At 38.5% G+C, this 72,089-nt stretch overlaps 4 protein-coding genes across 12 annotated transcripts; 2 read left to right on the top strand and 2 right to left on the bottom strand.

Moving 5' to 3' along the window:
• The first annotated feature begins 38,251 nt into the window (after nt 1–38,251).
• On the top strand, nt 38,252–55,607 carry LOC132631680 (U-box domain-containing protein 35-like). 5 transcript variants are annotated; one of them, XM_060347352.1, is made up of 11 exons: nt 38,496–38,655; nt 38,898–39,130; nt 39,968–40,089; nt 40,160–40,281; nt 41,073–41,263; nt 42,609–42,776; nt 42,882–42,934; nt 43,121–43,222; nt 51,272–51,700; nt 53,764–54,513; nt 54,664–55,607. In XM_060347352.1, exons 2-11 carry the CDS (start codon nt 38,920–38,922, stop codon nt 54,862–54,864), a joined length of 2,349 nt encoding a protein of 782 aa, XP_060203335.1. In that variant the 5' UTR covers nt 38,496–38,655; nt 38,898–38,919; the 3' UTR covers nt 54,865–55,607. The 5 variants fall into 5 exon arrangements, with proteins under 5 accessions (XP_060203332.1, XP_060203335.1, XP_060203331.1 ...); XM_060347349.1 differs by lacking the exon at nt 38,496–38,655 and adding an exon at nt 38,252–38,479 and having other exon boundaries at nt 42,609–42,934; nt 54,664–55,603; XM_060347348.1 differs by having other exon boundaries at nt 42,609–42,934; nt 54,664–55,603.
• LOC132631681 (uncharacterized) lies at nt 43,216–51,151 on the bottom strand. Of its 5 annotated transcripts, XM_060347353.1 has the most exons (6): nt 50,308–51,113; nt 49,598–49,664; nt 48,576–48,664; nt 46,458–47,888; nt 44,730–44,796; nt 43,216–43,796 (listed from the first exon to the last, which is right to left on the bottom strand). In XM_060347353.1, exons 4-5 carry the CDS (start codon nt 47,884–47,886, stop codon nt 44,774–44,776), a joined length of 1,452 nt encoding a protein of 483 aa, XP_060203336.1. In that variant the 5' UTR covers nt 47,887–47,888; nt 48,576–48,664; nt 49,598–49,664; nt 50,308–51,113; the 3' UTR covers nt 43,216–43,796; nt 44,730–44,773. The 5 variants fall into 5 exon arrangements, 3 of the variants coding, with proteins under 3 accessions (XP_060203336.1, XP_060203338.1, XP_060203337.1); XM_060347355.1 differs by lacking the exon at nt 49,598–49,664 and having other exon boundaries at nt 50,308–51,151; XM_060347354.1 differs by lacking the exon at nt 44,730–44,796 and having other exon boundaries at nt 46,470–47,888.
• A 7,284-nt stretch (nt 55,608–62,891) lies between the features above and the next one.
• Nucleotides 62,892–63,404, top strand: LOC132631068 (uncharacterized mitochondrial protein AtMg00810-like). The gene is made up of 2 exons (XM_060346668.1): nt 62,892–63,194; nt 63,267–63,404. Exons 1-2 carry the CDS (start codon nt 62,892–62,894, stop codon nt 63,402–63,404), a joined length of 441 nt encoding a protein of 146 aa, XP_060202651.1.
• Nucleotides 63,405–67,260: 3,856 nt separating this feature from the next.
• On the bottom strand, nt 67,261–70,852 carry LOC132631679 (putative kinase-like protein TMKL1). The gene is made up of 2 exons (XM_060347347.1): nt 69,943–70,852; nt 67,261–68,918 (listed from the first exon to the last, which is right to left on the bottom strand). Exons 1-2 carry the CDS (start codon nt 70,427–70,429, stop codon nt 68,329–68,331), a joined length of 1,077 nt encoding a protein of 358 aa, XP_060203330.1. The 5' UTR covers nt 70,430–70,852; the 3' UTR covers nt 67,261–68,328.
• Nucleotides 70,853–72,089: the final 1,237 nt, after the last annotated feature.

Here is a 72,089-nt window from a genome sequence, read left to right as displayed (position 1 = left end):
CGGCGTGCCCCAATACGAGAAATGATCCCCTTAGAAGAAAATGCCCCTGTCTCATCTAGGAGGGCCCGCTTCCTATCCTCTTTCGCCTCCGCCGCCGCCCTAGTAATACGAGCACGGGCCTCTTCTCTAGAAGGAGCTTTTCTGACGGAAGCCCATGGAGCAAGCAAACCTAGCAAGAGTAAAAAAAATTAAAATAGGAGCAAGGGATCAGACAAAAACGCAAGCACAACGTGAAGGCACTTATCGTGGCTCTTTCCTTCCCACCTACTGATGGAAATGCCCCTCCAGGTCTGCCCAGTGTTCCTGGAGGCGTGCAACATATCCATCACCCAGTCGACAATGTCAGGCATTGAATCAGGAATGATTGGTACCGCCGGAAGAACATAAAAAAAGGAGTGGTGTTGTCATTCGACATTAATCTAAGAAAAGGAAATTCGAGAAAAAATGGAGGCATGGAAAGACAGAAATCCAAAAACTCACATGTGTTGTTCCACTGCTCCGGAAAAGGGCCAAAAGCGAGGTTGTGAAGGAGATCGGTGCGCATCATCACGAACCGATTGAGCTATCCCCAATCATGATCGTCCTCAGCGTTCGAGATAAGGCCTCGGGGGCCTCGAAAAGCAAGATCTATTATTCCTTCGCAAAGCACCCGGGGGGATTAAAAGTGGATCAAGTGGTCCAGAGTAAAAGGGAGGTGTGCTCGGTCCGCCAAAAACTATAAACATCGGACTACTCTCTAGGTTTGAGGGGCCAGTTTCCCCAAGCATATGCCATACGGGTGACAAAAGGGCCCTGATGACTTCGTGGATTGGGAGGCCAAACGTAATAGTAAAGAGGTAAGTGTATACCAAGGATCTCCCAGGGATGTGATGAGTGATATTGACACTAGCCGGGGGTGGGGACACATCCACCAGGTCCCCAGCGGCAGTCGAAGTGGACTCGGGGGATGATACGGTTGTCAACCAAAGAAGTGAAAGCCTTCACGGGTTCAAACTGACGGTTGACACAGAAATCCCTCTCGAAACGAAAATTCGAGGGAACAATGTCAGAAGCAAGGGAAACCAAGTCTTCCATTTAGGTGGTAACAACGGGGGATGTTCGATGATAAGTAGAAACCACTGAGGTAGCCCCTAGTTGCTTTCGTATGCTCGCCAGAGGAGGACGTTGAAATGGATGATGAAGACATTATGGTGGAAAATGAAGGCCCGAGGAGTAAGATAAAACGAGTTTGCACAACAGCAAGGGATAACAATATGGATGGGAGAAACTGAGGAAGGCTACTCACTTATATATATAGCCAATGTGTGAGACTATTCGACATAGCTATGGAAACAACGCGTCCAATCAATGAAAAGCCAATTGGCATCTTAAAAGGAGTGTCGTGGAATGAAAGCCTGGATGCATTAAATGCCGGCCTGACACTAGTCGCAGGAAAAGAGGCGACGCTCCGTCTCTCCTGGGCATTACGGGAAAAGAGGCGAAGCTTGTCTATCATTGAAATTTTAGGAAAGGAGCAGATTCTTTCACTTCCCGGGCTCATGAAAAATGAAGGGCCCGAAAAGTGGGGGACTATCTGTATTGGACAAAATCCGTGCTCAAGCTATTTTCAGTAGTCAGGAGCCCGGGGAGGCTAGCAGTGCTTCCGTAGCTGGCATCCAATCCCACTAACTCGGTGTCACGATCCAACCGGAGGGCCATAACGGGCACCCGGAGCTAACCTACTGAGCACCTCAAAACGTACGTCTCATTGTCATATCGGAGTAGGCCATGAAGCTAACTCATAAATATCATAACTGGAAGGGACACATGCCCAAAAGATACATATACAAATGTACATCATCAAACTGTGCCCAAATATAAACCGACAATGCTATCAAAGGATATAACAAAAATATAGACCGAGGTGTTCATATGACATCTAGTTGTACACATCTGTCTACCAGCCTCTACATAGAGCACATAATAAAATAAGGACGGGACAGTACCCCGCCATGCCCATATAAATACACAAAAAAATCATATCACGCTGAACTGTAACTCCGAAAAAATTGGAGTGCTCCAGTACTAGCGCTGAGATGGAAACCTAAGAATCTATACTGTCTATCTGTCTACCTGCGGGCATGAACACAATGTCCACAAATAAAAGGACGTCAGTACGGACAAAGTATTGAGTATTTAAGGCATAAGAGTAACATATGAAAGACATAAAAAACTATAAGGTAAGTAAATGCAACCTGTATGTCACGCCCCAACTTTGGTGAGGCGTGATTGACACCCGAAACCTTACTAGGGTTGCGCGAACCAAACTATATCTCACATTATCTATGTCTCGAAAGACAAAATAAGGCCAGGGAGGCCAACCTATGAACATATTATCATGTATAAGTAAACACCTGACCATCTGGGCCAATATACGTCTCAATAACCAGCAACCAAATATAAATATATATATATATATATATATATATATATATACAACGGGCCCACGAGGCTGGCATATCAACTGACAAGACATAACTAAACTGCATACAGGAAACTGTCTGCAAGGCCTCTAAGAACATGACCAAAGTATATAAGTCGGGACAGGGCCTCCGACATACCCATAACACAAAAATACATATACAATCCCTGACTCCGCAATGCTCGAGGAAGAAGTGGAGCTCACCAATCAAAACTGGTACCTGGAGGCAGCCTACTGTGGAGGGTCCTCGTCTCGTCTGTCTATACCTGCGGGCATAAACGCTTCGTCCACAAGCAAAAGGACTTCAGTACGAATAATGTACCAAGTATGAAAGGCGAAAATGAAACATAATAAACATATACTGTAAAGAATAAGGATAAGAATCAACTCGGCGTTTCTAACTTATCAATGAGAATCTAGCATGTATGTTTCTCTATAATCTCCTGTGGTTAACTACATCTATATACAATACTGTTAGCCCTGACCTACTTATCATCCTGGTGCTATCTGCCCAACTGATCAGCGGTAACTAGGGGTGGGCGTTCAGTTCTTCGGTTCATTTTTTTCAAACTTAGGTTTGGCTATTTCAGTTTCGATTTCACTTTTTTGAAGGTGGACACCGAACACCGAACCAAGCTAGTTCGGTTTTGTTCTTTCGGTTTCGATTTTTTGAAGTTCGGTTCAGTTTCGGCTTTTTCAATTCGTTTTTTTTGATATGATATTAGAAGCGATTCCATTTACACTAATTCATATTCTCAAAAGCTATAAAATATAAAACTGATAAATTGAAATCAAAATGAAACAAACACGATACACAAGAACAGATGACCATAACCATGATATAGGATTACTAGGTGTTATATACATACAATAACAATAATTAAGAAAACACATAAAGGACATACATTAATCCTAAAGACACATCCTAGTCACCTTCCTTTGTTAAGGATATTATAATTCAGTTTTTTTGGGGCTTGTTACAATTGAGTTTCTTAGGCTTAAACTTAATGGGCCTGGACTATTTTAATTTTTTGGGTAATGTATTAAATTTCGGTTTAAACCGAAACACCGAAGAACCAAACTCTAAAAATCAAACACCGAACCGAACACCGAAGTTTCTGAAAACGTAAACCGAAACCAAACCAAAAAGATGAAAAACAAAAAATTGAAAAACCGAATTAATTTGATTCGGTCCGATTTTTTGAGTTTCGGTATTTATGCCCAGCCCTAATAGTAACTGCCGACCAACCGTAGCTCGGTGGTAACTGCCCATCTGATTATCACTCGATAGTAGAGCGCATGTCATAACTTCCCTACTAATCAGTGGTAACTGCCCAACCGGTGGTAGCTCGGTGGTAATATCTGCCCGACCACCCGTAGCACGGTGGTAAATACATATCTGCCCGACCGGCCATAGACCGGTGGGAAATATAATCAACATCATAACCAGACCCTATGGGTAATTTATATGCACTTCTCATGATCATTACTTATTTGTAATACCTACATGGTCACATAAGACTTAGAAGCACATTTCTGGGCCATTAAGACTTCTTCCCGGTTAACTAAACCCTAGTATATTCTTGGATGCATCATAAGCCTATCTTTTAGCATTAAGTACCTCATTAGGGATCTTATAGCTAGCATACTATACATGTCTTACAAAACATTCCTTGAGAATACTTTTTTGAATTCATCGGAGTGACGTAAGGTCGTTAAACCTCCGATTACCATTATGGATCTATCATCATGAACATATCTCACCTTGAAGGAACAATAACCATAAGATGAAATCAACATCAATGAATAAGATCAATAACCAAAAGACAAGATCAATAATTATGAGAAAAAGATCAATAATATCATAAGAACATCAAGAACCATAAGCTTCTACTATTTCTAGGAATAGGGACATTATGGATGTCATTTGTGTGGGTTTGTATCAATATGATCATGCCATAAGAAAGAAAGGAACAGCCTTAACATACCTCGTCGCTTACTTAACCACTCAACGTTTATCCTCCCGAGCTTGCAAATCTACATTCAAGATGATTCACACTAAGGTTAAGTCGTTGAAGTAATTGTAAAATCAAACTAGACTATTAGGTGAGCTAACGAAATTTGGGCAGCATTTCCCTGTAGCACCTACTTCCATAAAACTCCAAAACAACTCCTAAACATCAATAACAACATCAATAATATCATACCCAATAAATTACATTCAAACTAGACTCAAATCCATCCAAAACTTCTTTTCAAGTTCAATCCATAGCCGTCAACTACAACACAACACTTATGACTATTTCCCCATAACTTCTTTCACTTATAAGACTTGTTTAACCTTCAAATCAACCCAACATAAGAAACAAGATGAAGGACGTACCTTATACTTGAAGAACATCAACTCACATAACTTGTTTCAAGACCAAGTTCACCACAACTCCATGTAGAAGTAAGAACAATCACTTTTTATGAACTAGTTGAGGATTTTGGTGTTTGATCTTCTCTTGAAATGATTTGGAATGTTTATGGATGATGGAGGGAGCTTAGAGCGTCATTAGGGATCTATTTTGATGAATAAATGAGGCCCCAGTCGTGGGAAATCAATTTATAGGAATTGTCCATTGACCTTAAATTTTCTGGAAAATTCGGGCAAAGTACGGGCCGTACTTCAAAGTGTCCAATACTTTCAACCCTTACTTGGAGGTAAAAAAAATTCAACTTTCTCGAAATTTTGGGTAAAGTACGTCCAAAATATATGGGATGTACATTTTTATACGGGCTATACTTTATCCCTTACATCTCAGAATTGCGATCTGTCAGTTGCATTGGAAGAAGACCCGCTGAACTTGAATTTACATAGGTTATGAATTCCAAAACTCTTCATATTCTAGGAGATATACCCCTCTCAAGTTGGACTGAAATTTCCTGTCTAAAATTCTGCCAAGTTTTTTCAAATAATTGACAAACTTAATTCCTTCAATTCGCTTGATCTCGGAACCTTTGACAGTTGCTTAACACTGGTTAAAAGTCTTCCTTAAACTTATAAGGGTCCCATAACCTCCCCGGGATTACGTTAGTTTATTTACGACGCAAACGACGCGAATTTTTTTGAGATGTAACACTATATGTCTCAATTGTCCCTGTGGATGAATCATACATATAATTACTGTGCATCTAAACTGCTTCTGAGGGATAATGATATGCATAAATACTGTGCATGCATGCATGCATGAGGTCATATATATATATATATATATATATATATATATGCAATGCAAGACATGCTAAGAGTACAAGTAACTCTAAAGATTATACTGAATCTGAAGGAAAACTTCCTGATGATACATTGTGGATCATGAATCAAATGAGTCATCCCTAAATCTAAGAACAGAACTATTATGGATTAACGTTACGTGTACGTTCGGTTCACAAGGATCACGCCAAAGAAGGAAAGGAATAGCCTTAACATACCTCGTCGTCTCCTCACTACTCAACGCGTATCCTCTCGAGTTTGCGAATCTACATTCAAGATGATTCATATTAAGGTTAAGTTGTTGAAACGCTTATAGGTCAAACTAAATTAATAAATGAGCTAGCAAAAATCGAGCAGCATTTCCTTTATACCTCCTACTTCCACCAATCTTCTAAACAACACCCAAATATCAATAACAATGTCAACAATTCCATAGTCAAGAGATTATATTCAAATTACACTCAAATCAATCCAAACTTCCTTTCAAATTCCATTCATAGGCAACAACTACAACACAATACTTTATGACCTTTCCTACCACGATTCTCTTCACCTTTATGACTTGCTAACCTCCAAATCAACTCAATATAAGTAATAAAGGGAAGAACATACCTTATACTTGAAGAACTTCAACTCACACAATCTTGCTTCAAAACCAAATCCACCACAACTTCAACTAAAAGCAAGAACAATCATCTTCCATGAACTAGCTTAGGGTTCTAAAGCTTGATCTTCACTTGAATTAGCTTAAGATGTTTATGGAGGATTTAGGATGGTTGAGAGAGCTTGAAGGATCTAGAAAAATATGATTTTTGGTGAAAAATGAGTCCCCAGGATGTGGCCCCTTTTATTTATAACAAAAAGAAAATTTCCACCGCCTCAACTTCGACGGTCAACTCGACGGACCGTCGGTCTGCTCAACGACCGTCGAGTGGTGGCGTCAAACTGCCTGATCAAAGTTGACTCTCTGATGGTGGTTTGACGGTGGGCATTGACGGGTCGTCGGCCTTCTACGGTCCGTCAAGATGGGCGTCAAGCTGCCCAGTTGTCACTCTCGTTTCCTTTGATTCGTTCAACCTCCAATCTTTCCGATACCTGATAGACATAACCTAAACTCTCATATACATACAATAAACATGTAGGATCTCTTATGACCTTGACAAAAACTTCACTTTCTAACTCTACATCGGCTAACTTACGGCGAAACTCAACGTATAAAGTATGGGGTGTAACACTCGGGTCACATCAGCAGGTCTCGATCAGAGCACCGAGTCAAGGAAGCACGGGAGAGCGCAGTAGGGTCACATCAATCGAACGTTGGGGTTGAAAATTCTCGTTTTGATTTCTGTATATATAGCTTATCATGTAAGCTCATGATACTTTCACTTCCACTACTGTAACCTATCTCTCATTTCTATTCCCGAGCAACAAAGATCCAGGCATATCATTTGATCTTAAGATATCTGCTTGTCTTGCATTATTTTCTAGTTTATTAAGCTCGGTTCTTTCGATATAGCTTTGATAATCTAAAACACTGACCCCGAAAAGTAGAGTTTTCGGGATTGGTATGACCTACTTGTCTTTAAACCCATAAATTAGAAATGTCTAACTGATTATACGTTTTCACCGGAAAACAACCGGTATAACACGGGTTTTTCCCAATCTGTATACAGGCAATATTTGTTTAAGAAAAGTCAATTCTTCCACGTCTCAAAGCCATTTCTTCTTCTATTATATTTTCCTATTTTTCTAACATTATTGTCGTAAGTTGAGATGTAAATGTGCTTACCATATATGAAAGACATACAAACTCCCAAAAGGCTAAATCAATATTAAGCTATTACGAGGCATGAGTTTAACTTGCCCCTACATTATTCCATCTCTATAGTCTTAACCTGATAACCTCCTTGATAAAATGGTCGATTGTTGAAAACTCTAATCATATTGACTATCATCACTTTAAAGTCACTAAAATTATTTCTACTACTTCTTGGTCAAATCAAAAAGATTGCCGATTAATGTTTCTAGTTTAGTCTCTACCATGACTTGCCATTTATTTTACCTTAAGTAGAAAGAGTAGATATGAAATATGGGACCAATTTCTAAAAAAAATTTACTTCCTCCGTTCCAATTTATGTGACAATTCGAAAAAGAATGACACTTTTCTATATTTAGTGACAATTTAATTTAAACTTCCAATTTTATCCTTAATGAGATGATTTATAGTCATACAAATATCATGACTTATTTTAGACTACAAGTTTTAAGTCCGCATTTCATTCTTAAACATGCTCAATCAAACACCGTCACACGGAGAGAGACAAAAATAAGGGATAATCTTAAGGAGTGAGAACCCTCTTAATTGATCAATGCAAGTAATCTGTTTCTAGATGCTTTTTAAAATCATACCAATCTATAAGAAGAGTTGATGGATGTGTAGGTCAACTTGTTTACCCCGAATTTAGGTAATCAATTGAATTTATAAGTGAGGTATAGGATATGTGGATAAACTTTAATCTATTTTGGGTGGATGTGGAATATGTGTGGATTCGTATGCTATAATATATATGTATTAGTATATGTGTTATCACCTTGAATAAACATGTTGATGTTGATGATTGAGCTAAGTTGTATTGAATGAATAGGCAAAGCTAAGAACACCACAGATTCAGATTAAAAGAGAGAGAGAGAGTGTATGAGCTTCAATATATATTTTCTATTACAATGTTCTTGATCTTAAGAAAGCTAACCCTTAAAAGTAGGGAAATGCCTCCTATTTATAGGTTTGCCTTATGGGCCTTGGTTACAACATAAAACCCCTTTAGAATAAAGAAAACCCTAAAAGGATAAGGTCTGACACCCGTACGATTGACAGTACAATGTGGCAGAACGGTCTTGACGCATGACAATTTTGAAGCTTCAAAGCTCTGATACCATTTTAAGGATCTTTTTACAGCTAAAATAGTAAGTAAAATAATTGCGGAATTAAAAGAAAATACTTACAAAAAATTGAAGACTTTTTATTCAAACATTGAAAACACACATGGAATTTTACAGAGAGGAAAAGGGAAAAGGCTATTTCGAAGTCGGGGGTGATTTTTGAATGCCTTACTAGTTACATCTTGAGAGTCTTATATAGACCTCGGAAATAATTAACATCTCCTGGATGATTAGAAGTGGACGACTATCTTTAAAGATGCCTTCTGCTTTTTCTTTTGAAAAGTTGGATGGCTGCTTTGTAAAGTTGTCGGCCACTTCTTTTTTGTAAAGTTTGGACGGCTACTTTCGGAAAGGTGTCTGCCATTTTTTTTTTACCTCTTTCTTTTCCGAAGGGGTAAATATCCTTTATTCTTGATAATCAAGATATGCTTGGGCCATTCCTTATGGGTCCATCATGTCGCCATTATCTTCTGCTGATGAAGATGCCGTATCCAGTAGTTCTTGGACATCTGCTGGGTCGGTATCATCAATATTGCTTAGAGCTTTTAGAAGCTTCTTTTTTAATTCTGCCTTGGATTCGACTGATCCTATCTTGCTGCTGGATGGCTTTGGATTCTTAATTTTTAAATTCTTAGATTCTGGTGTCCATCCTTTGATTTTAATGGTTTTGACTAGATACCTAATCCTGGTTATTTCAGTTGTGTCAAAAGACCAGCTGATGATATAAGAAATCCTTTTTCTTATATAATACTGGCATAACTTAATATGATCTGGTAAAGTGGAGATCTCTTGTTCTTTCTGAAACCTCTCGTAATGAATTTGGAAACTTTTGGGCATTGTTAGCTCATTTCCCCCAAACCTTATCCACCAGTTGTAGAACCACCTAGGAATTATTGATTTGGACATTTGTTCGCTATATTTTACGAACCATGTATGGGAAATCGGCCGAACATACAAAAAGGTATACCATGACCATTCATAATCATAGTAGTTATAGGTCTGGGGCCTATGTTTCTTTGATAATACGATATGAGTATGGAGATGATCAAATTTCCAATCAAAAGAGCTGATAATCTTGTTTATGGACCTTTGAGTATGAAATACCATCTTGGCCGTACTTGTTATTCAAAGTATGTTCAATTGTTATTGACCCTGTATCTGTCAGGATAAATTCACAATACCTCCTAGTCTTGATAGGGTCATTGGTTTGAATATAGTCAAAATTAGTATAGCAAGGTTTGAGTAAATCCTCAACCTTCCAGTTTTCATAATGTTTGTCCAATGCTAACACAGGGTGCATTGCTTTGTTAATGATCTTGAACTCTTCTGGAGTTGCCTGTTTTTCTTCCTTCTTCGAGGGAGTGTTGGGATTAACTGCCTGAGCAAAAGACTCTGGGGTCTTCATTTCGTAACAGTCACTGGTTTAGATTTTTCCTTTACCTGTTGTGGAACTGGTAGAAGGTTGTATCCTTTGAAATGGTGATGATGGTTCTATTTGGGGAATAGAACCAAGAGTGATTAATTTTTTGTTTTGGATTGGAAATGTGGGCCTCATGGGCCTGGTTAGGTTTGGGAATTCAGCTAAGGCTGAATACCTATTATCATTCGGCTTTTTATCAGGTTTTTTCTGAAAAGGGGAGGTTGGGGCTCCTAGCCTCATGGTTACCCTGTAAAAATTCCCTTGTAAGAAAATCTGGTAAAGAGTTTAAATCTCCTTTTATAAATTCGATTTCAAAATCAAAACTTGATAGTAAGGCTTGCCATCTGGCAAAAAATTGTTAAGAAACAAGATTTTTAACATCCTTTTGTAAAATCTCTTTTGCTGATTTGCAATCAAATCTTAATAAAAAATTCTTATTTATCAAATCATCTTGGAATTTTGTAATACATAGTACTATAGATAAAATCTCTTTTTTAACAATACTATAATTCTTTTGTGCAGGATTCCAGATCTCTGATGTAAAACGAACTAGTTGTTCTATAGACTCTAGGGAAGTTTTTTGTTTAAGAATTCCACCGTATCCTTCGTTAGAAGCATCGGTTTCTACTATCATGAAAGCATCTGGGTTTGGAATACCTAGACATGAAAGTTTTTTTACAACAGTCTTGATTTTCCTAACCGATTCTGTTTGTTTTAGACTCCATGGGACTGGGTTTTTCCTAAGACGTTTGTAAAGAGGTTCACAGATTTTCCTAATATTAGGGATAAAGTCTGCAACATAATTAAGACTTCCTAAAAGCCTTTGTAACTGGGTTTTGTCAGGAATTTCATCTGGAAACTTAGAAGAGAATTCTATGGCTCTACAAATGGGTTTATAAGTACCTTGGTATAAATCGTGGCCTAGAAATCTAATTGTTTTTTGAAACAATTTAATTTTTTTAGCACTTACTACTAAACCATTATGTCTAATAATCTTAAAGAAAGTATTTAGATGTTTAAAATGAGAGTCTATGTCTTCAGAAAATATTAATACATCGTCTATATAGACAATAGACATATTGCTATAGGGATTAAAAATATTGTTCATAATATTCTAAAATTCAGACGGGACATTTTTTAACCCAAAAGGCATAACATTCCATTCATATTGCCCAAAAGGGTCATTGAATGCAGTTTTGTATTTATCTTTCTCAGTAACTTGTATTTGTCAAAACCCTGATTTCATATCAAACTTACTATAGATGTTTGCTTTATAAGTTCTTTTTAATAAATCTCTTTTATTAGGTATCGGTTACCTAATCCATTGTAATACCTTATTTAAAGGTTTGTAATTTATAACTAATCTGGGAGATCCTCTTTCTTTTTCGACATTTTTATTTACATAAAATGCTAAACAACTCCAAGGGGACTTAGAGGGTCTTATTATCTTTTTTGTTTTTTTGTTTTTGTAAAAGATCATTGATTTCATTTTTGCAGGTTTCCACTAATTCGTGGTTCATTTGAATAGGCCTTGCCTTTGTAGGGATAGCCTATTCATTGAATCCATCAATGTATGGTAACTCAACAATGTGTCGCTTTCTTTCCCAAAAAGCACTTGGTAATTCTGAACAAACTTCATGTTCAAGTTTTTCTTGAAAACTTGCTATTTTGCTTTCTATCACTGGGGTTTTTAAAGTTTGTTCAATCCTTTTAATCTTAATTTCATCTTTTTAGTATGAAATTTGATTAGACAATAAACATATTTTGAAAATGGTGTTTGATTTAACAAAATCACTTTCTTCTTGAGAAATAGTGGATAAATAAGGACATTTTATTTCTTTCCCTAATATTGTGGTATAGATTGCATCTAAACCAGCATAATAAGGTTTTATCTGAGTTATAAAAGGAGTTCCCAAAATAACTTGTTCATTTATATCTCGGGTAACCACAAAATTATTGATAAAGCAAATTCCATCATTACAGATGTGGGCTTTAGATAATTTGTAATCTATTTTCAGTTTTTCTCCAGTGGCGGAGTATAACTTAGAAGTACTCTTTTTCAAATATTTAGTAGGTATTAATCCTTCCATGATGCAGTTTTTATCTGCTCCTGAATCTATTAAGGCCAGCTTACTAAGCGTTATGTTTCCTACCTTAAAAGTAATAGGAACATGCCAACTTTGCGATTTGACTATTGCTATAGTTTTGCCTGTATTTTTATTAATAGATGTTTCTACAATTTTATCATTTTCTTGATGATCTATGGAATCATCATTGTTGGAATGATTATCTTCACTATCTTCTGCAATAGTTTCTTTTCTTGTTTGAGATAAAACTTGATCAGTTAGATAATCCTTTTCAACTTCATTAAGCCTTGATTTAACGTTTTTAATCTCTTTTTTTACAGAGATTAATTCATACTGTAAATCTTGGATAGTAGGTTTCTCATCCTTGGAAGAAAACCTATTCATAACATTTTTCATATTAAAGGGTTCAACCGAAGGTTTCTCCTTGGATTGATTTATGATAATATTTTTTAACTCAATTAGATATTTCTTTCTGGCCTCTTCATCAGTGATATGAGTAACAAGGTCGAGAAGAAATTATTTTGATTCCTTAGTAATAACGTTGATTGAATTATAACTGCGGGTGCATATGACTCCTGTACAGTTACAATCTTCAGATCCTGAAGTGTTGGAACTGTAATCTGATTCAATTTCGATATCGCTAATTTCATTAGAAGAAGATGAAGTGTTGTCATTATCTTCTAAAATAGTGTAGAGTTAATTTTTTATTTTATCATCGACTTCGAGAAGATTTATCTTCTTCTTTTTCATGTTATTGACTCGACACTCATTAGATGTGTGGCCTGTTTTACCACATGTCCAACAAGTGTCTCCAGAACTCTTTTTTGGTGATCTTTTAAATCTTTTCTTTTTATAAGAATTTTCTACATTCTTCTTTTTTCTATAAAGAGGTTTTGAAGCTGTAGATCTCTTTGCTACTTTACTCAATTTTTTGGATGGAGCAGAGATTTTCTCAAAACCAAAGTCTTGACAAAAGCTTCCTAAATCCTTTCGAGATTGTTGTTGATCTTTTTCAAGAAATGTTTTAGTTTTAAATCTGTGCATAGATCTAATCCTGTTACATTAATATAACTAATTATATCTCCATAGGTAAGATTTTCATATGGGATTCTTCCATTGAACCTATCCTTAATTTTGGTTCTAACCTTTTCGGCAAATAATGAAGGTAGACCGCTAATAAATCTTTCTTTACAGAAATCATTACCGCAGTCTTCTCTTATCATAACTTTTTCTAAGAACATATCTTTATACCACCTAAAATCATCTAATTTGGGGCATTTAAGATTGTTTAATAATTCTAAACTTCTATCTTGGAAAAGTTTTGGTTCTCCAATGAAGTGTTTAGCAATACTGTAAATTAGTGTTGCTGAAGCATCTTCCATTGCTTCCTCAACTGCTACTTGGTTATTTCCTTCCATTTTTAATACAGAACCTATGGTTATGCCTCCTAAAATTTGGGCTCTATTATCTTCAGAGAGATAATTATCCCACCTATTTTTTAACATTCCTGTGAAGCCAGAAATAATTAAAGAAGCAGCATATCTATCTCCAGCATGCTTAATTTTGTAAGTTGTGATAGCCATACCCATTGCGTGTAAAACTTTATAGATTTGGCTTTCTGCTAATCCATCTATGTTCCATTCAGATATATCGTTTCCACTATGTGATGTATTAGTGCGAAATTGATCTTTTTCAAATTGAACATCTCGGAAGGAGGGTCTGTTGTAATAATTCTTTTTCGTAGAATATCTTGGGTTAATAGTTAACTTATGAATTTCTTTGTCATTAGTACTTAAAGTTTTAACTTCTTTAGTACTAGTTTTCTTTGAAGTCTTTGCTTCAGATATTTTTAATTTTTTATTAATCTTATCAAGAAAATCTTCTTCAAGATTAAACTTATCAGGTAATTGTGGGAATTTTTCTTTAGAAAATTCTGGGTTTTTAAATATTGGATGTTTCTCCAAATTAGTACTAGTTGTGGCTTTTGAAGGAGCTATTTGTTTATTAGTATATTTTATTAGTTGGTTTGATACTACATGTAATAACTGGTTTGTATAATTACTTTGCTAAATCAATTTGTTAATGTCCTTAGTTTTAGGATCACTATCAATATTGGTTCCTTCTCTTTTAAAAGGGGTTGCAGTAATTATTTCTTTACCTATTGGTATATAGATTTCTTCCAATAGTGGAACAGTTGATTCGACTATTCCTTTGCCTTTTGTATGCCATTTGTTGACCAACATAGACAAAGATTCCTTTTGGTTTGGAATTTGTCCTGTTAATTCAAACCATTTGAAGAATCTAATATTACTCTTACATCTTGTTATGTCACTAATCCAATTAGCTTTAAAATCTATTCTAGTTTCAAAGCTATAGGTATCTATGTACCATTCTAATTTCTTTTGTTCCTTGAACTTTTCATTTCTTTGTCTAAGGCTAAAAGATCAGGTTTAAAATCGTTGGTCCTAAGCATATCTAGTGAATCTCTTTTTTCTTCTTTTTGTAAATCCATATCACTAGCAGTTGGACTTCCAGAGTTTATCTCAGATTGTTGTGAATGATAATATACTTTAGGGATAGTTTTTGTTAAATCTACTCCTTTAAGTTTTCTATTAATTTCATCCACAAAAGGTTCATGGTTTTCACCTACTTCCACAAAAGTTTGACTTGACGAAGGTTGTGAATACGACATTCGACTTCCAGAAGATGATTCATTAACCGATGTAGATCTAAGGAACTTTAGGTCGATAGATCCATCCGGGTATTGAATAACCTGTTGAGTTATGGCATCAAAGTGTCATTCATCTTTGGATAAAATTTCATTCCATTTTATCATTCCAGGTACAAAAGTACTACTATGTTCTTGGTTTGATTCCATGAGCATAGTAACTCCTTTTGGACTCATTGTTTTAGCTTTTGGAGCTAAAGTTGTTTTCATTAGTCTGTAATATACTCTGTATATGACAGCTATTTCTTTTGTATTAACTTTGCTATTCATGTTTCTTGTTTTAATATTAAGAGTTAACGTATCCAATATATTCTGATCATTGATGTCAACCGAATAATTTGGATAACAGTTGAAGTAAACCGGGCCATGAGCTAGGTTACTTTGTAGAACTCCTAATAAAGAATCATCAAAGTTTAATAACCTATCATCTCTTAGTAGGAGACATAAAGGTGTGTCTAAACCTAATCTGTAAAGAGGTTTGACAGCAACTTGGACAAGTCCTATGTGAAGAAAATTATAATTTTTCTTATATTTGTTTATATCATGAATGGATAATAATTTAATAGTCTCTACTGAACTATTGATAGCAACTGTTGATTCACAAGTTTTGATATTGTAATTTTTAACAAAATCAAACCTGCCTGTGTTATAGATTTGCCTGAAAGGTTCTTTTGGAATATTCCAATTTTGTAAATCATTTTCAACTTTATCTATTCTTGTAGCTTCTGTTGATATGTTAACACTGTTTAAAACATTCATATTATCAAGACTCATGATTAAAACTGAGCAGTTATGTTATTAAGTTGGTATTGACACCACTCAGTACTATGTTCAACAAAAGACAGGGTTTCTTCACTGGCTTCTAATAAGCGTTCAGCTGCTTGTATAGAAATTAGTACTTCTGCAAAAGCAATATTTCTATTATGTCCTTTGTTATAAGCGTCAAGAACTCTAGGGTTCTTCAAGGAATTTTGAAGAACGCTAAGGTTCTTTAAGGAAAACTAAAATAATGAGTCCAAAAGGAGTTACTATGCTCATGGAATCAAACCAAGAGCATAGTAGTACTTTTGTACCTTGTCACTCATATCACTGATGAAGAGGCCAGAAAGAAATATCTAATTGAGTTAAAAAAATATTATCATAAATCAATCCAAGGAGAAACCTTCAGTTGAACCCTTTAATATGAAAAATGTTATGAATAGATTTTCTTCCAAGGATGAGAAACCTACTATCCAAGATTTACAGTATGAATTAATCTCTGTAAAAAAAAAGGAGATTAAAAACGTTAAATCACGGCTTAATAAAGTTGAAATGGATTATCTAACTGATCAAGTTTTATCTCAAATAAGAAAAGAAACTCTTGCAGAAGATAGTGAAGATAATCATTCCAACAATGATGATTCCATAGATCATCAAGAAAATGATGAAATTGTAGAAACATCTATTAATAAAAATACAAGTAAAACTATAGCAATAGTCAAATCACAAAGTTGGCATGTTCCTATTACTTTAAAGGTAGGAAACATAACGCTTAGTAAGTTGGCCTTAATAGATTCAGGAGCAGATAAAAACTGCATCATGGAAGGATTAATACCTACTAAATATTTGGAAAAGAGTACTTCTAAGTTATACTCCGCCACTGGAGAAAAACTGAAAATAGATTACAAATTATCTAAAGCCCACATCTGTAATGATGGAATTTGCTTTATCAATAATTTTGTGGTTACCCGAGATATAAATGAACAAGTTATTTTGGGAACTCCTTTTATAACTCAGATAAAACCTTATTATGCTGGTTTAGATGCAATCTATACCACAATATTAGGGAAAGAAATAAAATTTCCTTATTTATCCACTATTTCTCAAGAAGAAAGTGATTTTGTTAAATCAAACACCATTTTCAAAATATGTTTATTGTCTAATCAAATTTCATACTTAAAAGATGAAATTAATATTAAAAGGATTGAAAAAACTTTAAAAACCCCAGTGATAGAAAGAAAAATAGCAAGTTTTCAAGAAAAACTTGAACATGAAGTTTGATCAGAATTACCAAGTGCTTTTTGGGAAAGAAAGCGACACATTGTTTAGTTACCATACATTGATGGATTCAATGAACAGGCTATCCCTACAAAGGCAAGGCCTATTCAAATGAACCACGAATTATGGAAACCTGCAAAAATGACATCAATGATCTTTTACAAAAAAAAAGATAATAAGACCCTCTAAGTCCCCTTGGAGCTGTTCAGCATTTTATGTAAAAGAAAAATGTCGAAAAAGAAAGAGGATCTCCCAGATTAGTTATAAATTACAAACCTTTAAATAAGGTATTACAATGGATTAGGTAACCGATACCTAATAAAAGAGATTTATTAAAAAGAACTTATAAAACAAACATCTATAGTAAGTTTGATATGAAATCAGGGTTTTGGCAAATACAAGTTGCTGAGAAAGATAAATACAAAACTGCATTCAATGTCCCTTTTGGGCAATATGAATGAAATGTTATGCCTTTTGGGTTAAAAAATGCCCCGTCTGAATTTCAGAATATTATGAACAATATTTTTAATCCCTATAGCAATATGTCTATTGTCTATATAGACGATGTATTAATATTTTCTGAAGACATAGACTCTCATTTTAAACATCTAAATACTTTCTTTAAGATTGTTAGACATAATGGTTTAGTAGTAAGTGCTAAAAAAATTAAATTGTTTCAAAAAACAATTAGATTTCTAGGCCAAGACTTATACCAAGGTACTTATAAACCCATTTGTAGAGCCATAGAATTCTCTTCTAAGTTTCCAGATGAAATTCCTGACAAAACCCAGTTACAAAGGTTTTTACGAAGTCTTAATTATGTTGCAGACTTTATCCCTAATATTAGGAAAATCTGTGAACCTCTTTACAAACGTCTTAGAAAAAACCCAGTCCCATGGAATCTAAAACAAACATAAACGGTTAGGAAAATCAAGACTGTTGTAAAAAAACTTTCATGTCTAGGTATTCCAAACCCAGAAGCTTTCATGATAGTAGAAATCGATGCTTCTAACGAAGGATACGGTGGAATTCTTAAATAAAAAACTTCCCTAGAGTCTATAGAACAACTAGTTCGTTTTACATCAGGGATCTGGAATCCTGCACAAAAGAATTATAGTATTGTTAAAAAAGAGATTTTATCTATAGTACTATGTATTACAAAATTCCAAGATGATTTGATAAATAAGAATTTTTTATTAAGAGTTGATTGCAAATCAGCAAAAGAGATTTTACAAAAGGATGTTAAAAATCTTGTTTCTAAACAAATTTTTTCCAGATGGCAAGCCTTACTATCAAGTTTTGATTTTGAAATCGAATTTATAAAAGGAGACTTAAACTCTTTACCAGATTTTCTTACAAGGGAATTTTTACAAGGTAACTATGAGGCCAGGATCCCCAACCTCCCCTTTTCAGAAAAGCTAAAGCGACAACGGTCTATTCAGGCACTCCTAGACTCCTAGTAAAAAACATTTACTTCCTCCGTTCCAATTTATGTGACAATTCGAAAAAGAATGGCACTTTTCTATATTTAGTGACAATTTAATTTAAACTTCCAATTTTATCCTTAATGAGATGATTTATAGTCATACAAATATCATGACTTATTTTAGACTACAAGTTTTAAGTCCGCATTTCATTCTTAAACATGCTCAATCAAACACCATCACACGGAGGGAGACAAAAATAAGGGATAATCTTAAGGAGTGAGAACCCTCTTAATTGATCAATGCGAGTAATCTGTGTCTAGATGCTTTTTAAAATCATACCAATCTATAAGAAGAGTTGATGGATGTGTAGGTCAACTTGTTTACCCCGAATTTAGGTAATCAATTAAATTTATAAGTGAGGTATAGGATATGTGGATAAACTTTAATCTATTTTGGGTGGATGTGGAATATGTGTGGATTCGTATGCTACAATATAGATGTATTAGTATATGTGTTATCGCCTTGAATAAATATGTTGATGTTGATGATTGAGCTAAGTTGTATTGAATGAATAGGCAAAGCTAAGAACACCACAGATTTGGACTAAAAGAGAGAGAGAGAGAGAGAGAGAGAGAGAGAGAGAGAGAGAGAGAGAGAGAGAGAGAGAGAGCTTCAATATATATTTTCTATTACAATGTTCTTGATCTTGAGAAAGCTAACCCTTAAAAGTAAGGAAATACCTCCTATTTAAAGTTTTGCCTCATGGGCCTTGGATACAACATAAAGCCCCTTTAGAATAAAGAAAACCCTAAAAGGATAAGGTTGGGCCGTACGGTCTGACACCCGTACGATTGGCAGTACAATGTGGCAGAACGGTCTTGACGCGTGGCAATTTTGTAACTGATCACCGTACTAACGGCCACGATCAACTCGGCCATGGAGAAACCGGACTAACGGCCACAATCAACTCGGCCATGGAGAAACCGGACTAACGGCCACGATCAATTCGGCCATGGAGAAACAGGACCAAACGATTTCCTTCGCTTTCTTCTGATCAACCACTTCTAGTGCAATACCTCTGGTCCAAAAGAAAGTATTCATGCTCGTGCTTGTTTCTTTCTTCCCTCAATTCCCGGTCTCACCGGTCTAGCATAAAACCGATTTTTAACGTATATATATAGTCCCCATACTTTCCGAACCGTAGTTTTACCGGAGTAACGGGAAGTGGATGAGTCGCGAAACCGGTGGTTCCATAAGCTCGTTCTTATCTTTTAATTTTAGCGGGAATAGTTGTGGCACGTCCCTCTGCCATCAGCCACGTGTCTCATCCCGAACGGCCAACTTTGACAACCACCGTAACGTACATCGTTTCAAATCACGTCTCATTAATTGTGGGACACGTGGCATCCCCCGGTTGGCTGGGTTCTATAACTGTCTCGGTTCCTATGTCTATATAAGGCCTTTAACCTTTTCATTTCTCCTTTTTACTTCTTCACTTTCTTCTTCTCCACTTCTAATCAAATTCCATCTCATATTTCTTGCTAATTTCAACCGTTTTCTCCCCTTGATTCATTGCTTATATTGTGTGTAAGAATACCAACTTTGCCAACCGTTTCATTTGCTATTTTCCTATCGAAAGTGTTGCCTCGTGTCTTCTCTCACTTTTCCATTTTGAATTTTTTAAATTTCTCCTTCACTCTTTCTTATTATTTTTTAACTTGTTCCTTCTCCCTCTTCGGATTCGCCAACCTCCTTTTCCATAACTTCCAAATGTCTGCCAACACCGAAACCACCTCCCAGGATGTTCCCTCGGTTTCTTCTCAAGGAACCGAGCCAACTTCACAACCCAAGGGAAAAATCGTCGTTGAGCCCACTGCTTTGGACATTGTACCATCCAAACCCAACTATAACAAGGAGTTTGAAGTTGAGAAGCCTTCTCCAATTGCTGATAGAGGGTTTGATGTAAGACGGTACCCGTCGTACATTACCGAGGACAAACTTGATCATGTCCGGGCTGATTGCGGATGGGATAACCGTCCGGTAAAAGTGTTTGCCCCCGGACTTGATGAATCGATCACCGATTATCGGGAGCGATTCCTGTACGTTTACACCTATCCTTTTGCACTCAAGCTCGACCCCCCAATCGACCCCATCATTTTGGATATGTGCCAGACATATAATGTAACCTTGGCCCAGATTGATCCGATAGTCTGAAGGACTGTGGCCTGCCTCCGGCTGTTGGCCAACAACTTGAAGAAGCAGTTTACGATGGCTCACTTCATTCGATTATATTCCCCGAGTTTGTTCCGAGGGGGTGTAATAAAGCTCGCCAAGCGAAGCCAAAACCCAATCTTTTCGAAGATGGATGAAGATAGAGACCGAGGTTGGCTAGAGCGCTACGTCCGGGTGACAACCGCGGACATTATTCCGGCCAACTATATGCCCTTTCCGGAGAGGTGGAATGATAATCGTAAGTGTCTCAGCTCTTTTAATAGTTACCTTTGAATGCTTTGTCACACACTGTCCTTTCATATTATCACGATTTGTCCCCTTCTTTATACCAGCCGTGGCATGGATACCTCCGGCTGTCCGGAACATGAACGAATGGATTGGTGCTCTTCTTAGCCAACATACCCATGAAGCACGGACATGGGGACTCCTGTCGCGTGACCGATGGGTCGCTCAAAACCACGGTAATACTATGCTTGGGTCAGAATTTATCACATTTTCTACCTTTTCCTTTTTATAACATCTTCGGTATTCAAGTTTACCCAAGGGCTCGGTGGACCCAAGACCGGAGCCATCAGCTGAACCCGCTGCGCCGACACCCAAATTTGATTCAGCGAGTACATCCTGTATTATTGCTGCTGCCAACAAAAGGAGGAGAAACCCCTCGGACAAAGGGCAGAAACTGAAAAAGAGGGCCAGAAGCGTCGTTCGGACTCTAAGAGACGAAACAGAGCCCGATTTCCTCATTCGGAAGGTCGGTGTGGCCCCTTCCGTTGCTTCTATTCCGGAGGAGGATACCATCATTTCACCACTTCCTTCAGCCGGGGAAGGACCATCAGCTCCGACATTGCACACGGGTGGGGAAGAGGTTCTTTACCCGACTCCTCTAAGGTCGATTGAATATGTTGATATTTCAGGTAATGCTTCATCCGAGGAGACCCCCCCAGCGAAGGACCAGAAGGTCCGGGCATGCACCAGCTGCCGAAGCTGATCAGAGGGCTGAGCCGGTCCCCGAGATCGAGGATCCAATGGATGTTGGTCCACTGCCAGGCGTCGAGACTGCTGCAACTTCCGAGATCCCTGCCTCTATCGAGGCTGCTGAGGCTGCTCCGATTTCTCCAGCTTCAGCTTCTCCAACTCAAGGTTTGAGGTCGGATAACTTTAATGATATGTTCTCGGATACTCCTCCTGCTACCGGGGAAGCTGCCGGTTTCAGAAATCTCCCTATCCCTCGAGTCACGAGGGCAGCTAGCTGGTCCACCGAGACTGGTGCAAAAGATAGCCTGGTGCGCATCTTCCCGGCTCCAAGTGTGGAACCTAGGAGGACAAGATCGGCCGTCATTACCGTTCCCGAGGACTGCAGCTTTTTGTCTCGTCCGGTGGGAGTAACAAGCTATCTGAGGCCTCTCGTCTCGGACTCGGATAAGCGGAAGATGAACAGAGTCCCCTGGCAGAGTCTCATTAACGAGGGAATTTACGTGGGCAATCGAGTAAGCTTATCAGCCTATCCTTGCATAATTCAATGGGAATTTTAGCTTCTCGTTTACCCAAACTTTAACTTCTCATTTCTTTTACAGAGTGTAGTGCTCGTCAATGAAGCCTTCGTCCGTGTTCAGCAAGAAGTTGACGACCTTAAGGGCTAGCTGGATGCCCAAGGTCGAGAAATAGAGAAGTTCAAGCACCTTTTGTAAGTGAAGGAGGATGAATTGAACCGAGCTGTTGCCCTTTCCAACCTTCAACCCGAGCTCGAAGCAGCGAAGTCCGAAAACCTTCGGTTAAAGAATGAGTTGGCCGGGATGGTCGAGAAGAACTGGCTTCTGGAAGAGGACAAGGTCGGCCTTAGCCAAGACAACGCTCATTTTTCTTCGAGGATTAGTGAGCTCGAAATCACTATCTCTCAACTCCGGAGGGAGCTTGACTCGGTCAAGCCTGATGCCGTGAACATGGCCGAGAGGCATCGGTTGCTCGAATATGAGAGTGCTAAGTATAAGGAGAGGATGAGGGTGTTCGAGCAAAGAACTGAGGATAGCGCCCGGATATGCGACGAGCTGAAAATCGAACTCGAGGAGACGGCCGAGGCTAATGACCTTCTCAAAGCCGAGCTCGAGTCGGCCACTCAAATCCAAAGAATCCTTGATGAAGAGAGGGATGAATTAGTGGCCAAGCTAGCCCAGGCTGAGGCCGATTTGGCAGAAGCCCTTACAAGTGTGGAGGCTGCCGAGGCTCATACCACGATTGCGGTGGAGTATGAACGGTGGAAGTCCCGGAGGGCCACCCTTGAGCAAGCCGAGCATGGCTTTGCGGATCTCCCGGCCGTGATACCCGAAGCTAAAAGGATCGAGGAAGAATCTAAGAGAGCCCTCGATACTGACTCCGAAGATTCCAAACGGACAGTATCCAAACATTCTAGATCCAACCACATCGGACAGACCAGGGCCTGTATTTAGCCTTTATTTTGTCTTTTTCCTTTTTGGCTTGATTTTTGTTTTTCAACTTCGTACGAATTTCAGGTGTAAAAAACCTTACATATATGAAATGTCCATTTTTCTTATTCGACTTTCTTTATTCTTTTGCTTGAATGCTTGTTATGACTTTTGCCCGAATTATCGGTCCGTTTTAAGGACAAGCAGAGACTCAGAGTCACTTTTTTTTGGACTGTGCCTGAATATTGGTTTTTCTCTTCGTTCGGTACATTTTGTCCGAGAATTTGATCGAGTGGTTTGCCCATTGGACTTATTTATGCTTTGTGAATTCAAACGTCTCCGAATCACGTTAGGCATTTTTAGGGCCGATATTTTTTCGGCTATTCACTTATCATAGATTAGGTTCGGACACCTGAATCCCTGCCTTACCAATTTATGATGTAGCAGTCCCCATTCGAGGGTGTTAAAGATTTTGGCTCGGTTCAATGTGACCTTGTTGCCTTTGTCGAATTTCGATCGTAGTGCCCGGAGTAGGGTCTATGAATAAAGCGATGCCGAAATTCGGCGGTAATCACCAGGGTAGAATGTTTTAACAAGAAGACATATCCGAAATGCAATAATCCGAACTTTCGATAATGTTTGTATTGCAAATATTTGTACGTACATGATATGAGAATTTTGTCCGTTTTCTTCTGTTTTCCCGTAGCAAATACTAAGTGGACACGATTCATTCTGATCGTTTAGTCCTTACATCAAAACCTAATACAGAAGGTCCGGTTTTGGTTTTGCCGTAGCAAATACTAAGTGGACACGATTCATTCTGATCGTTTGGTCCTTATATCGAAACCTAATACAGAAGGTTCGGCTTTAGGCGAAGATGGGAAATACAAACATCTCAAGGATTGTTCCGGGGTAGCATCTATTAGTGTTCACTTGTTTTGGTGAGCGCCTCCGTTTTCGACTAACCGGGGTAAACCTTGATGTGGGTATAGTAGTCCCCTAGTGCTTATCCGAGCTACAAGATCGGGTAAGCACTATCAAGTCCCCACTCGTAGGGTGTGTCCTTGAGTTTCCGGGCATTTGTCCTCGTCTTTATCTAGTAACACGTTGTACTTGTTGCCTCATTAAAAACCTTGTCAGAAAACCCATTTTGGGACAAAACCGTACAAAGGAAAAGAGTGCAACACGTGTTTTCAGACCTAGCTCCTAACTTTATCCGGTACTCGACTTCCTACAAAAAAAAAAAAAAGGTTAATAAATAAACACAAGGTGTCCATACCTTAACAGTAGTATCTCTTCAGATGAACCATATTCCAGTTATTGCGCAACCGTTTCCCGTCCATGGATTCCAGCTGATACGACCCTTTGCCCGTTACTTCGATTATCTTGTACGGCCCTTCCCAGTTCGGACCCAGTTTTCCATCGTTGGGATTCTTGGTGTTCAAGGTAACTTTTCGAAGCACCAAGTCCCCAACTTGGAAATGTCAAAAATTGACCCTCCGGTTGTAGTACCTTTCCATTCTCTACTTCTGGGCTGCAATACGGACCAACGCATTTTCGCGAAATTCATCCGTGAGATCGAGTTTTACAGCCATGGCCTCCTCGTTTGACTCCTCGGTGGTGTACCTGAACCGGAGAATCGGTTCACCAACTTCTACGGGAATGAGGGTTTCGGCCCCGTAGACTAACGAGAAAGGTGGTTCTCCCGTGCTTGATTTCGATGTGGTTCTGTAAGCCCACAATACCTCTGGTAGTACTTCCCTCCAGTGATGCTTTGATGTTTCAAGTCTTTTCCTCAGACTTTGAATTATTGTTTTATTTGTGGATTCCGCCTGTCCGTTCGCACACGGGTGATACGGAGTTGATACGATTTTCTTGATCTTCAACCCTTCGAGGAAATCATTGACTTTGCTGCCAACGAACTGAGGACCATTATCACAATTTATCTCGGCCGGGATGCCAAAACGATAAATAATGTGATCCCATATGAAGTCAATAAATTCCTTTTCTCTAATTTTTTTCGAAGGCCTGCGCTTCAACCCACTTGGAGAAATAGTCAGTCATAAACAAAATAAAACGGGCCTTACCTGGTGCCCATGGCAATGGACCAATAATGTCAATTCCCCACTTCATGAAGGGCCAAGGTGACATCACCGAGTGCAGCAACTCCCCGGGCTGATGAATCATCGGGGCATGTCTTTGACACCCGCCACATTTCCGGACAAAATTCTTCGAATCTTCCTCCATCCGATTCCAGTAGTAACCGGCACTGATAATTTTTCGGACCAAGGCTTCAGCACCGGAGTGATTACCGCAGGTCCCCTCGTGTACTTCTCTCATCACATACTCGGTTTCTCCGGGACACAAACACTTGGCCAGGGGTCCGAAGAAAGACCATCGATACAATTGGCCATCTACTAAGCAGAAACGTGCGGCTTTTGTCCTTAGTGATCGTGATTCTTTTGGGTCACTCGGGAGCTTTCCATCTCGCAAGTAGTCGATGTACTTGTAACACCAATCCCAAGTTAAACCCATTGTGTTTATTTCATCATATCCGTTTTCTATCGCCAAATTCATCAAGTGCACCATAGTCCCGGGGTTGATTTCTTCCCCTTCGACTGAAGATCCCACATTGGCCAATGCATCGGTTTCGTTGTTCTGCTCCCTGGGTACATGCTGCATGGTCTATTCTTTAAACCGGTGTAGTATCACTTGGATTTTTTTCAGATACCTTTACATCCGTTCGTCCTTAACCTCGAAGACGCCATTCACCTTGTTAATGACCAAGAGAGAGTCGCATTTTGCTTCAATTATTTCGGCCCCCATACTCCGAGCTAATTCCAAACGTGCAATCATAGCCTCATACTCGGCTTCATTGTTAGTCAATTTAATAGTTCTAATGGATTGTCGAACGGCATCCCTGGCGGGGGTTCTAAGGACGATTCCTAGCCCGGAACCTTTGAGGTTCGAGGCCCCGCCCGTGTGTAGCGACCAACTACCCGAAGCTTTCCCCGAGGTTAGCAGAAGTTCTTTCTCAACCTCGGGGACTATAGCCGGGGTGAAGTCTGCCACAAAATCGGCCAAGATCTGGGACTTGATGGCCGTCCGAGGCTTGTATTCGATGTCATATCCGCTAATCTCTATGGCCCATTTAGTTAGTCTACCCGATAATTCCGGTTTATGCATGATGTTCTTTAGAGGGTAAGTCACTACACATATCGGATAACATTGAAAGTAAGGCTTGAGCTTTCTAGAAGCACTTACCAATGCCAATGCCAACTTTTCTAGGTGGGGATAACGGGTCTCCGCATCCCCTAAAGTTCTACTCACATAATATATAGGGAATTGCGTACCTGATTCTTCTCGGACCAAAACACCACTTACTGCTACCTTGGAAACGGCAAGGTAGAGAAAAAGCTGGGCGTCCACTTTCGGTGTGTGCAGTAGTGGCGGGCTAGAAAAGTACCTTTTCAATTCTTGCAAAGCTCTTTGACACTCTGGTGTCCAAACGAAGTCATTCTTCTTCCTTAGTAAGGAGAAAAAATGGTGACTCTTATCCGAAGACCTCGATATGAAACGACTCAACGCCGCTATCCTTCCGGTGAGCCTCTGCACTCATTTGACGTTATTCGCCACCTCAATATCCTCGATGGCTTTGATCTTATCCAGGTTGATTTCAATCCCCCGGTTTGACACCATGAAACCCAAAAATTTTCCAGACCGGACACCAAAGGCACATTTTTTCGGGTTAAGCTTCATGTTGTACTTGCGGAGTACATCGAAGGTTTCCTGCAAATGCTTTAAATGGTTATCTGTTTCCAGGGACTTGACCACCATGTCGTCAATATAAACTTCTATTGTTTTCCCTATTTGTTCTTCGAACATTCCATTAACTAAGCGTTGGTAAGTTGCACCGATATTTTTTAATCCTAAGGGCATGACATTGTAACAGTAAGTCCCATACCGAGTAATAAAGGATCTTTTCTCTTGATCCTCCGGGTGCATCCGGATTTGGTTATACCCGGAGTAAGCACCGAGAAAACTTAACATCTCATATCCGGCCGTCGCATCGATCATTCTATCGATGTGATGCATCAGAAATGAATCCTTCGGGCATGCTTTATTTAGATCCTTATAATCAACGCACATTCGAAATTTATTACCTTTTTTCGTCACCACTACTATGTTAGCTAGCCAGGCCGGGTATTTTACCTTCCGAATAGAGCCTATTTTCAAAAACTTTGTTACCTCATCCTTTATGAAGGCGTGTTTTGCCTCTGCCATGGGCCTTCTCTTCTGCTTCACCGGGGGGAACCTCCCGTCGAGGCTGAGCTTGTGAGTTGTTACTTCGGTGGCACACCTGTCATATCTACATGGGACCATGCGAATCAATCGGCATTAGCTTGAAGAATTTTAATTAACTAGTTCCTGAGCTCCGAGTTTAACCCCGTGCCTAGGTATAAGTTTCTATCCGGTAGATATTCGAACAAGATGATTTGCTCCAACTCCTCTACTGTTGACTTGGTTGCATCCGAGTCATCCGGCAAGACGAATGATCTCGGTACACCAAAATCGTCCTCTTCATACCCCGGGTCTAACCCCTTCTGCTCCGTTGTTGAACCCGTGTACTTTAGTTGCTATTCAGAGTCCTCGCCCCCGATTGACTCATCTTCTTTTTGGTCTCGTTTTTTGGGAAGGGGTGACGTTTCCTCGACCGCGAACATCTCCCTTGCAGCGGGCTGTTCACCTCGGACAGTTTTTATCTCCTCCGGGGTCGGGAATTTCAGCAGCTGATGTAATGTCGATGGCATGACCCTCATGCTATGTATCTAAGGTCTACCCAGCAATGCATTATACTTCATATCTCCTTCGATTACATAGAACACCGTTTGCTGAATAGTGCGATCAATATTGACCAGCAAAGAAATCTCCCCCTTCGTGGTTTCACTTGCCATATTGAACCCGCTGAGCACTCGGGCTACCGGTACGATCTGATTGAGTAGCCTTAGCTGTTCAACCACTCTCCACCGGATGATGTTGGCCGAGCTACCTGGGTCAATCAAAATACGTTTAACCTGCGATTTAAAAATAAGAATAGAGATTACCAATGCATCATTATGCGGTTGAATGATGCCTTCTGCATTCTCGTTGTTGAAAGAGATGGAACCCTCGGGTACGTTGTCACGCCCCGAACCTGGGCCTAGACGTAACACGGCACCCGGTGCCTGACTGCATGTGACCGAGCGAACCAACTGGATGGCTGAATCAACATGTGATACCAAAACATAACTAATTTATAAAATAAAACTAACACATGCTGATTAACTAAACGTCTGACTGAAATGTCATAATGCGGAAATACTTAGACAATCAGAACATATCTGACAGTAGCCAACATGGCTAAACCAAAACAACTGAACGACTGAGTATAACTGTCTACAAGGCTAACATAACAAATATCTGACTGTCTGAACTGTGTCTATGAAGCCTCTAATGAATACAAAAAGGTAATTATCTAGAAAGCTGTGGGAACTGCATGACTGATATCGCCCCGAAGGAAACTGGGGCTCACCACAGTAGCTGATACGAACACTCCTAAGTAGTTGGATAATCAACCTGTATGTCGTTACCTGCATCGCGAGATACAGGCCCCCAAGCAATAAAAAGAGACATCAGTACATTTGAATTGTACTGGTATGTAAAGCAACTGAAGCAATAAAATACTGGAACTGAAACTGAACTAAACAAGAAAGAAAGAAGCTGAAGTACTCTCTGTTCTGGATGAAGGATCACCTGTAAAACTGTAAATATAACTGTGGCCTAGGGCCCAAATAATGTGCACAAAAACTGTAGCCTCAGGCCCAAGCAATACGTATGCATAAACTGTGGCCTAGGGCCCAAAAATACAGATACAGGTGTTCAACATTAACAATTTACAAGACTGAGACTGGCTATAGCTGATAGCATGATAACTATTTCTGATTATGAGACTCATGCAAATAACGGGTTACACACTGACTGAGACTCATGTGATAACAATGCACAAGTCTATAAAGATTACGTGCTGAGTTCATGATGTTCAAAGTGACAACCATGAACGAATTCTGTAATTGCAACCCTAGAAGATAACAGTTCTATATCATATCATGAAACTAGGGCTAAACTATATTCTGAGTCAAATTGCTGACAAGTATGAAGAATGAGGCGTAGGGAGAATCATGAATATTCCCTAACGTAGATAGTTAGCCTCACATACCTTAATTCCAGCCTTTGAGCGTAATACAATGTTCGTCAACCCTTTCAACTTTGATCTATATCAATACAAGTCAAACGGATTTTATATTAGCAATAATATTCATGCTTTGGTTATCTAAGCATTTTATCAAACACTTAGTGGGCATAAAGCTCCACAATCTCCATTAATGGTGTTTCTTCACCCAATTCCCATTCTATTACTTCTAGGTGATTCTAAAATCTCAATTAGATGTAATTAACATCATTCTCCATCACCCATATCATTATAACAATCTCAAGTCAACAATTCAAAACCCTACTATAGTTAGTGTAATTCTTTTTACTAAACCCATTTACTATTCTCTCAAGAACTCATCAATTCACTATTATGAATGATTAGATTGTAGAAACATTACCTTTTTGACGTTCAATCCTCTTGATTCTAGGGTTCCACGCCCAACAATAATGTTCCACTCACAACTCTATTGATTAGAACGGTTTACTCAAGTTAGAAAGAGATTAGGGACTTGAATTCAACCTAGAATCATGATAAAACTTACCTTGTAGGGTTCTTGAGATTTATGACTTGTTCTCCCTGACTTTAGGGTAATTATTCGTGACTAGGGGTGTTACGAAAATAAACCCCAAGGTTAAATATAACTTAAAACGCGAAATCCCGACTTTTAACCCGAAACCCGACCTGTTATACGATGGGTCCACGACGCACGTGCATTGCGCGATATTCTGCAGGTCGATACTCAGAGTTGTGCGATCGCCCGGCGATGCGGGGCCAACGCACGCGCCCTGAAAAGCAACGTGTGTCGGTTCTATGCAGTGTTCGGTAAAATGGTCATAACTTCTTGTACAGAGCTCTGTTTAGGCTCCACAATATACCGTTGGAAAGCTATTTCAAAGAGATACAACTTTCATGTTTTAAGTCTTCTCCAATTCCCAACGGACTTTCACAAAATTTGACCGTAAGGCAAACGTATTGAAAACTTAGCCGATTCTATAGAATTTTAAGTGCCTTACTATTAGCCATATTGAGACGATCATATATCCTTACTCCGATCTCTCATTGGCCTGGTCCATATATCGTTAAAAAGGTATTTCTACATACTAAAACTTTCATGAAGGGTACTTTCCCAAATTCCCAACTAATCATGGATTTATGGCTGCCCAAAGTAAGCCTATCAACCATTTTCGTAAAACGTTCAAACCTTCAGTTTTTCCACTAAATATCTATTGACATGAGTCTAACCTTAGTTCTAAGATAGGGGGTGGTAACATTATCTCCCCCTTGGGATCATTCGTCCTCGAATGATGGTCTTGGTTATAATCGCGGTTAAATCTGAGACTCTATGGATGTTTGGCAGCGTTTATTCTATAACTAAGATACCTAAAACAAACTGACTGAGCCACATGATCACTGAACTGACTGAATGAATACATGATTACTAAACTGAATATCCACTGAACTGTCTGAATACTGAAAACATGGAGATTATACTATAAGGATCTAAATGAAAAGGTTAATTACCTTTAGCATTTTCTGCTTGCTCTTTAAAGAGATGGGGATATCTAGACTTCATGTCCTCTTCGGCCTCCCACGTAGCCTCTTCAACTTTCTGATTTCTCTTTAGTACTTTCACTGAAGCAATCTCTTTAGTTCTCAACTTGCGGATTTGACGATCAAGAATAGCCACTGGGATCTCATCATAGGACAGGCTATCTTTAACGATCAAGAATAGCCACGGATTTGGCATAATCTTCTGCCGAAGCTGTAGTCCTCACTTGCAAGAACCCTACAAGGTAAGCTTGTCCTACGAAGAGATCCCAGTGGCTATTCTTGATCGTCAAATCCGCAAGTTGAGAACTAAAGAGATTGCTTCAGTGAAAGTACTAAGGAAAAATCAGAAAGTTGAAGAGGCTACGTGGGAGGCCGAAGAGGACATGAAGTCTAGATATCCCCATCTCTTTGAAGAGTAAGCAGAAAATGTTGAAGGTAACTAACCTTTTCATTTAGATCCTTATAGTATAATCTCCATGTTTTCAGTATTCAGACTGTTCAGTGGACATTCAGTTCAGTAATCATGTATTCATTCAGTCAGTTCAGTGATCATGTGGCTCAGTTAGTTTTAGGTATCTTAGTTACAGAATAAACGCTGCCAAACTTCTATAGAGTCTCAGATTTAACCGCGATTATAACCAATACCATCATTCGAGGACGAATTATCCCAAGGGGGAGATAATGTTACACCCCGTATCTTAGAACTAGGTTAGACTTATGTCAACAGATCTTTAGTGGAAAAACTGAAGGTTTGAACGTTTTGCGAAAATGGTTGATAGGCCTACTTTGGGCAGCCATAAATCCTTGATTAGTTGGGAATTTGGGAAAGTACCCTTAATAAAAGTTGTAGTATGTAAAAATACCTTTCTAACGATATATGGACCAGGCCAATGAGAGATCGGAGCAAAGAGATATGATCGTCTCAATATGGCTAATAGTACGACACTTAAAATTCTATAGAATCGGCTAAGTTTTCGATACGTTTTCCTTACGGTCAAATTTAGTGCAAATCCGTTGGGCATTTGAGAAACCTTAAAACATGAACGTTGTAGCTCTTTGAAATATCTTTCCAACGGTATATTGTGGAGCCCAAACAGAGCTCTGTACAAGAATTTATGACCATTTTACCGAACACTGCATAGAATCGACACACGTTGCTTTTCAGGGCGCGTGCGTTGGCCCCGCGTCGCCGGCCGATCGCACAACTCTGAGTATCGACCTGCAGAATGTCGCGCGATGCAAGTGTGTCACGGACCCATCGCATAACAGGTCGTGTTTCGGGTTAAAAGTCGGAATTTCGCGTTTTAAGTTATATTTAACCTTGGGTTTATTTTCGTAACACCCCTAGTCACGAAAAATTACCCTAAAGTCAGGGAGAACAAGTCCCAAGCCTCAAGAACCCTGCAAGGTAAGTTTTATCATGATTCTAGGTTGAATTCAAGTCTCTAATCTCTTTCTAACTTGAGTAAACCCTTCTAATCAATAGAGTTGTGAGTGGAACATTATTGTTGGGCGTGGAAACCATAGAATCAAGAGGATTGAACGTCAAAAAGGTAATGTTTCTACAATCTAATCATTCATAATAGTGAATTGATGAGTTCTTGGGAGAATAGTAAATGGGTTTAGTAAAAAGAATTATACGAACTATAGTAGGGTTTTGAATTGTTGACTTGAGATTGTTATAATGATATGGGTGATGGAGAATGATGTTAATTACATCTAATTGAGATTTTAGAATCACCTAGAAATAATAGAATGGGAATTGGGCGAAGAAATACCATTAATGGAGATTGTGGAGCTTTATGCCCACTAAGTGTTTGATAAAATGCTTAGATAACCAAAGCATGAATATTATTGCTAATATAAAATCCCTTTGACTTGTATTGATATAGATCAAAGTTGAAAGGGTTGACGAACATTGTATTACGCTCAAAGGCTGGAATTAAGGTATGTGAGGCTAACTATCTACGTTAGGGATTATTCATGATTCTCCCTACGCCTCATTCTTCATACTTGTCAGCAATTTGACTCAGAATATAGTTTAGCCCTAGTTTCATGATATGATATAGCATTGTTATCTTCTAGGATTGCAGTTACAGAATTCGTTCATGGTTGTCACTTTAAACATCATGAACTCAGCACGTAATCTTTATAGACTTATGCATTGTTATCACATGAGTCTCAGTCAGTGTATAACCCGTTATTTGCATGAGTCCCATAATCAGAAACAGTTATCATGCTATTAGCTATAGCCAGTCTCAGTCTTGTAAATTGTTAATGTTGAACACCTGTATCTATATTTTTGGGCCCTAGGCCACAGTTTATGTATACGTATTGCTTGGGCCTGAGGCTATAGTTTTTGTGCACATTATTTGGGCCCTAGGCCACAGTTATATTTACAGTTTTACAGGTGATCCTTCATCCAGAACAGGGAGTACTTCAGCTTCTTGTTTTCCTGTTTAGTTCAGTTTCAATTTCAGTTCCAGTGTTTTATTGCTTCAGTTGCTTTACATACCAGTACAATTCAAATGTACTGATATCCCTTTTTATTGCTTGGGGGTCTGCATCTCGCGATGCAGGTAACGACATACAGGTTGACTATCCAACTACTTAGGAATGTTCGTATCAACTACTGTGGTGAACCCCAGTTTCCTTCAGGGCGATATCAGTCATGCAGTTCTCACAGCTTTCTAGACAATTACCTTTTTGTATTCATTAGAGGCTTCATAGACACAGTTCGGACAGTCAGATATTTGTTATGTTAGCCTTGTAGACAGTTATACTCAGTCGTTCAGTTGTTTTGGTTTAACCATGTTGGCTACTGTTAGATATGTTCAGATTGTCTAAGTATTTCCGCAATATGACATTTCAGTCAGACGTTTAGTAATCAGTATGTGTTAGTTTTATTTTATAAATTAGTTATGTTTTGGTATCACATGTTGATTTAGCCAGCCAGTTGGTTCGCTCGGTCACATGCAGTCAGGCACCGGGTGCCGTGTTACGTCTAGGCCCAGGTTCGGGGCGTGACAAAGCTTAGTGTAAGGCTTGCCTTAGGCAAATCCCACATCGGTTTAGGCGAATCCCACATCGGTTGGGGAGGAGAACGAAGAGTGCTTTATAAGTGCTTGGATACCTCTCCCTTGTAGACGCGTTTTAAAACCGTGAGGGGCGAAGGCTCCACAATTTCTACAAGCGGTGGCCTGGGCTGTTACAATTGGTATCAGAGCCGGTGCCGGGCCGGTGGTGGGGCAGATGGTCGTACCAAGTCAATGCTCCCTTCAACAGAGTTTCCACAAACTTTTTCAACAACACGGATTCAATTTCATCCCCTTCAACATCATTGCCTTTTATGGCACAGGTGTATGAAGTCACGTGTTCCTGAGGGTCCGTTGTGCCGTCATATTTCTGGATATCCGACATTTTGAACCTCTTCGGGACCAATTTCGGAGCCGCACTCGGAGGAAAAGGCCTCTGAATGTACCTCTTCGAATCCGGTCCTTTCAGAATAGGCGGAGCCCCCGGGATCCGGTCCACCCGAGAGTTATATGTTTCCACCCTCTTCTCAGTCGAGTCTACCCGCTTCGCCAATGTTTTGAGCATTCTCAGAACTTCGGTGGATGAACCTGCTTCGGGCCCATTACTCTTGACCATCCGTGTCTCGTCCCTTCTGGGTTCGGCAACACCTTTCGTCCTCTCCGGGGTCGTTTCATCATTTTTGCTTTGCAACTGGGCTATTGCGACTCCTTGTTCGGCAATAGCCACCCTCTGTTCCTGCAACATTTCAAAAATTAGACGTAAGTTAATATCGTCCGGGGTATCCGGCACTTTCCGGCCTTATGTCCGGGACAAAGTAATTGAATTGTGAGTATTTAAGGGATCGGTGGCTGGCGGGGCGGCATTCTCCTGATTCACGGTGTTTTGCCGGTTGAGGCCCTCCCTCGAATTAACGGGGTTTAGGTCAATGGGATCTGCTGGTAATCCCCGTGGCCCACTATTTTCATTTTCGGCCACAATCTCGTTGTTGTTGACGTGGCCAGATTGTCCATTGTTTGCCATTTAGTCCGTTTTCACAGAGACGAACAATAGATTTTTTCAATCCTAACGGGTAAAAGATAGAAACCAAGATCAAAGACCACTATTATCCTAGCCCCACGGTGGGCTCCAAACTGTTTACCCCGAATTTAGGTAATCAATTGAATTTATAAGTAAGGTATAGGATATGTGGATAAACTTTAATCTATTTTGGGTGGATCTGGAATATGTGTGGATTCGTATGCTATAATATATATGTATTAGTATATGTGTTATCGCCTTGAATAAATATGTTGATGTTGATGATTGAGCTAAGTTGTATTGAATGAATAGGCAAAGCTAAGAACACCACAGATTCGGACTAAAAGAGTGAGAGAGAGTGTGAGCTTCAATATATATTTTCTATTACAATATTCTTGATCTCGAAAAAGCTAACCCTTAAAAGTAGAGAAATGCCTCTTATTTATAGTTTTGCCTTATGAGCCTTGGATACAACATAAAGCCCCTTTAGAATAAAGAAAACCCTAAAAGGATAAGGTTGGGTCGTACGGTCTGATACCCGTACGATTGGCAGTACAATGTGGCAGAACGGTCTTGACGCGTGGCAATTTTGCAACTGATCATCTGGACTAACGGCCACGATCAACTCGGCCATGGAGAAACCGGACTAACGGCCACGATTAATTTGGCCATGGAGAAACCGGACCAAACGATTTCCTTCGCTTTCTTCTGATCAACCACTTCTAGTGCAATACCTCCGGTCCGAAAGAAAGTCTTCATGCTCGTGCTTGTTTCTTTCTTCCCTCGATTTTCGGTCTCACCGGTCTAGCATAAATCCGATTTTTACCGTATACACAACTCAAGCCTGAGAAACAGTGTTGTAAATCGCTTTCAATGTGGAGAAACGATGGGGAAATTTGTCTATTTTGAGTTTTCGTCGTAGTTGCCAAGGCACTCACTCTCTCTTCTCGTACCTAGTTTATCACAACTGTTGATGTTATTAATTTTAAAACTTTGCACTTGAAAAAAAGAATTTGTAAAATTTGTCCACATATTAAGTGTAACCGCGTAAAACTTAGTTAGTATACTTATTAGGAAGGAAACAAAATTGTACCAAACAAGTCAACGTCCAACCGAGGAAGTAAAGGTCGATCATTATAATGCTGATTGGTAATTTCCTAGTTACCCTTTACATAGTTATAAAAAAATAAAACCAACTTTTCGTTATGTTTTAGCTTGGCCTCAAAATAAGTGCTTGTCCCTATTTAATACGGTTTCTTGACTATTCAAAATCCCACTTATAAATAAGGTTAAATTTGAAAAACAAATTAAATAATACCTTTTTGATTATATAAGAAATTATTTATATAAGAAAGCTCTTGAGTTTTCTCCATCCCCGTGTCTATTCTCTATTATAGTATGTCTATTCTCTATTATATAGTATTATTCTCTAATTCTAAAACAAAGTATCGCAGAATAATAATGTGTCCGGAAAGTCTTGAATTCGAATTTCGAACACCCTTTTAGTCTTTTTATTAATTTTTTAATTTGGGTTTCTGAATTATGTTGGTTCATTTGAATTTCTGAATTTTGAGGTTTATGGGTTTCGACTTTTGAGAGATTCTTGGTGCTTTTGAGTTTTGAGATTTATGGGTTTTGGTAATTTCTTGATTATTTTGAGTTTTTGAATTTTGGGGTTTATGGGTTTTAAGGAATTTGAGAAATTTTCATTTTCAGGTTGGAGTCATCATTTTGTTTCAAAGAGGAAGTACCATTTGCACTGCGGCCGTAAAGTTTTGGACCTATGGAATCGTATTTGTACTAAATTTTGATCCGGTAATGAACATTTCTTTATAATTTTAAATGCGAAAGGGGTATAATTCTTCTATTTTATTATAAATTTGGAAGGGTGTGATTCCTTTACTTTTGAATGCGAAAGGGGTGTGATTCCTCTATTTTATTATAAATTTGGAAAGTGTGATTTCTTTATTTTTGAATGCGAAAGTGAGTGTGATTCATCTATTTTATTATGAATTTGTAAGGGTGTGATTTCTAATTTTTAAATCTTAAAACGGTGTGATTTTTCTATTTTATTATGAAAATGTGATTTTCTTATTTTTGAATGCGTAAGGAATGTGATTCCTTTATTTTTTAATGTTAAGTTGATGGCTATAAAATTTTATATTTTATTTTAAAAATAATGATAAATTTATTCTCTTGAAATTTTGAATTTGCCTGAAGAGGGAGTGATTACTTTTCTCCCTATTAGGAAAGGTCATTTGCCAGTCATGTCCCACGAACTGTGGCACACGTCCTTTAGAAGATACAAAAAGACATAGTGTGTGTTGTCACTTGTGAGCTTGTGATGACTTTGTGAGTCGTGATTTGCATTTAATATATTAGGTTTGAAAGTTCAACTTTGCCTTCTCGTCTAACAAGTCCCTCCTTCCATTGACTCTCTGTTCCTTTGCTTCCCAATTCCCATAGAACATTCAACCAAACCATAAAGAAAGGAAAAAAAAAAAAGAGAAATGAACTTCGTACTGAAATTTTACTCACTCTGATTTGACAAGACACTATTCTCTCACCCAATTAAAAGAAAAAACAAAATGAGAAAAAAATATGTAAGGACGAACAAGACCTTCTCAGTTTTTATTTTATTTTTGCAAAAAATGGTTGTTTGACCAAGATTGGAATACGTAGATTTGATTCAAGTATAAACCGTTACAAACATGTTGATTACAAAATATTATTGCTATTGTTATTTTAATTATTTCTTAATCAAATACAATGAGAGAATGTATTACGTGAGTGATGATACGATTTAATTCTAAGAACATACTTTAGGATATATGTTTGGTAAACAAGATCCAATAAAGCACCAATTTTAAACGTTACTTTGTTATGTTTGCGTAAGTGAAATGGGTCATGAGATATATATGTGATTCTTGGCTGGCAATAACGCAGAGGGTCAACAACTACCAAACTACCCTAATTAACTTTGTAAAGATGGTACGTAGTACGTAAGTAATAAATTTTTAAGTTATTACAACTTTGAAATAGTTTGAAAGTGCAGTAAATGTTGCAGTGCTAAATAATTTAAATCCTTTGATAAATAAACCACATGATGTGATCATTTAATTTAATGTAAGTAAGTAAGTTCTGGTTGGAAATTACTGTCATATCAACTTAAAATCTGGTTGAAAAAAGCCAAGATTTTTTTGGGACAAGAGCACAAGAGAGAGAAGAATATGCCAAATTAATTAGTGCAATTATAGAGAAGTTGGAAATAATAATTGGATTGACTGAACTGAAAAGTCATTTTATTTTCACTCTGCAAAAGGCGCTAAAAGACAAATATGATGTAATAATCTGATATGAATTGGCGGCATGCTTTTGAGAGTTGAATCTGAACTAGGAAAGTCTGACTCATGCTGGGGTAGTGGGTCATCTTATTTATATGTCATCTCATGCCTTCTGCGAAATTCTCAAACCTTAAATTACTCGTTTTTAATGTTAACCAACCAAATTTTCATAGTTCCTTTTGAATGACCAAAACCATGTCCATTTGTCCTTGTCTCTTTCTTCTTCACATGTCTTTTAAGGATTTCTTCCTCTGAAGTTGCCAAGAATTTGTAAGGATTCTTCCCTCAAAGGGGTCTTTTAAGTTTCTGATTTTCTTTATAAAAAAATTCCTAGGCATTTTCAAGAATTGTGTATTTGTGGATTGAGTTAGCACATGATTCCACTTGTGGGATTACACTGGGTATGTTGTTGTTGTTGTTGAGTTAGCACATGATGACTTCATAAGGTATTCAGAATAGTTTAAAGATTCAGTCTTTAACGTGCTTGTTCAGTCAAGGAAATGTTGGATGTGATGTGTTTTTTCTGGTTAATTTTCTGTTCCCAGTTTGCATTGATTTGCAAAGGTTAACTCAATTTCTTGCTAAATATATGAGTTTCAACTCCTTGATTCTGGAATTTTTCCTGTTTACTACTGTCATATTGGTTAACACATATCTGTGTGCTAAACAGTTCCTTTTTGTGTAATAGAGCCTTGACAGTCAGTGGTTAGATGATGGAAGAAAAGGATGGAGTGGTAACTAAAGTGGAAGGCGTAAGTTCTTTGCCTCCATTAAACTCTTCCACCATTGCAATAGCTATAAATGGTAAGAAAAAGAGCAAATATGTAGTAAGGTGGGCTTTGGACAAATTTGTCCCTGAAGGGAAGGTTTGCTTCAAGCTGTTACATGTCCGTCCGCGCATAACTGGTGTGCCAACCCCCAGTAAGTTGTTTTTCTGCACTGTGTTCTGTCTAAATATTGACTTATTCGAAAGCTTTCTGGTGTATGAAAATTTGCTTGCAGAGGACTGACTTACATAGGCTAGTAATTCAAGTTTAGTCTTTGTAATAAATGTAAGATGATTATAGATTTCAGTAGATTGATGAATTCCAAGAGTGTAAGTTAGGCCACAGTATAGAACATCCTTTTATTCTTGTGCTTTGGAAAACTTTGTCCATGATGACAGTTGATCTTGCATTTGAGGTGTAATGTTCATAAATATCTGATAAATTTGCTTCTGCATCCTGGAACAATGAGGTATGCTCTACTTTTTATTTTTGGATGATGAGGTCTTTTGGCCTTTTCTTGCTGGAGCATGCCATATAACCTTTCTTATCTAAATGCACTCCGACTTTGTGGCAATATAAGAGACATAGTTTTAATCCTTCTCGAACTAGACCTTCTTCAGAAACAAAAGGCAAAGAGCAGACAAACTAGAAAAGATAATAGCTAACAATTCCTTGATGATGCTAACGTGACTAAAGCTTCCTTCTCATATATTATGTCACATGAGTCCTTCATTTTCCTTAAGGTACCTGTGTCAAATATATAAGTAGTACTTTCTGCAGATTCTCGGAAATACACTAAATATTAGCATAAAGCTGCTCGTATCAGTGCCAGATGCTTCACACACTTACTGGATACGTCCTCTGAACGAGTCCATCTAACATGGTTCATATGCCAATTTTCTTTGTACACATCAGTTGTCATTAATTAAAAATTCTGGAAACAATGTATGGTATGATAGGATTATGACTTCTTTATTTATCCTTTCTTTAGTGGGAAGCTTTATACCTATTTCTCAAGTGCGGGATGATGTAGTAGCTGCTTTTCGAAAGGATGTCGAGTGGCAAACAAGTGAAATTCTGCTTCCTTACAAGATGTTATGTACTAGACGAAAGGTAAATATAATATCAGAAAAGTGGAAGATCTCCTAAAGTTAAATTGCTGATCACTCAAAATAACATGCAGGTCCAAGTAGAAGTTTTACAACTTGAATCAGATGATATCGTGAAAGCAATAGCACAGGAGGTCACCAAGCTTAATATCATCAAGCTTGTGATAGGTGCTTCATCTCGTAGCATATTTTCTAGGTAATAACGTTTATGCTCTTTTAAATTTTAATTTTGAGCTACTTTGCTGACACTCCAGGTGGCAATCTCTTTATTTTTATTTCATTATTTCTAAGGTATATATTGGCCTCAACACAGATTATGTAGTCCTTAATCCTTATTGCCACACTGCAAAATGGTGATAGTTAAGAAATGCAACTACCTGTGGGTATCTTAGAAGATACAACACAGAAGAGAGGGATGGCACCCAATATGGACAAAAAAGATTATTTACTAGACATCCATGCCAGCTTCATAAGATCCTTGTGGTCATTGACTTGTAAGATCAAAAGAAACATTGATTCTAGAATAGGGGGCATTCGTATGGATTCACTTCTGATGAGCTGTGAGATTCCCTCCCTGAAACAAACCTGACATTTTATCCCCTGCCCTTAGATCATATAATTGTTTCTTTCTGTTTGCAATACTCATGAAAAATAACCGAGTAGTCTTTTTCCTATGTGGACGAACTCTATAGAATTTAAATACTTAATTAGGACAGTGTCAAACCAAAAGAAGAATACAAGAAGTTCATATTATTCACAAGTCAACTGTAAAGCAGCTAACATTAGACGCCATGCAGCTATTCAAAATTTATATGAGACATATATGAAAATAAATAAAAGCTTCAGTTGTTGATGCCCCTAACTAGGCTGAAGAAGCAATAAGAAGTTTGCAAGTAATTCTGTACATGCCAGATCATGAATTAGATCTGGCATCTAGCATCAATGTCATTTCCTGTTGTAAGTTTAAACTTTTTATTTGATGTTTAGGGGACAAAGCTTATCCTCAAGAATCTCGGACAGTACTCCAACCTTTTGTACCATCTATGCTGTTTCAAATGGAAAATTGTTATCTGTACGTCCTTCTGATTCAGAGATAAATGGAAGCAGTTCGGCTGAAGATAGTTACACGAGCTGCTCAATCACCAGTTCAACAGGCCACACTTCAAGTTCACTAACAGGTAAAAGTTAATTGTTTGCATTTATTTCATAATTATATATGTTTCACCAAACAAAATACTACAAACTGTTGCCCAGTTTTGTGCACCTTGGCTGAACTTGTCGCCTTTGGGTGAGAACCTTTTTACCCCTTTTGGGGTTTATGTAGTTCTTTGCTCCATTTCTTGCTCCCTTGTTCTTCAGCAGCAACATGAATTCTCATTACCATCACCCCTAATGTTGGATGGAGCATATATTGGTTAGTACTGAATGTCTAGATGCTGTATTTGATGGCTCTAAATGAAAAAACATGGTAGCAACTGTTACTATTCCCTGCTGCACCTCTATTAATGCATGCCCCAGGATCGTGATAGCATGTGCTGGATCTTGATTGAAGAAGTATCTTTGTAATAAATCTTCTACTAAACAAGGAAGCAGTTTGTCCATTCTTAGAAGTACTCATGGTACCTTGTAAAAAAGGTTATATTAGGCAAGGTAATGTTTTGGGCCTTTTAATGAATCTCCACTCGAGCTGTTTTCATAGATTAGGTAGTCATTCAACTCTCATTACTTCATACTTATCATCTGACACATCGTGAATGGTGGTTTTTAGTTTGGGTGATTCATTTTAATATGCCTTCTGTTGAAAATACACAAGACTTTGTTGAAAGATTTATCCATTCAAAATTCAAAATATTTCTCCCTGGAATATGCCTATGAGTTAAGGATACATCAATTCATTAAAGAGTCTATTAATTAAAAAAAGCACATTGGTGATGGTTCACTATCTGTAATTACCCATCCCCACTGACCAGGATCATAACTTCATCCTTTGGATCTTGATCAAATTCACTCTCCGGCAAAATCTCTTCTTCCTTCACTCTGTTTCCTTCAAAAGCATTTGAAAGATTAATAAATTCTTGGATCTTCTATTTGAGTACACATTGAAGATTCTTTAGTATTCATGAGTAGTTCATTGCGTCTTATGAGTAGGACTTCGCTTTGCTATTTGCACCAAGGTAGAATGGAAGTCTACTTTGAAACAAAGCCTTCCATAGTTACTGGTTTTTCACATTCAAATTCCATACAACAACAACAACAACAACCCAGTGAAATCCCACATCTTGGGGCCTGGGGAGGGTAGAATGTACGCAGACCTTACTCCTACCAAGGTAGGATGGCTGTTTCACATTCAAATTCCATCTTTCTTTTATTATTAATTGTGATGCCTTGTCTATTGATTAAGTGTTTTTGTTAGTGTTTCCATATTTAGTTATTTTCTAACAATAAATTCCATTTTCTTGAGAGACTTCAAATACTAGGACATTTTCAATATGTGGGAGTAAGTTCATCATTTCTGCTTTTCAGAAAGGTCGGAACCAGACTCAAGTTCTTCATACAGTCACTTCCGTTCTCCATCACTACCGATGCAAAGATTTCAAGCTCTGTCACATATTAATCAGAACCTTCCTCATAGAAGAGCAAGTTCAAATGAATCAGTCCACCATAAAAACTATTCTCTTGATTTTGGAGACGGTGAGGATGATGTCAGTTCTTGTCCCCAAGGAACATCTCTTACTGATGGAGATGATCCTGCTTCTAGTTTTAGGAGCTTGGTAACTGACAACTATTTAACAGCAGATGATCAAGCTTCAATTTCAGGCGCTCAGACAGATTCATCGTCGGGATATGAGGTATATTCTGCCTCAGTTTGTTATATTCATTACTCATCAAATGGGCATAGATCAAAATTCTGATCAACTGATGATGACATGATTTCATTTCACTTACATCAGGCATGCTTCCTGTTCTTTTGGATCTGTCAAAAACAATCTAGTGCACATTCTAGACTTTTAACACTTTTCAATCTTCAAATGCAGGCGGACATCAATTTTGAGCTAGAGAAGCTAAGAACTGAATTAAGACATACTCGAGGAATGTATGCAGTTGCACAAACGGAAGTAATTGATGCTTCTAGGAAGGTTGTCACGACCCAACCCCGTAGGCCGTGACTAGTGCCCGATCTGGGCACCCGAACCCATCTATCAAATATTATCTCAAATTCTATTAACTCATTCTAGTATATGGCGGAAGCCGACAAGGCTTTATTTCAAATTTAGGTAATTTCCAGAAAAATTTCGGCAGAGTTTCCTTTGTTTTACGGACTATCCAATATACCCTGCACGCAGAAAATACCAACAAAAGCCACACAGGGCTAACCAAGCAATATATAAACATATGCGGACCGGCCGCCTCGGCGTATAGGATCGCCCAAACAACATATGCGGACCGGCCGCCTCGGCGTATGGGATCGCCCAAACGACATGTACATACATCCATACAGAAAGACCCTAACCCACAAACATGTCCACAGACCTCTAAACAGACCGACAGAATCATATGACGGGACAGGGCCCCGCCGTATCCATGAACGAATATATACAAATGCACTAATAAATATATATACCAAAAGTATAAGCTCCGGAAAGAGAGGAGCACTCCGAATAGCAGAAAGGGTGTCCTAAACAGGTGGATCACCAGGCTGTGCGTCTGTACCTGCGGGCATGAAACGCAGCCCCCGGAGAAGGGGGTCAGTACGAAATATGTACTGAGTATGCAAAGCAGAAGGTACAGAAATAAATCTGAACAATAATCGAATCAGATATATAGAAAGTAATACATATAAAAAAAATATCAAAATGTTTATTTCCAAAGTATAAATTATGCATAGGGCACAGGAAAATGTGGTCGCCCGCCTGTCGATGGCGCCACAACACAGCATAACACCAGAAAGTTTCAAATCTCCGAATCCCCGTCACACATCACAACACAGCATAACGCCATACACAGCATAACACCAAATATATGTGGAACCCGACCCTCTTTTGCGAGTAGCTCGGTGAACCATAAACACAGCATAACACCGGAGTATATCAAAGTGCGCACGACAACAGAACCGGCCCGGGAACCGGCGAAAGATATAACAGAACGCACGAATAGAGTCGTGAGTAGTCATATGCATAAAATCAATATCATAAATTCAAACATAAGCAAAATGATCATATTTGAAAATCGAAATAATAATCTTAACAAATTCTTTCAAATGCTCCCGAATTTCATAAAGGGAAGCCGCGGGACCCACGGACGGAAATTTACCCAAGTCGGGCCCGCTTATGGAAAACATACTCGTTATACGTAATGCAAACTTTTATAAAAATATATTGGAGCAATCCGAGCACTTATGTGAAAGATATGACATTCGGAAATTTCGAAGTTCTTTAAAGTGAAACCTTTTTGCGCAAAGTTCGGAAAGCGATTATTTCAAATACATAAAGGTTCATATTTCATCAAATCATACATAAGAGTGCCAAGGAACATATACGGATCATAACATGCTCGGATTTCGAATTTAGAATTTCCTTAAGGCTTATAATTTAGCCTATACAAACTAAGGCATGCCAAAAGAAAGAAGAGTTGCGCTTTACATACCTCGTACGCACTCCAAGATGGCCAATCTTAAGTAAATATCCAATCTACGCCTCAGGCTCCCCAAGGTCTACAAATATGCCAACGAATACCAAACATCAGCTAAGGGCACTTAAGCCATTCTTCCCAACTAACCATTAAATTCTACAGAAAATTCGGCAGCATTTCCCCTGTAAATGCTACCATCCCCGAGAATTCCACTCGGCTATATCATCAACAATAAATCCGAGAATTTAACTCGGCCAAAACATCAACAACCATACCAACAATATCAACAACCATACCAATAACATCAATAATCAATTCAAAACACATTCTAACATTAGTAACCTTCCTTTCAACATAATTCATCAACACTCATTTCAATTACGATTTTTCAAGTCGATATCGGCACTTGCATATTCACTACCAATTCAAGACCATTCAAGTGCAATTCAAAAGCATTTTGTACCATTCTACAAAATACACAAAAAAAAATCCCACCAAAACTATAATTCACCCGAAACCTCCAACCTTCGACACAAAATTCACAACACACTTTTCATCTTCCAATTTCATCAACTACAACCACAATTTGCATCTTAACAATTCCATTTTCATAATTACATAAAAACCATTTATCCGATTTCCCGCAATTAATTTCGTAGTTCCCATCTAACAATTTAGCTATACCGGGATGAATTTAAATATACTTAGGGGAGAATAAATCTTACCTTATATGCCAAGAAATGATCTTCTTCCGCTTTACTTTCCTTCGAAGAAAGCCCAAATTTAATAACGCGATAAAATAAAAACAACGATATCAAAGCGGTGAACGAAACTCGGATATTGTTCCTGAGAAATAGTAGAATTTGCTTCCTAAAAATAATAATTATGTTGCTACTATCATGAACTGCTCGTTGATGTAGCTAAGAGGAAATGACTGTTTGTTGCAAAAATATGCCTTTAGATAGCATTATACAGTGAGACAAGTAAAATGGCTAATTGCCTTTACACGTGCCAAACATATGGAATCCCCTTAATATTCATCTTGTCTACAACCTTACGTGTCCTTGAGTGTGGACATATTGTTGTCCATTTGTGAACCGAACATGTGGAGTATGTCCACATTAATGATTATTCAATAAACCCAATTAATTGTTTTACTTCCACTACAATTCTAACATTTGGTCAATCACACACATAATTAATTTTTTGATCTCAGTTCACTTAAATAATAATCATTTTTAACACACTTCACATACTCATTATCATAATCATGTGGTATAATCCTAGTCCATAGCCTCTTTATATCTAAACAAATATTATTCTCAACCACCGTCGTCATACTTGTTAAGGCCTAAATTATATCGGGACTTCTTTCTTTATATACAAGGCCTTTTTGCACAAGTTTTTTTTCAATTCCAATTATATCACTTTTGGTCCTAAATTTTCCTAAGTGTTTAATGTCAACAATTTTCATGCACAACTTATCTCTCAAAATAAAATCAAAGGCCAAAAGTCCCGACTTCAAATCCCGGAATGGTCTTGGCCTTAAATTATCATAGTTAATCCGGGTTGTCCCAATGTATAAAAATACGGGACGTAACATCCTCCCCCCCTTAAGAACATTCGTCCTCGAATGTTCGATTTAATGTTACGGATATTACTCAAATTCGGGGGAGTTTCTTTTTGAATAGCATATATCAATTTCTTACCAAACAATGTAACGAATTTAAAAATTCAAATCACCTGTAACCACACCTGGTGGCGCCTCCTGGTCCTGTCGGCTGGCCAACGCATATATGCGGTTCGAGGGACCGCTAGAACCTGAAGCACCGCCACGGCCTCGACCGCGACCCGCCTGTACCGGCATACCTCGTCCCGCAGGGCGCATGGCTGAGGGAGTAGAAGATGAACCCGCGGCTGATCCCGTCGGCTGAACTGTACTACCAGAACCACTTGCCATTGGACAATCACGCATCATATGGCCCTGACGGCCGCAAGAAAAACAGGCTCCCGTAGCTCGGTAGCACTCTCCTGGATGAGATCTCCCACAATACGAACACCGAGGCATAGGTGGCCTCGCCTGGCTGGAACCTCGGCTCACCTGTGAACCTGGAGCCCTGAAGCTCTGGCCTGCTCCTGAGTATTTGGCACTATCAAATCCCTCTCCGGTAGACTGCGGGGGCGCACTCTGCGCTGGCTGAGAAGACTGTCTAACATACTGTTGAGGCTGCCCGCCTTGAGGCTCCCCAGAATACCCAGCGGACCTGGCCCTCTTTGGCGGCCTCCTGTCCCGATCTCTGCTGGAATAATCAGCTCTATGTCGGTCCTCCATACCCAGAGCATAAGCCTGTAGTCGGGCAATATCCATGTCTGTCTGCAATGCCACCGCCATACAGCCATCAATCAAGTAGCGGTCTAACCCCATCACGTATCTGTGCATCCGATCGGCTATATCTTCTACTATGGTAGGTGCGTACCGGGCCAGAGAATCAAACTCCATATTATACTCACGAACACTCCGACCCCTCTGCTGCAGATGTAAAAATCGGTCAACCCGCGCCCGCCGTAACTCTGGGGGCAAAAAGTGGCGGGTAAAAGCAGCCACGAACTCGTCCCAAGTAGCTGGGGAACCACCCTCACCCCTAGATAGCTCCCAGGACTCATACCAGTGAGCAGCGACATCCCGTAGTCTATGCGAAGCCAACTCAACAGACTCAGTCTCTGAAGCCCTGACCAAATCTAGTGAGCGCCGCATCCCCCGAATAAAGTCATGGGGGTCCTCGTCGGGCTTAGACCCGTAAAACTCTGGAGGGCCACATAATAGAAACTCTCGAACCCTCAGGCTGTCACGCCTATCGTCATCATCATCATCTCTCCGCCCGCGTCTGCGAGCCTGTCCCGCTACCAGAGTGGTCAATAACTGCACAGCCTCTCTCAGTGTCCTGTCCTCCGCCCCTGGCTGAGGAGCTGGAGGCGCGGGAGCTGAAGCCCCTGGAGCTAATGGTGAAGCTGCTCCAGACTCCTCTGACGATGAAGACGTAGCAGAGTCGGCTGGCCGGGACGTAATATCACGCATCATCTGAGCAAGGGTCCGAGTACCCTTCTGAGCCCGGCTGGTCTCTCCTACTACGCCCTTTTTCTTCTGGGCGGTTGTCGCCTTTTTCGGAGGCATCACTGAAAGAAAAACAACAACAGATCAAAACAGAATCATCCTAATAGCACAGTTCTATCGCACGATCTAAGATCAGAAGAAAATACAACATCCTAAATGTCTTGTAGCCTCCTGTTTATAGATGTGGTGCACAACACACCGATAAACAAGACTCTACTAGACACGATCTGTGGACACTCCGAGGACAAACCGCTCTGATACCACTTTGTCACGACCCAACCCCGTAGGCCGTGACTAGTGCCCGATCTGGGCACCCGAACCCATCTATCAAATATTATCTCAAATTCTATTAACTCATTCTAGTATATGGCGGAAGCCGACAAGGCTTTATTTCAAATTTAGGTAATTTCCAGAAAAATTTCGGCAGAGTTTCCTTTGTTTTACGGACTATCCAATATACCCTGCACGCAGAAAATACCAACAAAAGCCACACAGGGCTAACCAAGCAATATATAAACATATGCGGACCGGCCGCCTCGGCGTATAGGATCGCCCAAACAACATATGCGGACCGGCCGCCTCGGCGTATGGGATCGCCCAAACGACATGTACATACATCCATACAGAAAGACCCTAACCCACAAACATGTCCACAGACCTCTAAACAGACCGACAGAATCATATGACGGGACAGGGCCCCGCCGTATCCATGAACGAATATATACAAATGCACTAATAAATATATATACCAAAAGTATAAGCTCCGGAAAGAGAGGAGCACTCCGAATAGCAGAAAGGGTGTCCTAAACAGGTGGATCACCAGGCTGTGCGTCTGTACCTGCGGGCATGAAACGCAGCCCCCGGAGAAGGGGGTCAGTACGAAATATGTACTGAGTATGCAAAGCAGAAGGTACAGAAATAAATCTGAACAATAATCGAATCAGATATATAGAAAGTAATACATATAAAAAAAATATCAAAATGTTTATTTCCAAAGTATAAATTATGCATAGGGCACAGGAAAATGTGGTCGCCCGCCTGTCGATGGCGCCACAACACAGCATAACACCAGAAAGTTTCAAATCTCCGAATCCCCGTCACACATCACAACACAGCATAACGCCATACACAGCATAACACCAAATATATGTGGAACCCGACCCTCTTTTGCGAGTAGCTCGGTGAACCATAAACACAGCATAACACCGGAGTATATCAAAGTGCGCACGACAACAGAACCGGCCCGGGAACCGGCGAAAGATATAACAGAACGCACGAATAGAGTCGTGAGTAGTCATATGCATAAAATCAATATCATAAATTCAAACATAAGCAAAATGATCATATTTGAAAATCGAAATAATAATCTTAACAAATTCTTTCAAATGCTCCCGAATTTCATAAAGGGAAGCCGCGGGACCCACGGACGGAAATTTACCCAAGTCGGGCCCGCTTATGGAAAACATACTCGTTATACGTAATGCAAACTTTTATAAAAATATATTGGAGCAATCCGAGCACTTATGTGAAAGATATGACATTCGGAAATTTCGAAGTTCTTTAAAGTGAAACCTTTTTGCGCAAAGTTCGGAAAGCGATTATTTCAAATACATAAAGGTTCATATTTCATCAAATCATACATAAGAGTGCCAAGGAACATATACGGATCATAACATGCTCGGATTTCGAATTTAGAATTTCCTTAAGGCTTATAATTTAGCCTATACAAACTAAGGCATGCCAAAAGAAAGAAGAGTTGCGCTTTACATACCTCGTACGCACTCCAAGATGGCCAATCTTAAGTAAATATCCAATCTACGCCTCAGGCTCCCCAAGGTCTACAAATATGCCAACGAATACCAAACATCAGCTAAGGGCACTTAAGCCATTCTTCCCAACTAACCATTAAATTCTACAGAAAATTCGGCAGCATTTCCCCTGTAAATGCTACCATCCCCGAGAATTCCACTCGGCTATATCATCAACAATAAATCCGAGAATTTAACTCGGCCAAAACATCAACAACCATACCAACAATATCAACAACCATACCAATAACATCAATAATCAATTCAAAACACATTCTAACATTAGTAACCTTCCTTTCAACATAATTCATCAACACTCATTTCAATTACGATTTTTCAAGTCGATATCGGCACTTGCATATTCACTACCAATTCAAGACCATTCAAGTGCAATTCAAAAGCATTTTGTACCATTCTACAAAATACACAAAAAAAAATCCCACCAAAACTATAATTCACCCGAAACCTCCAACCTTCGACACAAAATTCACAACACACTTTTCATCTTCCAATTTCATCAACTACAACCACAATTTGCATCTTAACAATTCCATTTTCATAATTACATAAAAACCATTTATCCGATTTCCCGCAATTAATTTCGTAGTTCCCATCTAACAATTTAGCTATACCGGGATGAATTTAAATATACTTAGGGGAGAATAAATCTTACCTTATATGCCAAGAAATGATCTTCTTCCGCTTTACTTTCCTTCGAAGAAAGCCCAAATTTAATAACGCGATAAAATAAAAACAACGATATCAAAGCGGTGAACGAAACTCGGATATTGTTCCTGAGAAATAGTAGAATTTGCTTCCTAAAAATAATAATTATGTTGCTACTATCATGAACTGCTCGTTGATGTAGCTAAGAGGAAATGACTGTTTGTTGCAAAAATATGCCTTTAGATAGCATTATACAGTGAGACAAGTAAAATGGCTAATTGCCTTTACACGTGCCAAACATATGGAATCCCCTTAATATTCATCTTGTCTACAACCTTACGTGTCCTTGAGTGTGGACATATTGTTGTCCATTTGTGAACCGAACATGTGGAGTATGTCCACATTAATGATTATTCAATAAACCCAATTAATTGTTTTACTTCCACTACAATTCTAACATTTGGTCAATCACACACATAATTAATTTTTTGATCTCAGTTCACTTAAATAATAATCATTTTTAACACACTTCACATACTCATTATCATAATCATGTGGTATAATCCTAGTCCATAGCCTCTTTATATCTAAACAAATATTATTCTCAACCACCGTCGTCATACTTGTTAAGGCCTAAATTATATCGGGACTTCTTTCTTTATATACAAGGCCTTTTTGCACAAGTTTTTTTTCAATTCCAATTATATCACTTTTGGTCCTAAATTTTCCTAAGTGTTTAATGTCAACAATTTTCATGCACAACTTATCTCTCAAAATAAAATCAAAGGCCAAAAGTCCCGACTTCAAATCCCGGAATGGTCTTGGCCTTAAATTATCATAGTTAATCCGGGTTGTCCCAATGTATAAAAATACGGGACGTAACAGTATGCTTAGGCAACAATGACTTTTAATATTCAACTTTTTATGTCTGATTCATATCGTATAGTGATCATAAACCTGCCCACAAACAGATAAAAGAGCTTCACAAGCGTCGGTTGGAGGAAGACGTCAAATTTCGGGAAATTTGTTTGAAGGAGGAGGAAGTTAAAGAGTTAGCACGAAAAGAGAATGAGAAGTATGAAGCGGCAAAAGAAGAAGCTGATTATGTGAAGGACTGTGCTGAAAGAGAGGCTGCACAAAGAGAAGAAGCAGAATTACTAGCCTTACGTGAGGCAAAAGAAAAAGATAAGCTTGAGAATGCCTTGACGGGTCAGGCACATCAGTACCAAGAATTCACTTGGGAAGAGATCATATCTTCCACCTCTTCATTCGCTGAAAATCTTAAAATTGGTATGGGGGCATATGGAACCGTTTATAAGTGCAGCTTGCATCTTACTACAGTCGCTATCAAAGTTCTTCACTCTGAGGGATCTCACCTGACGAGGCAATTTCAGCAAGAGGTATGACAAGTTAATGAATAAAAGAATGACCAAATTGAGTTAGCTTGAGATTTAAAAGAAAAAATTACTTCACTTAGTTGATTATTTTATTTTTGTGAAAAGGTATACTTTACTTAGTTGATAAGTGGAATCCTTTTCGCAAGCACTTGGGTTAATTATATTTCCTTACACCTATTGGTGACAATTCTCACATTTAACAATCTTATTTACCAACTTTGCAAAATGTTAAATTGATACAAAGTTACTTGGAAAATTTGTTCACAACAATATGTATCAATTCTAAACAAGTCGGTAACTATATGAATTCTCACTGCTGCATTTACACTCAACTCATGTCATATCATATCACATCCAACTTTAATTTGTTAACTAAGCAATAATTGTAAATCATGTATAAGATCCACCACTCAAGTATTATGACTAAACACAGAAGAAAAGATACTAGTTAGTACTATATTTAGATTGATGAAAGATGCAACTTTCAATGTGGAACTGTTTAGCACCAAATACGAAGTAACTTCGAAGTGTACTTGTACGAAAAGGTGGCCACTACATTTACAGGAAACCAAAATACATTTGGTCATTTTCAGTATTGAAGTTCTTAAGCACTAAGATAGTTATAACTTATAAAGCAAAAAAGGCTGATAGATAGTTTTGCAAAAACCAGCACCACCATATTTACAAGAACCCAATATATGCTTGATCCTTTAGATGTACATAAAATATACAGCTTTCACTTGCTTATCCCATAAGTTTGGTCACGGAAGTTTGAAAGCTCCTGCTTCCCCGGACATCATTGTCATCAATGTGGTAAGAGAACAGGAAACACTTTTGAATTTCTAAATCTGTTGCTTATGTAGTCTTTGACACTTGTTGTTAGTTCCCTTGATAAAACTTGCTTCTTTTACCTAGTTAGTCATTCAAATGGAATTGGTCCGTAGGTGCGAGAATGTCATGATTGAAAGTGATAAAAGGGGATGAGGTAGACCTTGTACCATTACCATATGTTACTTATTTTTACGCCCAACCATGTACTGGAAATTTATTTGGAAATGATTTTCCATGATAAAGAAAAAGAATAGTCAAAGCGAAAGTTTATTAATTGATGGATGTCCTTAATTTTACGAAAGTTGAAAAAGATCATCAAAGAATTCTTCTTAAAGAGTAGAATCTTCAATGTCATCAATGTAATAAGAGAACTAGCAATACATCCCTGGATAAGGTGTTGTTTGTTCTCTTATTGCATTGATGACAATGATGTCTGGGGAAGTAGGAACTTTTGAATTTCCATGACCAAAACTCATGGGATAAGCAAGTGAAGTTGTATATTTTGTGTACATCTAAAGGGCCAAACATAGATTGGGTTCTTGTAAATATGGTGGTGCTGGGTTTTGCAAAACCATCTATCAGCCATTTTTCCATTATAGAGTATAACTTATCTTAGTGCTCAAGCACTTCAATACTGAAAATGACCAAATGTATTTTGCTTTTTGTAAATGTAGTAGCCACCTTTTCGTACAAGTACACTTCAAAGTCACTTTGTAGTAAGTAAATATTTTGGTGCTACACAGTTCCACATTGAAAGTTGTACTTTTCATCAATCTAAATATAGTACTAACGGGTATCTTTTCTTCTGTTTAGAGTCATTGTAGTTGAGTGGTGGACCTTATACATGATTTACATTATTGCTTAGTTAACCCCTTAAACTTGGTTGATATGACATGAGTTGAGCGTGAATGAAGCAATGACGACAATTCATATAAGTATCGACTTGCTTGTTAACAAATTTTCCAGGCAACTCATTATCAATTTAACGTTTTGTAAAGTTGGTATTTCAGATAGTTAAATGTGAGAATTGTCACCAATAGGTGTAAGGAAATATAATTAATCAAGTTCCTGCAAAAAGGATTCCATTTATCAACTAAGTAAAGTAAACCTTTTCAAAATCAAATACGTAATATTTTGTTAGCTTGAGATTTGGAAGACCATTATGCATAGGGTACCTACCAATATTAGTCCCCTCTGTTTTAGAATTCTTAGGATCTGCTCTTTTGGTTTTTCAGCTGGAAATATTAAGCAAAATTAGTCATCCACACTTGCTAATCCTTCTTGGTGTGTGCCCCGATCGTGGTTGCTTAGTGTATGAATTCATGGAGAATGGTAGCTTGGAGGAGAGGCTCCTCAGGAAACATGATACACCTCCGATTCCATGGTTTGATAGATATCGAATTGCATGGGAAGTGGCCTCTGCCCTTGCCTTTCTTCACAACTCCAAGCCAGATCCAATTATTCATCGTGATCTAAAGCCAGCAAACATATTGCTTGATCGTAATTTTGTCAGTAAAATTTGTGATGTTGGCCTCTCAACTATGATTAATTCAGACACTTCGTTATCCACCATTTACAAAGACACAGGTCCTGTGGGAACACTTTGCTACATAGACCCTGAGTACCAAAGGACCGGAATGATCTCTCCAAAATCTGACATCTATGCATTTGGGATGGTTCTGTTGCAGTTGCTAACATCAAAAGCAGCAATGGGACTTCCCCACATTGTTGAGACAGCGATCGATAAGGATAATCTAACTAAGGTACTAGATTCAGAGGCTGGTAAATGGCCATTAGAAGAGACAAAGAAACTAGCAATGCTAGCACTTAAATGCACAGAGCTTTGTCGAAGAGACAGGCCCGATTTGAAAGGTGAAATTCTCCCAGCATTGGAGAAATTGAAAGAAGTTGCTGATAAGGCTCGAGATTCTTCCTCAACTACCCGGCCTCCTCCTCCTAACTACTACTTGTGCCCATTACTCAAGGTGTGCTATTCTTTGCTTCCCTTAACTATCACAATGTCATGATGATGATGCACATTTGATGTGGCACGCAATAGTATCAAAGAATCAAATGTTATGTTCTATAAGTTTCTCATCTTCATTTCTAAGGCATGGTTGGTTCTTTTGTTGCAGGATATAATGGAGGAACCTTGTGTGGCGGCTGATGGGTATACTTACGACAGGAAGGCAATAGAAACATGGTTAAAAGAGAACGATATATCACCAATGACAAACCTACCATTAGCTCATAAGAACGTTCTACCAAATTACGCACTGCTTTCCGCGATTCTGGACTGGAAATCAAGAAAGGCTGGAAATATTTGGATTGTTTAGATAGATCTTTGTGAGACTTATAGTCTAGTTGAACATAGCTTACCAAATTTATATCCCTTCACACAGTGAACCAGCCTATAGATTTGGATGTTTCTCTGTATGTAGCATATAACAATGTTAGAAGCATAAAAATATGTGAGACAGTAAGAGAAGAGTTGTGCCCGGGGGCGGGGGGCGGGGGGGTGGGTGTTTGTGAAAGGTTGCATATGAAACTATGTAATGACATGCATCAGTCTTGAATTCCTCTTGTCATCAGTGAAGCTGCAATTATCGTGTTGAGACCTCCTTTAATATCAAACAGTGTGTTCTTTGCAATATCTCCATGAAAATTTGGCATTTTATGGAAAAGACAGAATTTTAATCCCACAAGAAGCAGCTTGGACTTAATCTTGCCTCCTATATCCACGGGATATATTGGGATTCCCATAACATATGCTATAAAGATTCTAAAACCAAAGCCCACGTGGCCAGGCATGATCATCCAAAATTGCTGTAGGACCTAATTTTCCTGGGATTGTAGTTCAATCGGTCAGATCACCTCCCTACCAACACGAACGTTGTGGGCTCGAGCCCAATCAGCCTGATGGATTCAATAAATATATCTCTTCATCTCTCCATTTTCTGTGAAAAAGGGAGACAGGGAGCATACTTCATTCCCAACAAGTCATCTGCTTGACCTTGATTCAATCTTGTTTGAACATAGGCAGATCTAAGATTTATACTTAAGTTATTAGCATAAGCTCATACATATGGGTTCAGATCTAATATTTGTTGATATTTTAGTAGGTTTTCAAATGTGTGTGTGTGTGTATATATATATATATATATATTGATAGATTATGTAAATATTAGTTAGAATACTTTGTAGTCTGCTATTTTAGGTTAGAATAATTTGTATATTTTGTAATCTCCTATTTTATGTCAGAATAATTTGTATATAAATCAATTCAAGGAATGAAAGGAAACACGAAAAATATTTCCTACATGGTATCAGATTAGGGTTTCTTTCTTCTTCCTCCTTTCGCTACGCCCTAGTCCCTCTTTCTTCTTCCTCTTTCCGTCGCCCTTTTTTTTTCCGCCATGGCCGACGCAACTACCACTCCGGCTAAGCCCTCGTTCCACTCGGCCCTCGCGGTCTCCAATATCAAGAATCATATCTCTGTTACTCTTGAGATGGAGAACTCACAATACGGAACATGGGCCGAGCTTTTCAAAATTCATGCTCGTTCTCACAAGGTCCTTCATCACATCATTCCTCCACCCAAAGGTAAGGAGAAGCCAGCTCCCAACACTGATGAGGAAGTCGAATTATGGACGACCATTGACGCCACCGTGCTTCAATGGATATATTCGACAATTTCGAATGATCTGTTAAACACCATCATCGAACCAGACGCTACTGCCATGGACGCTTGGGTTCGCTTGCATGATATATTCCAAGATCATCAAACCTCTCGTGCGGTGACTCTCGAACAAGAATTCACGACGACTCGTATGGAGGATTTTCCCAATGCCACCGCCTATTGTCAACGACTAAAGAGCCTTGCGGATCAACTGAAAAACGTCGGGGCTCCCGTGACGAATAGCCACTTTGTCCTTCAACTGGTTTCGGGTATCACTGACGCGTACAAAGGGGTCGGGACATAAATTCTCCATGCAAAGCCGCTCCCCCCATTCACAGAGGCTCGGTCTTCCCTTGTTTTGGAAAAACGTGAACTTGCGGCAATGGTGTCTCATGGGTCTGGTTCGGCTATGGTAGCCATGATCGACGACGCGCCACTGCCCTCGGACAACACAAGCTCACGCCGAGGGAAACCCAAAAATTCCCGCGGCAAAATTCTGGAACTGGTCGTAAGGGAGGCTCTGGCCGCGGTTCAGGCGGCGGAAAATTCACCGGCGAACGCGGTGGTTCAGCCCGTAGCAGTGGCGGTCAGCAGCCAGCGAGCTCCCCTTTGCAGCAGTGGACTGCCGGCCAGTTTGGTCACTGGCAGTGGGTCCCGCAGCCTCGCTGGGCTGCTCCTCCCCCCTGCCCGTACCCGACGACTTCTTGGGCTCGTCCCCCGCCTGTCCCGCCACGACAGCAGGGTATATTGGGCCCTCCTCTAGCCGAGTAGCTCTACACGGCAGCAGTGGCCCCTCATGGGTCGTATGTTCCAACCGACATTGAATCAGCAATGCACACCATGACCTTGAACCCCCCCCCCCCCCCCGATCAAAATTGGTACATGGATACCGGGGCCACTTCTTATATGACTTCCTCGGACGGTAATCTCTCATCTTATTTTAACTTGAGCAATCAAAATAGTGGTATTGTTGTGGGAAATGGTCATTCTATTCCAATTCGTAGTTGTGGTCATACTAGTTTGCCTCCCCCAAACCCCCCTTTATCCTTACGGAATGTCTTACATGCTCCTAAACTCATTAAGAATTTAATTTCAGTCCGGAAGTTTACTACTGATAATTCTGTGTCTGTTGATTTTGATCCATATCAGTTTTCTGTGAAGGACTTCCAGACGGGGATGGCACTAATGCGGTGTGATAGTCGCGGAGATCTTTGTCCAATCACCACCATCAAATATCCAACCACCACTCCATCAACCTTTGCGCCGTTATCCTCTCCTTTTTGTCATGATCGTTTGGGTCATCCGGGAAATTCTATTTTAGATTGTCTTAGGCGTAATAAAAGCATTGAATGTAATAAATCTAGTCATTCTAGTATTTTTCGTTCTTGCGTTCTTGGTAAACAATGTCATTTGATATTATTCATAGTGATTTGTGGACCTCTCCCGTGTTAAGTTCATTGGGTCACCGGTATTATGTTCTTTTTTTGGATGATTTTTCGAAGTTTTTATGGACTTTTCCTTTAGCTAAGAAATCCGATGTTTATGCGAAATTCTTGGCTTTAAAAGCCCACATTCATACCCAATTTGAACGTCATATTAAAAATGTCCAATGTGATAATGGGAGGGAATATGATAATGGACAATTCGGGAAATTTTGTGAGTCTAATGGGATTTCATTTCGTCTTTCTTGTCCACATACGTCATCACAAAATGGGAAAGACGAAAGAAAAATCCGTTCTATCAATAATATCACTCGGACTCTCCTTGCTCATGTCTTTCTCCCCCCTTCGTTTTGGCATCACGCCTTGCAAATGGCAACATATCTTCTTAATATTTTACCAAGCAAATTATTGGGTCATGTTTCTCCTCTTCAAGTGCTATACCAAATAAAGTTGTCTTACTCTCATCTTCGGGTTTTTGGGTGTTTATTCTATCCCCTCTTTTCTTCTCCGACTATCCACAAATTGCAAGCCCGGTCTACACCGTGTGTCTTTTTGGGGTATCCTACGAATCATATGGGGTATAAGTATTATGATTTATCGTCCAACAAAATCATTATTTCTCGTCACGTGATTTTTGATGAGAATGTTTTCCCATTTTCCAATTTACATTCTCCCACTTCAACTACTTATGATTTTTTGGATGATGGGATTTCACCATTTTGGTTGCATCATATGGCTAATGATCTGGTTAATCAGCCCAGCCCACCCCCCCGCTGCACCCGTGACCCAGCCGATTGCCCCCCCTACCCACCGTGGCACGTACGGCCACGTCCCCTCTGTTAGCAGCCGCCTCCCCTACCGCACCTACCCCTCTCCCCTCTGCCTTGGTCCAATAGCCCTCGGCTCCGTCTCTCACACCCACACGAACATCACCCCAGCCGCCCCGAATGGTGACCCGGAGTCAACATGGTATTTTTAAGCCAAAACGTACGTTTAACTTGAATACCATGGTTACGAAATCCCCTCTCCCTCGTAACCCTGTGACCGCCCTTCGTGACCCGAATTGGAAGATGGCTATCGATGATGAATTTGATGCTCTTATTAAAAATAAAACGTGGGAGTTGGTGCCCCGTCTACCTAATGTGAATGTTATTCGTTCTATGTGGATTTTCACTCATAAAGAAAAGTCTAATGGTAATTTTGAGAGGCATAAAGCCCGTCTTGTAGGTGATGGAAAGACTCAACATGTTGGCATTGATTGTGGTGAGACCTTCAGTCCGGTGGTCAAGACGGCTACGATCCGTACCGTTCTCAGTCTTTCATTATCAAAGAAGTGGCTTATTCATCAGCTAGATGTCAAGAATGCTTTCTTACAGGGTGAGCTCAAGGAAACAGTGTATTGTCACGACCCAACCCCGTAGGCCGTGACTAGTGCCCGAATTGGACACTCATGTCACTTGTTAACTATAATCATTTATAACTAGTATGTCATGAACTTATTTGTATAAAAAGGTATGGTGTTTTTTTAAAGTTGTCAATTTGTTTTTTTGTATGTCATAGGAACCTGTCTCCTGAATAATTAAAATTTTTAAACAACAACATATATATATTCCTACGCAAGCCGACAAGGCTGCCACGATATGCAACATACCAAACATACATATATATGCAAGCCAACAAGGCTGCCATTACGAATGGGTACGCCCCAAACATATGTCATAATCATAAAACGCGTCAACAACCATAAACAGACCCACACAAATGTCCACAGACCTCTAAGAGTAATGACCGTATCATATGGCGGGACAGGGCCCCACCGTACCCAAATAAAATCATATGAATTCAACATAAGGAAGTTATACCACAAGCTAGGCTCCGGAACAAAGGAGCAGTCAAAATAGCTGAATAAGTGTCCTAAGCTGGCGGATCTCCGAAATGAACGTCTGTACCTGCGGGCATGAACGCAGCCCCCCAAAGAAAGGGGGTCAGTACGGAATATGTACTGAGCATGTAAAGCATGAAACATAGTGATAGACTCATACTGAGATAAGATGTATAGGACTCAATGCAACTAACAGAATTTCATAAAGACTTGCCTTTGAACATATTTCATCTGTATCATTCTCATATCAATGTCAATATAGTGTTTTGTAATCAAAGCTGCATAATAATTCTATATATAACATGTATACGTGTCCCGGCCCTCTAGTGAGGGGCTCGGTAATTAAAATCATAGTATCATAAACATGCACATAGACGTGTCCCGGCCCTTTCGTAAGGGACTCGGTAATAAGGAATATATATGCCCTCCTCGCCACCATCTCCATATCATCATATCATCACATCATCATATATATATAACGTGTCCCGGCCCTCTAGTGAGGGACTCGGTGAATATAGTCATAGCATCATAAACATAAACATATACGTGTCCCGGCCCTTTAATGAGGGACTCGGTAATAATATAGTAGATGTGCGCACGAGAACGTGTCCTGGCCCGGGACTCAGTGAAGGATATAGCGATAAGCACGAGCAGAATAATAAGCAACCACATATATGAAATGCATCTTTTGAGACTCAATAGATAAGCAACTAACCAGCTCTAAAGTATTGGGATAATAATCATATTCAATTCTTTTCAACTCTCATTATAAGCCATAGCAAGGAACGTTTCAGCTTTCATGTACATGTATCAATTTTCATGATGTAGCTTTTGAAAATCAAGTATACTTCTATTCATGCCATTCTTTTAAGAGTAGGAACTTCTATACATCATTCATTAGTCAATCATGTAGTAGGCTCGTGACAATAGCATTAAGGAAATATAGAATCATAAGTCATGCATGGAACTAGAGAATAGAATTTACCCCAAGGTTCATATCATTTCATACTTACGTCTAGGACATTCCAAGAAAAGAAGGAATAAGCTTTACATACCTTTAGCGTTTAGTCGTATTATAACTTGTACTTGCTGCCCAAAAACACTTATCCTATATCAAGACATCAAGAGCTACAATTAGTCTACGAGGGAATTCAATACGTACTTTAACGTCAACAATCCCTTTCAAACATTTAGACGACGTTTCGTTCGCATTCAAATCAACTACATACAACCACCCCAACATCAATAATCATATGTTCAATACCAATCCGGACAGCCCACATAACATTCCAAATAGCCCACATTCACAACATTCCATAACGATTCACATACGGCTACTACATTCTCAAGTTACTCCTAATAATCCGTAGCCTTAACGTTTTCGTGTAACAACTTTACAACAACCCAAACAACGTAAATACAATATATATTCTTAACTATCATTAGTATTTCCAATTTAAAGAATACAACATGTCCAAAACAGTTCCTAACCACAACACGCCCAAAACAGTCCCTAACCAATCAACACGCCCAAAACAGTCCCTAACCAACAACATAAAGGTGCCCGGAATTCTTGCAAACGTTTACGAACATACCAAGCAAACCACATATGATTCTTACACATTATTTCATGTCTTCATTTCATATAATTTCAGTAAAATACGACCAGCAGTCACAAGATAAATATATCACCAAATTCGTACGCAAATAGCTACATTGCCGACACTAAAACCTTACAACGACAACAACATGTTTAATGACATTACTTTCATGATCCTTGGAACTGTTTTAGCATCATTTACATTCTTATAACAGCCCACAATTCATTCCAATTTCGACCTGAATCATTGCACTTCACTTTCACTAAACGTTCACAACAAGAATCAACACTCAACACATACAAATTCACCTCTAGCACTAAAACAGTCCACTGTTTTGGACTGCTTATATGCTTCAACATAATTCATTTCTTTAACACCTTAATTCACATAATCAACATGCACACAATGCACCACAATGTCCATAACAACAACAATCAAAATGTGACACAAAACAGTCCACAAATTCCTCTAAAACAGCCCCCTCACACGGCTTCAACACAACTACAACAACTTCATGATTTTCATTCATTTATCCATACTACAACACATTCAATCCATTTCCAATACATGTACAAGAATATTAAGCATCATTTCACCTAAGTTTATAGCACACAGCCCACTTCAACTTCAACAACAACAGTCCCTAACTTACGATAACATCTAAGTCCATATATCGCTTGTATATCAACGTTTCCTCCATGTATACACCATATTAAACCATTAATCCAAATTAATAACATGAGTAGGAGGCTGAAATTACCTTTAACAATCAGAATCTTCAAGAATCTCGTTCCTCTTTCCAGCTTCTTGCTTACAACACAAGGAAAACTTAGGCTACAACTTCTCTTTAACTAATATCATGTCAAGGGTCTAGGATTTAGCTTATATGATGGCTCAATTAGAAAGGGGGTTTGGGAGAGAAAATAAGGGTTCTTGGATCTGTTTAAGTCGTGTGAAGTGATATAGGGAAAAGTGGTGGCTTATATATTAAGTTTAATGGGCCTCATGGGCCGAAATAAGAGTGTTTGGGTCGGGTCCAAACTTGCTGCCCTGCCAGCCCAAATTGAATCGTCCATATCTCCTTATCCCGATATCATTTTTATGATCGGTTTGTTGCGTTGGAAACTAGACTCGATGAAATTAATCTTAGGCTTTTGAAACACCTTAAAACTCCTCATATGCTAGGAGATATCCCTCCTACAATATAGGCTAAAATCGGGTCCGAATTTTTACTGAAGTTGTTCCGATTCATTTCGTTTAACTTCTAATCCTCTTCCAACCTCATGTAACCTCTTATACATACATATACACACTCATATACATACTCATAAAATGATTTCAAATCCTTTAGGTTACCATGTCACCTCGGGATACTTAAGGCAACCATATATATAACGATATTCTTACTAACTCGACTAACTTTCCTTGAACCTTCATAACCCATTTTTTTCTTGTTTTACTTCAAGTAGCACGGATTATTGTGGAGTGTAACATGTATATGCATCAACCTCTGGGTTTCAGAGATCCCACTCATCCGGATTATGTATGTTTACTCCGTAAGTCCTTATATGGACTTAAGCAGGCCCCGAGGGCATGGTACAAGCGTTTTGCAGATTATGTCTCTTCTCTTGGTTTTTCAAACAGCAGATCTGACAATTCTTTGTTCATCTACAAAAAGGGGTCCGATATGGCATACATTTTACTTTATGTTGATGATATTATTCTCACTGCTTCCTCAAATTCTCTCCGATGCTCCATTATGGCTCTCCTTGCCTCGGAATTTGCTATGAAGGATCTGGGTCCTTTGAATTATTTCCTTGGCATTCATGTCACTCGCCATAAGGATGGCCTGTTTCTGTCGCAACGCAAGTATGCCGAAGAAATCATTGATCGAGCTAGGATGTCTTCTTGTAAGGCTACTTCTACTCCGGTTGATACCAAACCGAAGGTGAGCAGCACATCGGGTGCTCCATATGATGACCCGACTCACAATCGCAGTCTCGCAGGTGCACTTCAGTATCTTACTTTCATGAGGCCAGATATCTCTTATGTTGTTCAACAGGTATGCTTACACATGCATGCACCGCGAGAGGTTCATATGCATGCTCTTAAGCGTATCATCCATTACATTCAGGGTACACTTGATTATGGTTTGCATTTTTATCCATCCTCAGTTACTGACCTTCTTTCCTACACTGATGCGGATTGGGGGGCTGCCCTGACACACGTCGGTCAACGTCTGGTTATTGTGTCTTCCTTGGAGATAACTTGATATCTTGGTCTTCGAAACGCCAACCTACCCTCTCTCGTTCGAGTCTTGAGGCGGAGTATAGGGGGGTTGCTAATGTTGTCTCCAAGTCACGCTGGCTTCGCAATCTTCTGTTGGAATTACATTGTCCTATTCATAAGGCTACTATGGTGTATTGTGACAATGTGAGTGTCATTTATCTTTCAGGAAATCCAGTGCAACATCAGCGCACCAAGCATATTGAAATGGACATTCACTTTGTTCGTGAGAACGTTGCGCGAGGACAGGTTCGTGTCCTTCATGTTCCATCCCGTTATCAGATTGCCGATATTTTCACCAAGGGACTTCTACAAGTCTTATTTGAAGATTTTCGGGACAGTCTCAGCGTTCGCAAACCTCCCGTTTCGACTGCGGGGGTGTGATAGATTATGTAAATATTAGTTAGAATATTTTATAGTCTGCTATTTTAGGTTAGAATATTTTGTATATTTTGTAATCTCCTATTTTAGGTCAGAATATTTTGTATATAAACCAATTCAAGGAATGAAAGGAAACACGGAAAATATTTCCTACATATATATATATATATATATATATCCTGTTGAAAAGAGCTCCACTGCATGTGAACCACCCTATCATTCTTGTTCCTTTCGTAACGATCTGGAATAAGAAAAAGAGCATTTGAAGTTTTCGGGTTATCATATTTTGCTCACTATTCAACTTTTTATGTTTCTGGAGTTGCTAAAGGCCTTAACATTAGACATATAACTGTAAATGGTGATCCTGTTCTTATTTTCATTTTTTCTCCTTTTTCTTTACATACACTTTAATTTAACAAAATCCTGTATAACAACACATAATATATATTTCTTCACTTCATTAGTGGCCCCTTTTTAAAAACATAAAACAGATCACCACTATCTTGTTTGGTATGTACATTACCATGCACAATCTATCTTGCTAATCTTTACAGGAATGAGGAAAATATATATTAATAAATAAAATAACAAAATCAAGAGACAAGGTCATGAAAAACAGCCATATGCAATATGGCCAGGTGAATGGTGGGGTTTACGTTGAGTGTGCTTTATTGGACATCTCCATTTTTGCCATTATTTGATAATAATCCTTTTTCAATAAGTAATTAGTACTATATAATTCTCCTCTGTTTTAATAGTTCAATTATTTTAGGGAAGTACACTGTGTATCCAGCCAAACTAATTCCACATTTGATCAATATTTGGGCTTAATACCACAGGCTGTTCGGGCGGCCCAAATCAATGCCAAAAAATGGCCGATCAGCCCAAAATAATGTCAAGGCTGGCCAGCCCAACAACTCAGGCGCTTAAAAAAAAAAAAAGACTTTTCTTGGCGACGTAAGGGCTGCTACAGAAAAATCAGGCTTTTTAGTGGCAATTAAAAAAGTCGTCACTAAAGGTTAAATATCCCAAAACATGTATAATATGTGAATCTTTAGTAAGAAATATCCCAAAATATGTATAATATGTGTATATTTAGTAAGAAATATCCCAAAATATGTATAATATGTGTATATTTAGTAAGTATCTACAAGAATGATACATTTTTATATACATATGTTGGAATTATATATACACTTTATATACAAGAATGATACAATTTGTGTATATACATATGCTGGAATTAATTGTACACTTTATATACAAGAATGATGCAGTTTATATCCATATGCTGGAATTAATCATACATTTATTATACATAAATTATACGTTAATTATACATTTCTTATACACATATTATACAATAATGATATGATATTATTTTTTACATATACAATAGTATACATATTATATACCACAATGATACGGTTTCTATGATATATTTTTTATACTTATGATACATTTTCTATACAAGATTGTTACAGTTTATATACACATGTTGGAATTATATATACACTTTCTAAACAAAAATGATACATATTATATACAAAAACGATACAATTTTCTATTCTATAATACACATTATATACACAAATGATACATATTATATACAAAAATGATACATACCTTAGTTATTCATATTTTATACAGTTTCTATACATTACAGATAGATACTGATACATATTTTTATACACAAATGATACATATTACATACAAAAATCGCCTTAGAGTTTTTTGGGATATTTCTTACTAAATATACACATATTATACATGTTTTGGGATGTTTAACCTTTAGTGGTGACTTTTTTAATTGCCACTAAAAGGCCTGATTTTTTCTGTAGCAGCAAGTCGCCACAAAAAGTCTTTTTTAAAAGCGCCTGGGCTCGCCACAAAAGACTTGCTACACATTTTGGCTAGGGGATGGAAATAATTTATGGGCTAATTTTTGGGTTTGGAAATAGATGGGCCAGCGCGTGAGATTATTTATGGCCCAGCGGCCATTTGTCCTTTTCCCATTATTTTAACAGAGGGGAAAGTTTCCTTTATTCTTTGCTTTGGGCATTAAGCATGCATTTCCATTGGTCGTGGTAAGTTAAAGGATCACAAAAGCTAACATCACTACGTGCAAAGTTCTTAAGGAAAAGGTGGAAAATTAATTTGACTTATTTGAAGATGAAGCTTAACAGCATTTATGGATTGGGACATATAAGCAACTTGAGATATGGAATTGGTGTAATACACTCACCTGTTTATAATTAACTAATCAAAATGATTTTTCTCCGGCAGAAACCACCAAAAAAGATCCAGCTAACCTTTACATGGGATGTCGTTTCTTCTTTTATTCTTTTAATTAATTATAACAATACTATTCTATAGAATCCCTGACACATTGACCAGTACAAGTATTCGATAACTCGGTGATAACTCACATATTGTAATCATGAGCTTGGAGCTGACCTTTTATGCCTAAAAAGTTCAGGATGTATTGACAATATGTGGAAGGAAGATTTGAAGGCTCAAAACATGCTCAAATGAAAGTTCAAGGTCACAAGGAAATTGCTGGTATTTGGGCCAAGCACAGAGGTCCGCGGTCGCAGGGAATGGGCTTCAGGCCAAGGATCACTATCGCGGTACAGAGGTCGCTATAGTGGAAGACATTCGGGAGATTGAGAACTACGTCCGCAGAGTTGTGTGTCTGTGTCAAGCACATCGCTAGGAGTTGGCCACAATCGCGAGAAGCTGTGTTCCAAGCCATATTTTGTAATACTGATCAATGGCTGATTGGCTATATTTGTAATTAGTATTACCTACTATAAAAAGTAAATTTTAGGGTTCATTTCCTTAGCTAGTTTTGTTGATTAAGATCATTGATGAAGGCTCCTTTTGAAAGTTTTGGGAAGAGTCCTTGTCTCTTCAATAGAACCTCTTTTGAATTCTCTAGGAAAGAATTTTATGTATGATTTCAGTTTCTCTACCCCTGTAAATTGAATCTAGTAATTAAATACTAATTTGATTATTAGATTGCCCTTTAGTTCTTTTAATTCTATCTCTATCTACTTGAATGGTTGTTCGTTTTCTTATTTGTTTGAATTTGGTAGTTATCACTTTAGGAACCACAGTGCTAGCAAATAGCGGGCCTTCGTTTTTCTTTTCATTAATGCAACTCACCAATTATTATTATGTCCATTGATGATTATGTTACCTGTCTCCTAGACTACGTTCTTAACTGGATCAATTGCTTTCCTTGCTACCAAGAATTACACAGATGAGAAGATCTTAACTATACTCTTTTTTTTTTTTTTTTTTTTGGTGTATGCTAGCATGTGCACGAGCATTGGGAGACAGAGAGGGAGCAGCTAGATATGATGCATACGTAAGAGAAAGGAGAATACAGTAATCAAATCAATACAGTAAGCTTTGTAAATCTTATGGTGTTAAGACTTTTCGGACAATGACAAAACTGGCAGATCAATAATTTCAATGATGTTGATGGGAAATGACTCCTCTTTGTCTTGTTGCTGAAACAGTGTGTCCTTACTAAGTAATGTTTAAGCTTTTAACCCAAAAATACAAAAATGTTCACCACATTTGTCAACAAATCGTGGTGCATGCACTCGGTTGGTGGTGATTGTATCTTATGGATCCATTGGAGCTTCCAACGGTCACCAGATTTTCTCTGAAATTGAGACGTCTCTGGTTGTTAACTGCTACCACAGGACAAACTAATTAAACGTCACTCTTTAAACTTCCAACTATAATTTACAAATATCTCAGTCATATCGCAATGTGTAGTTCCTAATCCATCTTTATGAGAGCACTGTGAATCAAATCGAACAATTTTATTATGTGTCTCACACAACTAAGTGGGGACCCAAATCTTACAACTTTGGGTCCACTTTTTTTTTTTTTTTGATGACATGGGAACCCGCAGCCGCTACCCCTCGGGTGCGCACAAGGTAAATCCAGCTCCTGTGCAATAGCTCGCAAACCACACAGAAGAGGTAACCTGCACTAGGCAAGCCCCGTGCGACGAGCTCGACCCAGAAGGCAAATCCCCTGCTGTCGTAGGCAGGGGGTTTCGAACTTGAGACCTCCATTATGAAAGCCGCATGCTCAACCAACTGAGCCACCCTTGCGGGTTTGGGTCCACTTTTTTGTGAGACAAAAAAGAGTCTCACGCTACTTGTATTAGTCATGTGAGTCATAAAATAAAACTTTTCGAATCTTCAGGATCGAGAAACTTGTTTCTGATTCTGGAGTGAACTTGTGCTTTGCCAAAAAAACTGAACACCAACTTCATAGTTCTTGCCAATTGATTTAAGCTTCACAACATTCTCTTGCTGTGATTGCACATAGGGAATTAAGACATGTCCCCCAAAAAGCAGTTTCCTCACACGAAGTCAGCGCGTTATATCAGCATCATCAACATGCTTATCATGACCTTAAGTATGTCAATATCGATCGATTGGATCAAGTCACTCAGAAGAAACAGGTCATGCTTCAAGCAGAAGCAGAAAGATTGTTCATTCTCACTTTCCAATTTCTTCAAGCTTGCTAAGAACCTGCTTTATACTAGGCCTAAGAGCAGGTGAGGGAGAACAACAAGCCATTGCAAGCTGAAGGAATTCATAAACATGATCTTCATTAACTTCCCTTTGGCCATCACCTTGGCTAAGCAGAATCTGTGGATGGAAAAAATCCACAACTCTATGATCAAGAATTGCACTTTGAATGGCATTAGGCAAATAAATATCCTTATCAAGATTTGGTTTCTTGTAGAATGGTTCCTTCCCTGTTAATAACTCTAACAAGATAATCCCAAGGCTGTAAATATCAGTTTCTTCACTAACTTCTTTCATCTTGATTAATGCAGGGGCTTTGTATCCCTGAGCTGCTGAAGCTTCAAGCATTTCTTGGCCTGCAGTTGGATTCAGGAGAAGATGCAACCCAAAATCGGATACATAAGGTCTGAAGTGACGATCTAAAAGTATATTATTCGACTTGAGATTCCCGTGGATTATGGGAATTTCCAAATCTGTGTGAAGATAATTCAGTCCTTGAGCAATGCCAGTGGAGATCCTACATATGATGTGCCATTTATGAGCCTCACCATTCCCGTCTGTAATCATTAGATGCACAATTTTATTTAAACGGTTGCATATTAGACAATAGTACCAATGAAACCTAGTGCATTTGTGTACTTGCGAGTGGTTGAACTTAACACGATAAGAAATTAATGAAATTATAATTTTGCCAAAGTACCCGGTATTAGGTTCTTAGGAAAAATGACAAGAAAACTGACTGAAATTTGAGGCAAGATATGTTGAAACTATTACACTGCACGTGTCTGGGTTTTTAAATAAGCAGAAGAAAACAAATTCCACCTAAATCCAGAAAGCAAACTTTTTCAACACAAACAAACATTTCCAAGGACACAAGAAGTCTAGAATTATGGAGAAATATAATATCACGGCTAAAGTATTTTTATTTTTTATTTTTTTTAAAAAAGGAAGAAAGTCAAGTTCCATCTATGCTTTCCAGATTCATAAACACGGTTGTTGAGATGTCACCAAAAAAGCAAGTATATTTACCATCAAAAGAACCTAAAATTTTAAACAGCATGTAAATGTATAGATCATTATTGAAGTCCCTTCAAAGCAGAAGATACAATTTATTACTCATTCCAGTTGTGAGAAAATGATTGACAGGGACTTTTTTCAAGGCACCAAATGGCAAAATCAAGATCCCCCATTTTTGGTCCTGAAAATTTTGTATTTACCAATGAAACCAAAGAAGGAATACAAAACTGAAATGTTTTCTAAGCCTGTGAAAATTAAGCATCTAGTGCTAGATGTTACAATCTTTAAAATGACCAATCTTCTCTTTTCTTATTCTATTTCCAAGACAAGAAACCATATTAAAGATTGTTAGTACTAAATTCATTGTATTTTGGCATTACAACAACATGCCCAGTGTGATGATGTATGGAGACCTTACCTAATGTATTCTAATATTATGACTTCGTAATTTATATTTATGTAACTCATTCTATCAGTAATTTTTCACATGTATATTTATGTTTCAAGTCGAAAACATTAGTTTCAATTAAAACCATACAACAAAAGCACCAGATGAGGACTTACCTCTAATCAATTGAGCTAAGGTTCCATGGCGATAAAAAGGATGTACCATCAATTTCTCTCCTCTTGGCCCTGCATAAAATGCACACAAAGGCACCAAATTTGGATGCCTTAAAGACCCCAAAAGCTCCATAACAGGCACCACTTCTTTCATTGTCACAGTGCAAGCTGGTCTCAAGAATCTCAACAATGTAAGCCTATCAATACTCAGCAAAGTAGCCCTGTATAAAGTCCCATAACTTGATTTCCCTATAACTTCTCCAGGTGCATCCAAGATATCATATACACTGAGATCTTCACCATCTTGAAACTTGATCAACAAATCTTTTTCAACCCCATCTCTTTCTTTAACCTCAAAACTAGCTTCTACATCTCTAGAAACACCTTCCACTCTTTTCCTTCTACAGCAATAAATCAAGAGCAATAAAACAACTATTGCAGTTACTGAACTTGGTACTATAATAAGTATGAGCATATGCTTGTGTTCCATTTCTTTAATGAAAAGGGCTGACACTTGGGGGTTACTGAAATGGTGAACCTTTATGACATTTTAAAGAAGATCCAAGATCTGGTTAGAATTTTGAGAATGCCAAAGTCTTGAAAATGTGTAAATGGAGGTTGAAAGTGGAATGTTGTTGTTATCATAAGGGAATAATAATGTAAAGGGGGTTGCGGAGATTGTGGGGATTTTGCGGAAACGAAATCAGGAAGAGGGACTTTGGCTTGGCAGACAGGAAAAAGGAGAGAGAGAAGAACAAGTCAGAGAGAGAGACAGAAGGAGGCATGTGCCTATTTTATGGAATTCATTCATTTCTTCAAATCATGTTTCTTCTTGTATTAATTGCCTCTCTATTCCCCCATCTGCCTTCATCGAAATAGTGTCACTTTAGGCCTTATTTGTTTTCTTTTGTTAGGATAAGACGTTTGAATCAAAATATATATTTGAATATTAAGATTTAAATATTTAAATTTAAATATATATATCTAAATATTAAAATGTTGTATTAAAATTTAAATACTAAATAATTAAGATTTTTTTTTAATATATGAATGTGTAAGGTATCTTTATTTAATAATTAATAAATCAAATTCAAATGTACTAAATTAATCTAAAACTGTATTAATAAAAAAGTTTAAAATATATATATAGTTGGTGATGCTGATAGCCAGCGTCTGTGGCTGCGGATTTCAATTTGGGATGGTGTTGTATATGGTAGCTAGTGGTGATGGTAGTTGCCTTGATGGTGGCAACTAATATTGATAGCTAATGGTGATGGTGAATGATAACAGTGCTTGGCGATATATACTACTGACGGATGGTGGTGATTGTTGGTAGTGATCAGTGATTGTGTATGGTAATGGTGGTTGGTGGTGATGGTTGTAAATGATGGTTACTGGTGGTGATGGTTGTAAATGATGGTTACTGGTGGTGATGGCTGATTATAGTGATTCACAATGGCTGTGGTTGTTGTTGAGGATGGTGGTTGTGGATGGTGGTTGGCAATAGCGATTGCGGTGAAAGGAAGGAATTAGTGAAGTCTTATCTTTATAGAAATCTTTCAATAGACATCGATCTTAAGAATATTAAGATTTTGTTACAGATCTTAATCATTTAGACTACTCAGTGGATGTAACATAGAAAATACAGACCCACTTAATGATTAAAATATGAATGAATAAGATTTTGACTTAAAATACAAACGGACTTTACGACTAAGATCTGAATAATTAAGATTAAAACACTCATTAAGTGAAAACAAATGAGGCCTAGTATTTTCTGTTTAATTTATGTATCTTACTTTTTAAAAATTTCGTTAAAAAGGTACTATTATATATTTATATTTAGTAGTAACTCTGATCCTTAATTTCACTATTTAATATGTTATATTTAAGACGACATGACACAAAAGATGTTTTGCTATAGTATACACATTTTTAATTTAAGAGCACAACATTTAAAAGTCTCCTTTATTTTTTTAATAAAACTCAATGTCTAGTCAAATTGTGACACACATAATATGAATTGAAGGAAGTTTATGTAGGCGTTTGGCCATAGATTTCAAAATTTTCACTTTATTTAGAATTTATTAAAGTTAGAGTCGAAGATAGAGTTGTGTTTGGTTATACTATTTGCAAAGGAGATAATATAG

Source organism: Lycium barbarum, chromosome 3 (assembly GCF_019175385.1).
Source record: "Lycium barbarum isolate Lr01 chromosome 3, ASM1917538v2, whole genome shotgun sequence".
NCBI classification, from domain to species: domain Eukaryota; kingdom Viridiplantae; phylum Streptophyta; class Magnoliopsida; order Solanales; family Solanaceae; genus Lycium; species Lycium barbarum.
This window is presented reverse-complemented; position numbering and strand designations above follow the sequence as displayed.

Excerpts from the sequence above, each read along its gene's own strand:
- LOC132631680 (XM_060347350.1), top strand. The coding sequence starts at position 38,920 with ATGATGGAAGAAAAGGATGGAGTGGTAACTAAAGTGGAAGGCGTAAGT. Across the intron at positions 40,090-40,159 it reads TGTTATGTACTAGACGAAAG|GTCCAAGTAGAAGTTTTACA; the intron begins GTAAATATAATA and ends AATAACATGCAG. Across the intron at positions 54,514-54,663 it reads ACTTGTGCCCATTACTCAAG|GATATAATGGAGGAACCTTG; the intron begins GTGTGCTATTCT and ends CTTTTGTTGCAG.
- LOC132631681 (XM_060347355.1), bottom strand. The coding sequence starts at position 47,886 with ATGCCTCCGAAAAAGGCGACAACCGCCCAGAAGAAAAAGGGCGTAGTA. Across the intron at positions 44,797-46,457 it reads GCCACCAGGTGTGGTTACAG|ACCTTGGGGAGCCTGAGGCG; the intron begins GTGATTTGAATT and ends GCATATTTGTAG.
- LOC132631068 (XM_060346668.1), top strand. The coding sequence starts at position 62,892 with ATGGCTCTCCTTGCCTCGGAATTTGCTATGAAGGATCTGGGTCCTTTG. Across the intron at positions 63,195-63,266 it reads TCTCTTATGTTGTTCAACAG|GGTACACTTGATTATGGTTT; the intron begins GTATGCTTACAC and ends CATTACATTCAG.
- LOC132631679 (XM_060347347.1), bottom strand. The coding sequence starts at position 70,429 with ATGGAACACAAGCATATGCTCATACTTATTATAGTACCAAGTTCAGTA. Across the intron at positions 68,919-69,942 it reads CTTAGCTCAATTGATTAGAG|ACGGGAATGGTGAGGCTCAT; the intron begins GTAAGTCCTCAT and ends TAATGATTACAG.